At 35.4% G+C, this 72089-nt stretch overlaps 1 long non-coding RNA gene across 1 annotated transcript; it reads right to left on the bottom strand.

The window, feature by feature from the left end:
- Positions 1 to 15372: 15372 nt before the first annotated feature.
- On the bottom strand, positions 15373 to 52555 carry LOC116556386. The gene is made up of 3 exons (XR_004270972.1): positions 52141 to 52555; positions 15896 to 15975; positions 15373 to 15801 (listed from the first exon to the last, which is right to left on the bottom strand). It is a non-coding gene; the product is annotated as an uncharacterized LOC116556386 (long non-coding RNA).
- Between the last annotated feature and the right edge of the window lie 19534 nt (positions 52556 to 72089).

Below are 72089 nucleotides of genomic sequence, written 5' to 3'. Positions count from 1 at the left end.
TGCCACAAAAAGAATAAAATACCTAGGAATACAGCTAACAAGTGAAGCAAAAGATCTCTACAAGAATTACAAAACACTACTCAAAGAAATCTGAGAAGAAACAAACAAATGAAAAAAAAATCCCATTTTCATGGATAAGAAGAATCAATATCATCAGAATGGCCATATTGCTCAAAGCAATTTATAGATTCAATATTATTCCTATCAAATTATCAATGACATTCTTCACAGAACTGGAAGAAACTATTTTAAAATTCATATGGAACCAATAAAAATCCCAAATGGCCAAGGAAATTCTAAGCAAAAAGCACAAAGATAGAAGCATCATGTTATCCAACTTCAAACTACACTACAGGGCTACGTTAACTAAAACAGCATGATGCCGGTAGAAAGACAGGCAGATAGGCCAATGGAACAGACTAGAGAACCCAGAAATAAGGCTACACACCTACAATCATCTGATCTTTGACAAAGCTGACAAAAACAAGCAATGGGAGAATGACTCCCTATTTGACAAATATCAAAATACCAAAAGCAATTGCATCAAAAGCAAAAATTGACAGATGGGATCTGAATAAACTAAATAGCTTCTGCACAGCAAAAGAAACTATCAACAGAATAAACAGACAACATACAGAATGGGAGAACATATTTGTACACTATGCATCTGACAAAAAATAACTGATGCCAAGAAAAAGAGACACTTACACATTATTGGTGGAAGTTTAAATTAGTTCAACCATTGTGGAAAGCAGTATGGCATTTCCCCAAAGAGTTGAAAGCACAACTACTATTTGACATAGCAATCCCATTACTGGATATATACCGAAAGGAATATAATCATTCTACCATAAAGACACATGTATGCGAATGTGCATTGCAGCACCATTCACAATAGAAAAAGGCATGGAATAAAACTAAATGCCCAGCAATGACAAATTGCATAAATAAAATGTGGTGCAGATACACCACAGAGCACTATACAACCATGAAACAGAATGAGATCATGTCTTTTGCAGGAACATAGATAGAGCTGGAAACCATTATCCTCAGCAAATTAATGCAGGAACAGAAAACCAAATACTGCATGTCCTCACTTATAAGTGGGAGCTCAAGGATGAGAACACATGGACACATAGAGGGAAACTACAGACACTGGTGCCTACTTGAGGGTAGAGTGTGGGAGGAGGGAGAGGAGCAGACAATATATTGGTACAGGGCTTAATTCCTAGGTGATGAAATAATCTTTACAACAAAACTCTGTGACATGAGTTTACCAGTGTCTTCACTTGTACCCATGAACCTAAAATAAAAGTTTAAAAAAATAGAAGCTATATAAGCAAAGAGAGAAAAAATACTGAACAAAACTAACCATATCTTAGAAATTTGTGGAACAATATTAATCAGTCTAATGTACATATAGTTTGAATTCCAGAAGAGCAAAGGTGAGGACAGAAAAAAATATTTGCAGACACACTGGCTGAAAATTGTTTAGATTTAATGAAAAGTATAACCTCACACATCTAAGAAGTTCCACAAACCCCAAGAAAGATAGCACATATAAAAACTTTTTAAATTATACCAAGACATATCGTAATCAAATTCCTGAAAGTCAGTGATAAGTAGAAATAGCTTAATAACACCTGGCGAAAAAAACCTTTTAATAGCTGAATAAGCAATTTCTGTAGGCTTCTTTTCAGAAATGTACAAGCCAGAAAAATAGAATGACATTTTTAAAGTGCTATTACTCCAGAAAATATTATCAAAATGAGTATCTCTCTTCCGACATCAAGCTTAAGAACTAAAAACTAGAGTTTAGATATTAGTATTGTAATGTAACTATCATAGAATGCTATTGCATGAATAAGTTTTCTTCATTCATTAGATTATCCTCTGATTTCCTTCAATTGTCTGAAAATAATTTCTTAGCCCTTACTGTAAATTTCTATTGCCAAGTCTGAAAATCAGTTAGATGTTTAGAAGCTCACACAGTAGAACTTGAAAGTATGTACCTGAACCCAAAAGGGGAGGATTATTGGTTGGTCATTGCATATAGATATCTGTACTATAGACATGTAAGCCCTGTGCCACCCGAAGGCCCTCTACCTATAGTGCATGGAGCCCCAACTTTGCTTTCTTCTTACTTTCTCCAAACCTTATCCATGTTTATAGCGTTTTCTTTTTTTGATTTAGTCTCTCTGGTTTAACTGTCTCCTAATATTACCATACATCTTACTCTGGCATGACAACTTGATCCTGATTCCAAATAACACTTTTGTTAGACGACTGACTTTTGCTATTCTTCATCTTTAGCTGATTTCTATTATCTAATTTAAAAAAATAAGGTAAAAATAATGAAAACTATTGATGGTGGTGATAATGATGATGCTGATAGAAGAGATCCTGTATGATTCAGAGACTAAAATGGTTTATATGTAATATTTAATTTTCACAGTAGCTCTTTGAGTCTGTCATTATTAGCATGATTTTTCAGAAGACACATTATACATATATTGTATAAATTGCCCAAAATTACTTAATTAAGAAATATTGGACTAAGATTTGATCTTAGGTCTGGCTCATATTCCCTGTATTCCTACTTCTATAAAATCCTCTTCCCTAAGTAGAATTTATTGAGTGCCAACTGTGTTTCAGGCATGTGTATTATTTTTATGTGTTATATTTGGATATAAAGAGACTGTCATGAATATGCCAGTGGTAAGTAGATCATTCTCAAATTTTTCTTTTTTCAAGCTTTTTATATTTCTTTGAGACCACATTTTCTATATGCAGCATTGTTCCATTTGTGACACAGGATCAAAGACAGGAATTTTCTAGATATTGTTAGAAAAACACTCCAAAGGCATCTAATGTCATCCACCTCTTTTAATTTGAGGTACTGAATACCCTCTTGCTGGTTTATATTTCACCAATGTTGATAATTTCAAAGTTTAGGCACAGTAGGGCATAATAAATTTTAATCAGCCAAAAAATACAACAGAAGATTACAGTTGCAGGATTTTTAACTAACACACACACACAGCTTTTTATGTGTACATGCATATGCATATGAATAGATGCATGTATATGTATGCATATGTATACATACAGCTTCATCCAAGTATTACATGAACTAATAAATGTTAAAGTGTTACTGATTGTTTTGAATTTCTTTCACTTAAAATATTTTTGCTTGCTGACAAGTACTATATTTGAACGGTTTTTGACAGAGTTATTTATCATGATGATTAATAGAGCATATAAATTATAAATCAGTGAAAATACACAAACCCTACTAAAAAACACATATGGGAACTGATTGAAACATATCAAAAGAAAACATTAATCAACATCTGATTCAAATAAAAATATATTTCAAGGAAAAAGGATTGTCGAAATTTTGGTAGGCAGAAAATAGGAAGAAAAACTGCAAGAAATCCTTTCTCTTTCTCTTTCATATACGTATATATGAAAATAAAGAGGGAAAATTTGGGCTAAGGTTACAGATTGCAATCTAACCACCTCTTCAGTTTCCTGTAACTATTTTCTTCTATAAATAAAAGCTCACCCCACTGATCCTATTTGGGAAAATGAAAAGAGAATAGCCCAGTGTATTTACTCCAGGCTGCTGGGTGGTACAGTTGCAGTAAATGTGCTGAACTACTATCCTTCCCTGTTAATTAAGCCCTAGTAGACCTAGTGTCACTAGTTCTTTCTATTTTATTTTGTCTCTTGCTCTCTTTTTTTTTTTGAGACGGAGTCTTGCCCTGTCGCCAGCTGGAGTGCAGTGGCGTAATCTCGGCTCACTGCAACCTCCGCCTCCTGGGTTCAAGCGATTCTTCTGCCTCAGCCTCCCGAGTAGCTGGGACTACAGACGCGTGCCACCACACCCAGCTAATTTTTGTATTTTTAGTAGAGACGGGGTTTCACCATGTTGACCAGGATGGTCTCGATCTCTTGACCTCGTGATCCACCCGCCTCGGCCTCCCAAAGTGCTGGGATTACAGGCGTGAGCCACCGCGCCCGGCTCTTGCTCTCTTATTTTGTCTCTTTTTGTGTTGTTTCCACAATTTGTCAATGATCCTTCATCAGTCATTGCTGTAGTAAAGAAACTCTCAAGACAAACTACTTTTAACAATTATTCATATACAGATTCCTAAGTTTCTATATGTACACATTCACAAACTGTAAAATAAGACAGGTAGAAAGACAGAGGAAGAGAGAGAAAAGAAACAGAGTGACAGAGAGAGAGCAACTGAGAGAATTCACCCAAATTATGATCAATGTGTATTATTGACATATTACTGTATCTACTTTGTATCTGATGTGTCCTTTTCAAATTCACTTAAAATCTAAATTTCTGGCTGAGAGATTATATCGTTTGCTGGTGAAACCCTAAGTAGCAAATGCCATTTCAATGGAAATTCCTATTTAATAAAACTAGTTATAAATCCCAATAGGAGGTGAGCTTATTTCAGTAAATATTTGCTGTAGCACTGGCTAAATACAATGAGAAGACTTAACCACGTTCTTGAATATACAGTCATATGTAGCCTAGCAACAGAGAGACATTCTGAGAAATGCATCATTAGGTGACTTCATCATTGTGCAACCATCATAGGGTGCACTTAGAGAAACCTAGATGGTACAGCCTACTATCCACCTAGGCTATAGGTTATAGCCTTTTGCTGCTAGGTTTTAAACAGGTACAGCAAATTTCTCTACTGAATATCATAGGCAATTATAACACAATGATAAGTATTTATGTATCTAAACATAGCTAAATATAGAAAAGGTACAGTAAAAATACAGTATAAAAGATAAAAAATGGTACATGGTTTATGGCAATTACCGTGAATCAAGCTTGCAGTACTGGAAGTGGCTCCAAGTGAGTCAGTGAGTGATTGGTGAGTAAATGTGAAGGCCTAGGACATTAGTGTACACCACTGTAGACTTTATAAAATATTGTACACTTGGGCTACACTAAATTTATTACACAATTTTTTTCTTCAATAATAAACAGCTTACTGTAATATTGTACTTTTAATTTATAAACCTTCTTAACTTTTTGACTTGTAAAAAATTTTTTTTCAACTTTTAACATTTTTTAATTTTTATTTTTAATAGAATATGTAAAGGAAGAATGCAAGGATAGGACACTTCGATGCCTGCCTTGATTCAGGCTAAGTTGCCACCATTTCACCCCCCATGGTCTTTGTGCCATCAGTGCAGAAACTTTTTGACTCTTTTAGAATAATTACCTCGTTTAAAATACAAATACATTGTACTGTGGTATAAAAATTTTCTTTCTTTATGTAATTATTCTATAAATGTTTCTCTATTTTTAAAATGTGTATGTGTTTTACTTTTGAAATTTTCTTCTTAAAAAGTAAGACTCAAACACACACATGAGCCTAGTTCTATACAAGATCAGAATCACTCAAATCATTGTCTTTCTCATCTGCATCTTGTCCCACTGGAAGGTCTTCAGGGGTAATAGCAGGCACAGAGCTGTTATCTCCTATGATGACAATGCCTTCTTCTGGAATAGCCCCTGCCTGAAGCTGTTTTACAGTTAACTTTTTAAAAACATAGAAGGAGCACACTTTTAAATAATGGTTAAAAGTATAGTAAATATTTAAACCAGTAGTAGAGTTGCTTATTATCAACTATTATATACCATACATAATTGTATGTGATATACTTGTATACCACTGAAAGGACAGTAGCTTTGTTTATGCCAGCATTACCACAAGCACTTGAGTAATGTGTCATGGTAGGGTAGCATGACAGCCACAAAATGTCTAGGTCCTAAAAATTTTTTAGTTCTATTATAATCTTACAGGACCACTGTCTTATGTGGTTGGTTGTTGACTCGTTACAGGATGCATTACCATATTATGTTTACTTCTCTGCTTGGAAAACTCAGATTATTTTAAACATACAATATCGGTTTAAAGCTTGAAATAATATATAACTTTCAGTTAGTATGTTGGTGTAATATAATTTTCATGTTGCAGAAGAGATTTTCTCTTGATTTTAGTTATTTTTCAAATGGCTGTATATTAGTGAAGTTAGGAACATGGGCTTTGGGGTCAGAGTGATCAGAGGTTAAAACTTCCCATATAAACTTTATCAAATTTCTATCTCCTTTCTTTTCTTTTCTTTTATTTCTTCCTTTCTTTCACCATTTAATCTTTAGCAACTTTCTCTTTCTTTCTTTATTTTGACAGAGTCTCACTCTGTTATCCAGGTTGGAGTGCAGTGAACTTGGCTCACTGCAACCTCCACCTCATGGTTTCAAGAGATTCTCATGTCTCAGCCTCCTGAGTAACTGGGATTATAGGAATGTGCCACCATGCCTGGCTAATTTTTGTAGTTTTAGTAGAGGTAAGGTTTTGCCATGTTGGCCAGGCTTGTTTTGAACTTTTGACTTCAAGTGATCTGCCTGCCTTAGCCTCCCAATGTGCTGGGATTAGAGGCTTGAGCCACAGTGCCCAACCACATATTCCTGAATCTTACCACACTTCACATTCTTCATGTGTAAAATAATAATAATAACTGTACATAGCATATTGGGTTAAAGGATTACTATTACTTAAGTTAGCATCGTTTGAGCAATCACCATAGGTCATTCATTTTATCCTTGCAAAAGGTTTACTAATTAGGTAGCGTTTTTATCACCTCTATAAGGCAAATTAACAATTGAAGCTTAAAAGATTCTATAATATTTTGGAAACCATAAAGCTGCTAAGTGTGGACCCGAGATTTAAATCCAGGGAGTCTTCCCCTGGAGATGGTTTTCTCCTACCCACTGTGATAAACTTCATCATGAGATCATGCAAGTATGAACAGTGCTGGGAAGTTGGGTAGTGCTAAGCTATAATATTTTGAAGCCGCTTGTTCACCATTTTTACGTATCTAATATTACTAACAAAAAGTCCTCTTTCAATCTTAGGTTTATTCATTCAATAAATATGTATTGAATACTTACTGTGTGCCAAACATCCTTCTTGGTTCAGGTTACAACAGCAAACAGAGCAGAGCTAACTCCTTAACCTATGGTGCTTATACTCTAGTGTATGGGGTGAGATAAAAAATAAGATAAATAATTATAATATATAGCATTTTAGATTATAATAAATTATAAGAAAAATAGCATAGAAAGTTAAAGAAATGGCAAATGTCAAGGAGTGTACTTTTAAATAAGCTATGAAATGCTTTTAGTCATTGACATAAAACTTGATGCGTCTCAGCTTCTTTTAGAACCTAGGAATAGTGATATTTGCCTTGACAATCTTAAGAAATTATTTGAGAATCAAATAGACATGAGCACACTTTGAGAACTATGATATTTTTTTAATGTGGCATATCAACTATTGAATAAATATTGCATCTGGTATTTAATTTGGAGCAAAACACTTAGAAAAAAGGATGCTAGGAAAGCCAGAAATTAAAGATAAAGCTAGACACAATGGACATAGAGAAAAGTTAGGTAAGAGTGATATTTTGAGTTAGAAGATAATATCCTGCATGGCATGTATATATGTTCAGAAACATTTTATAATTTAACTAGTCATACAATCTAATATATACCCCATGGGTGATGACATTACTGTACCAAATGAAACTTCTAGGTTTCATGACTTTCTGTATTTCATGTCTGCAGTCTTATTAAAGTAACTTAGAAAGTGTTCCCCTAGGAATCAAACCTCTCTCAACTCACATCATGAGTTCTGCAGATAATTAAATACAGAGATAGTAAGTTTCTTTTTCTCTAAAATTATATGTTAAAAGAAAGTAAGACTGAATATTCCCATGGGCAATGTGAAATAAAGATTTAGTCACCCAGAGGAAATTGTGACTCACAACTGGCATTCTTGTATTCATATTGCCAATCTTTACTACCATTGAGTTTGAGCCTCTATTATAGTTGGCAGGTGTGTGGTGGTCGGCTCAGGCAGTACCTGGATGTTAAAGGAGAGGTTAAATATGTGTGGGTAGGTGGACAGAGTGCTTTAGATAAGATTGAGGAAGTATGGCATAAATATAGAGCACACAAACCCAGAGAAGCAAGGAAGAAATTAAAGCATCTAGAACTTCATAGAATCAGAAATATTAGTCATAAGAAGATTTGGAATCCAAATTTGCAGCAAGAGTACAATGACTAGCCACTTAAGTCACAACAATCAGGGGTCAGCATATAAAAAGATATGTTAACCAAGGCAATGATACCCAAACCCACAAGTTGCTTATGGATTGCTTGAATAGAAGTTGCTTATATGCTTTCCACTTGGGAAAGAACAAAGTCCTGTGTAGCTCCAGCTTACAGGGCAGCAACTTACCTGCTGCAAGTTGACATAAAGCTGTCATAGCATCATGTCTTCTTATGATTAATAAACCCTGGCACACCTGCTCATCAGAGCTTCAGCAATCGCTGTTGGATGAAATTAGAAGTGGGAGAATAAAGATTCTTGTGATCTTCTTTCTCCAACTCTGAAAAAAAAAATGCGCTTTGACTTTGTAATGTGCACTCTGTATTTTCCTGCTCTAGTCATTCAACAGTATTGGAACTGCAGCCAGATAACAAATGCACACTTCTACATAGGTAGGTTAAACTGAGCTAAGGAAGAGAATGTGATCCTTTTAAAGCAGAGACTGCAAAAGATATCTTGATCAGAATTCAATGCTATGTGTAAACTAGACTTTGAACCTGCTCTTCGGATTAGCAGATAATGTCAACCAGGTAGCAGTGGAGTGCTTCCTGTGTCAAATACTTGACTCTTTTCCCAGTTGTTTCTTCCCCTTTCACTTCTTCCACATATCTTTTCTTAAATATTAATACTACCAATCATTGAGTTTGAGGCAAACTTGGGCACTATCTTAAATTAATTTTTCAGCATCACATGGCTAATCAAGTAATAAGTTTTGTCAATTCTATCTTTTAATGAACTGTCTGTCTTCGTCTGTCTTCATCTGTTGATTCCCAGTACCAGAAATCTAGTTCAGGTTTTCTTTTTTCATCTTTTCCTTGGAAGACTATGCTTGACTCATAAAAGGTCTTCTTTCTAGTATCTTTTATCCTTTTCCTTTAGTGACATTCTTGAATAGAAAATCAACTATGGGCCGGGCGCGGTGGCTCAAGCCTGTAATCCCAGCACTTTGGGAGGCCTAGGCGGGTGGATCACAAGGTCAAGAGATCGAGACCATCCTGGTCAACATGGTGAAACCCCGTCTCTACTAAAAATACAAAAAATTAGCTGGGCATGGTGGCGCGTGCCTGTAATCCCAGCTACTCAGGAGGCTGAGGCAGGAGAATTGCCTGAACCCAGGAGGCGGAGGTTGCAGTGAGCCGAGATCGCGCCATTGCGCTCCAGCCTGGGTAACATGAGTGAAACTCCGTCTCAAAAAAAAAAAAAAAAAGAAAGAAAAAGAAAATTAACTATGCAGTATCCTACTACAACTGTTCAGTACTTCAACACTAAATAATACCTACAAGTTGAAATGCAAATCCATTAATATTTTTTTTTCAGAGTTGGAGAAAGGAGATCACAAGAATGTTTATTGAATAAACCATGAGCCTTCCCTAGTAATAATGTATCAATTTTAGTCCATTAACTGTAACAATTATACTATACTAATGTAAGATACTAATCATAGGAGAAAATGGGTATCAGGTTCACAGAAACTTTGTCCTATCTTTGCAATTTTTTAGAAAATCTAAAATTGTGATAATAATAAAGTCTATTAATGTTAATAAAATGAAGAGGAAATAAATACTTTTACAGACCAAAAAAACCTGAAAGAATTAATTATTGACAAACCTCCATAAAGGAAATGTTAAAAGAAGTTCTTCGGTTAGGCCGGGCGCGGTGGCTCAAGCCTGTAATCCCAGCACTTTGGGAGGCCGAGGCGGGTGGATAACGAGGTCAAGAGATCGAGACCATCCTGGTCAACATGGTGAAACCCCGTCTCTACTAAAAATACAAAAAATTAGCTGGGCATGGTGGTGCGTGCCTGTAATCCCAGCTACTCAGGAGGCTGAGGCAGGAGAATTGCCTGAACCCAGGTGGCGGAGGTTGCGGTGAGCCGAGATCGCGCCATTGCACTCCAGCCTGGGTAACAAGAGTGAAACTCCGTCTCAAAAAAAAATACAAAAGAAAAAAAAAGAAGAAGTTCTTCGGTTAAGAGAAGCATGAGATGTTAATTTTTAGACAAATTATGTAAGAAACAGGATAATAATATTTGCTAGTTGTGTTTTTATTATGTAAGTTATAGTTCATAGCAGTTAAAATTAGCTGGACATTAGCACACATTTTCTGTGCGCAAAATTAGCACACATTTTCTGTGTGCAGAAAATCAAAGTTTAAATGAGAGTACTTTTAAAACGTCTTTGACATAGGTTCTAAATTCCCTGCATTAATCTTCATGTTTTTCAAATTAATGACTTCTGCAAGTTTTGCAAACTCATTGGGGATAATTGAATCCTATTTGTATAGATACCAAAGCAGGTTGTCCTTGACTTGTTTTTGATAAGCTACTAACACTGATGAAGAGGAAGAAGAAGATAACTAAACAGAAAATAAAAAGCCTCTTTTCTTAGCGGGCACAATGCTAGCTATGCAAAATAAATTATTATTCTCACTTAATTTGGTAAATAATACTTAACATTTTAAAAACTGGCAGTTTTAAGTTCAGGAAAAATTTAAATGCTCCAGAGCATATTAGTGTCAAACATTCTGTGAATCTAAGTGAAAATATTTTACTTGTACATTTATATTCATTGGTGTCATGGGGGAAAATGTCTCTTTTGTCAAAGAAAGAAATGTTTGCCACTCTTTATAACAGTGCTGAGGAATAATACTGACAGAAGACTTTTGTTTTAACTTGTTTATTAAATCTGCCTCTATGTACACAAAGTGAAATAGAGACTTTTCTTTAGAGAATACATTTGCTTGAGTTAGTCATAATGTTTTAGAAATTGTGTATTTTGTTGGGCAAACACCACTTCATATCCCTAAAGAATAAATGTTTTCAAGGAATAGTACTGTTCTTTTGCCTAGAACTAAATAAAAAATAAAACTATTTTAACCAAAAAACACTTACTTTCAACAAAACAGTGAAATTAGAAAGAGGAATAAAATGACTGGTGGGGCTATCATATTACCCTTTCTCTCATCTTGCTCAGAATATCCTTAAGAAAGACATCTTTAATATATTTACTTGATCCTCACATGGTGTGAGGAGGATTACAGGAGATACTATAATATATATAAATATACTTTGTTTGCTGACTCTTAATCATCCCTCAAGATCCAGTATCAGCTCTTCCATGTGGTTTCCTTTCTTTGGATGTCCCTAGCACTCAACTTGTTCCAACAACACAGCAAGAGATATATCACATTCATTTGTTCATCCAAGTCCGCTGTACCCAATAGGTGCTCAGTACATTTTGAATGTGAAAATCTCACAGTAGAAGAGTAACTAGATTAGGAACTGTTTTATTAACTTTACACTTACTTAAGTAACTTTATTGCTTATTGCTATATCTCCCATTGCTAGTATTTTCCTATACTTAATAGATGTTAAAAGAATATTTGCCTATTAAGTGGAAGAACTGATTAAAAAGCATAAAGCCTATAATGTGCAATGCATAATTATTATTACTAACTTAAATCCAAATTTTCTGTGTTCCAAAGATCTTACCAGCTAACCTATATTACCTATTATGTCTCTCTTGCCTATCTCTGGTTCATTAACTCCAATCTTAAATTTTTCTTACATACTTTGTAAATACCTCCTAGGTTTACAGAGTAAAAACATACAAATTGAATTTCTATCTACATGTCTTTATTTTTCTTTTTGATAAGAAGACCACAATTTACTTGATTATTCATCATTCTGTGAGTTCTTCATCTTCGTCTATTTTTTTAAATGCCTACACTTTCTATTTATAGCCAAGTCAGCTGCGGTTATTTCCACATTATCACTTCTGACCTTTTTTCATTCCTTCTGGAAATATGTAATTAAGTCCTCAATATCTTTTATCCTGGACTTCTGTTAGTTTTTCTTCTTGCTTTGGTTTTCCTGGACTACTACTTGAATCTTGTACCTGTTCTCTCTGCTTCCAGTTCCTCAACTATTCTCTCCCCATTCAATCTGTTATTTTAAAATACAGGCACACCTCATTTTTATTGTGCTTTGCTTTATTGTGCCTCACAAATATTTTGTTATTTACAAATTGAAACTTTATGGTAATGCTGCATCCAACAACACTATTGGTGCCATTTTTCCAACAGCATGTGCTTACTTCATGTGTTTGTGTTACATTTTGGTAATTTTCACCATATTTCAAACTTTTAAATTGTTATATCTCTTATGAGGAACTGCAATCAGTGAAATTTGATGTTACTATTGTAATTCTTTTGGGGCACCATGGATTGTGCCCATATGAGATGATAAGCTTAATTGATAAATGCTGTATGTGTTCTGACTTCTTCACTTACTGGCTGTTCCCACATCCTGCTCCCTCTTCTCAGGCCCAACACAACAATATTGAAATCAGGCCAAGTAATAACCCTAAAATGGCCACTAAGTGTTCAAGTGAAAGAAAAAGTTGCACGTCTCCCACTTTAAATCAAAAGCTAGAAATGATTAAGCTTAGCAAGGAAGGTATGTTGAAACCTGAAGCCTGAAAGCTAGGACTTTTGTGCCAGTTAGTCAAGTTGTGGATGCAAAGGAAAAGTTCTTGAATGAAATTAAAAGTGCTGCTCCAGTGAACACACGATAATTGAAAAGGGGAAGCGGCTTTATTGTTGATATGGAAACAGTTTTAGTGGTTTGAATAGAAGAATAAAACAGCCAACACATTCTCTTAAACCAAAACCTAATCCAGAGCAAGGCCCTAACTCTCTTCAATTCCATGAAGGCTAAGAGAGGTGGGAAAACTGCAGAAGAAAAGTGTGAAGTTAGCTAAGATTGGTTCATGAGGTTTTAGGGAAAAAAAGCTATTTCCATAACCTAAAAGTATAAGGTAAAGTGGCCAGTGCTGATGTAGAAACTGCAGCAAATTATCCAGAAGACTTCTCTAAGGTAATTGATAAAGGTGGCTACACTAAACAACAGATTTTCAATGTAGATGAAACAGCCTTACATTGGAAGCAGATGCAATCTAGGAATTTCATAGCTTGAGAGGAGAAGCCAATGTCTGGCTCCAAAACTTCAAAAGATAGCCTGACTCTTTTTTTACAGGCTAATGCAGCTGGTGACATTAAGTTGAAGCCAATGCTCATTTGCCATTCTAAAAATCCTAGGGCCCTTATTAATTTATCATGTTCATTAATGCAAAGCCTATTATTGTTGCTGGTCCATTCATAAGTGCTCTCTTGTTTTATTCAGTTATTTTTTTTTTTACCCCCATTGTCATCCCTATTAAGCCTTTCAAGAGCAATCATTTTAAGAGATGTAATATATACTCTTTTTTTTTATGTGTTTTCATCAAGCTATCATTATATAAAGGCATTGTGCTTTGGAGCACATTCTCTTTTCTTTTTCATTCAGTATTATGTTTTTTGGAGCATTGTCACATTTCAGTGCGTGTAACTAGTCCGCCACTTCCAACGGCTGCATCTTACTCTCTCAATCCTCTATTTATACCACAACCCAAGTGATCTTTAAAAATGCAAATCTGGTCATGTCACACAGCTGTTTAATACCCGTTAGTGATTTTTCATTTGACTTAGGGTATATTCAAAACTATTTTCCATGTCTTCTTACGTTGCAGTATTTGGGCAATGCCTGGTTAGTAAGTCTCATCCTTTGCCTTCTTCCCTTTGGTGTCTGCATTTCAACCAGACTGGCCTGAAGTTCCTCAAATCTGTTACACTTCCACATTTGTTATTTACACCCAGTGATCTTTCTTTCTTCAGGTATCAGTCTAAATTTTGCCTCCTTAGGTAAGTATTCCATGACTGGCCAATTAAATCAGAAGCTCAAGTTTTAAAACTTCTTTAACACCATTTACTTTCAGTTACACTTTACACAATCTTTACTTACATTTGTTTATGTGTTTAATTCTTTAATATTTGTCTTACCCACTACCATATCAGTTCAACAAAGGCTGGGGGCAGGTTTATTTGTTCCTCTGTCAATCTTGTTTCTGCCAATGGGAAGCCCTCAGTAAAAAAGTGCTTAATGATGTACATGGGAGAAGTCACTTAACCAAGGTCATAAAACTAATTAAAATCAAATCCAGGCAAGAATTCAGCATGTTTCCACTTCCTGTACTTGGCATTCTTTGAATGCATTGCTACTCTGTATTATTCTGTTTATTCCAGCTCTTTACAGACAATAGGTTCTCAATAACTACTTCAGGAAAACATAAAATAAGCAAATAAATGGAATTGTGGATTATATAGCCTTATATTTATATCAAAGAGCTACTGGCTATCATGTGAAATCTCTAAATCTTGAAATTTATTGATAAAATAGTTGTCTTTGGTTTTCTTGTTAAGTTTATAAGTAGATAGTACATTTTCCTTACATTTTTACCAGGTTGAAGACAGCTTCTGCTGATGTCATAAAGTCAGAGAGCTACACTGAGAAATGTCTGTAAAAATGTGTAGAAAATGTGTGTCTGTTAAAATGTGCAGAAAATGTCTCTTAAAATGTGTAGCAAGCTAAGTTTCAAACAGTAACTGAATAGAGGAAATCAATCTATGCATGTTCAATTTGTGTTCATTTTAATAAGGAAAGAGAGTAATGACCTCTCTACTTAAAAGAGGATGGATAGATTCATGCTTTTAAGACTATTTCCTTTACCTCAGGAGAACTAGAATAATAACCTATTCTCTCCAACTTGGTCTCTGCCTGAGCAGGTTTTATCAATGGACCTGTTACAATGCTGAAACTGGGAGCTCTTTCTATGTTGTTTCATAAATCTAATTATCTTGACTTGAATCCCTGCCATATCAGCAAACAAACAAACAATAAATTTTTTTAATGAAGGTATCAAACAGCATTTTAAAATTTAATTTTTAGTGGTAGTAGGGAAATTGCCATGTGTTCACCAAGTGATATAAATCTATATAACTAATTGAATACATGCTTTGAAAACTAGAAATGATCTTTTTTTCTGTTGTCCTAAAAAAGTTAAATAATTTGGAAAGTAACACTATTTTGACTATTGGCAGTACTGGTAGGTAAATAAATAAAAAAAATATAGCCCCATTTCGGTGTGACTGAAGATGGCTGATAAATGAGACCTTTGTCCAGTTAGCCTGCCCTAGTATCCTATATTCCTCAATCTGAGACTTAATTCTTTTGGTTTCAAGTACTAGATTTATAAGATTCTCACATTTACAAAATTCGATCCATTTTCAGGGTTTACCCATTTATTAGTTATTTTAACTTCACATCATAACTCTTACATCCCAGAGAAATTATTAATACCCAATGATAGAAAAGAAAACTGAATTTTAACAAAGTTACATTATTCGTTCAAGAACTCACAGCAAACAGGCCTTCTGACTTGAATCTTGAGCCTTTCACCAAAATCAAGTAGTACTAATGATATTTTACTATAAGTGTTTTAATTGGGGCTATTATGAGTTAATTTCCATTATCTCTTCTTCCTTCCATACAATCTTTTTCATACAACTTCTTGTTTATGTTGTTTCATAAGCATCCCTCACACCAGGGTCTGGCTTTGTCCTGTATGATTTATTTCTGTTGGCTCCATCACAAAGTCTCAGGGCACTTGGAAGATCCTGTTGTAAAGTTCTAAAGCTCTTGACTGTCTACCTGTTGGGATTTGAAAAATAAAGAAGTCAACATTAGGTAAGATAAAAATAAAATTAAAGAGGAAAAAAGAGTATGCTGGGCCTTTGCCTCTGACCTCTGGGTAGTTTCAAAGATGAGTCCAGGGATAGAGTTGCAGCTGCAGCTAAGAACAAGGTCTTCATAGGGGTGACAGAACTAAAGGGAGAGAAAGAAATGTGAATTTACATTAGCTGAAATTTTTTAATCACAGTGGCAATAATATCCCAGTACAGTAATCTAAGCTAAAACAAGAACTTCACTGGATGATATCACAAGATGGAAAACCAGAAGGGGTTAGGGTAGATGGAAGCTGGCATAGGGACAGCTGTGGCCAGGGACTTAAACAGCACAATGGTGTCCACTTCTCATTTTTCCTCTTATCTATAGAGTATCTTACTCTGCCCTTTTTTCCTACATTGCAGAAGAGGAATGTAGAAGGTAGATTTTTTTAAATAGACCTCAGTTTTGGATTCAAGTAGCTATGGTCCCAGCTACTCAAGAGGCTGAGGTTAGAGGATCACTTGAGCCCAGGAGGTCAAGGCTGTAGTGAGATATAATCATGCCACTCTACTCCAGCCTGAGTGACAGTGTGAGACTCTGTCTCAAAATGAAAAACAAAAAACAAAAAAAAAAAAACAAAGAAAACGCATGTTGATGATAAGAAAGCCTTTAGCAGTTGTTGTACAGAGGAGTGGTTTGAAGATAGAATCTGTAAGATTGTCAGGGCTTGAAGGTGGATAGTAGGAGGATATGAGAAAGAAACAGCTCTCATATTTCTAACTTGTGTGATCGCATGGATGAAAAAATAGTTCACATGTGGGGAAAACATGAGGAAAATATATTTTGTAACAATTTTGAACAAATTAATTACAAAATCGTCCCAATTTTAATCTCTGGATTACTGGATAGAGATTATATACTTTCCTATGTCCAGAGAAAGAATGAGTATTAGTCATATTTTCCTTTGTAGTAATTGAGATTATTCAGCAGATAAATTCTGGTCAAAGAGTAACTACAGACCTTCCACAAGTGTCTGTGACCAGAGTATCAATAAGGATAATGCTTTGATAGACAGACAGCCTGTTTCTCTCCACTCATTGAACCTCAAATGTGTATCCTGCGTGTCTCCTTTGCCATAGAGATGCTAGTTCTTCAAATAATACATGCTTTTTTTCTTTGCCCATATGAGTGTATATGTGTAGGTATGCCTACATGCTAAATGACTGCACATGACTTTTCAAATCTTCTGTAAATGTTGAAGCAAAGTTTAGCAAGGGTGGACATGGGAAATGTGCCTATAAGGATCTCAATGAAGAGCTTAGAAATTACTCATGATCAGACATCTGAGGTTCTGAAATGGTCTCAGATCTGATTTATATATTTCTAGGTTGGTATGTTTTCTCATGATGTTCTCTTGTTCATGCTGTCACAGAATCTGTAGTAATCACTTAGGTTTACAAGCAGTAGAATAACATCACCTTGACTTTGTTAAATATTTCTCATTCTTAAGTGGATCTCATTATTTTGCCTTTTTCCCTCGGTATTTATACCCATAAATAATATGAAGAATGTTAGCACACACTTTCTTGGCAACTGTTTTCCTAAGTTACCCAGTATAATCTTGAAAGGCTCTGACATTAATCAGTCTGTGTTATTTTTACCTGGAGGATTTGTGTTTCTGTGTATCTTTCTTCTCGACCACAGATTGGCAAACCGTGACCTACAGGCTATTTTTTTTTTTTTTGTTAAGGTTTCATTGGAACACAACCATGCTCATTTTTTTGTGTGTACTACTTATGGCTGTTTTAATGCTATTAATGGCAGAATAGAACAGTTTTGACAGAAGCCAACTAGCCTGAAAAGCCTAAAATATTTACTAGCTCATCCTTTGTAAAAAAGATTTGTTGACTTCTGTTGTAAACTACAATTTGATAATAGGAGATCCTGATGATAACTAACATTCTCATTAAGTACATATAAGATCGAAATGATGAAATACTCTCTCTTTTTAAAAATATCCCTCCTTTGGATCTATACTAGAAGTGGGATTGCTGTATCATACAGCAATTCTGTTTAGTATGTCAGAGATATCTGCATTTTTATGTTTATTGAAGCACTAATCCCAATGACCAATATATGAAATCTACCCCAGTGTCCATCAATGGATGAATGGATAAATAAATTATAGTCTATACACAGTAGTTTTGTAGATACATTATTCATCCTGAAAAAAAAGAAGAAAATTCTGTTCTTTGCGATAACATGGGTGGACCATGCTAAGCGAAATAAGCGAAGTACTCCTATGTGGAATCTAAAACAATGGAATTCACCATGAAAACAGAAAGTAGAATGGTGGTTACCAGAGGCTGGGGATGGGGAAATGGGAAGATGTTGGTCAAAGGATACAAAGTTTTTGTTAGATCTACTGAACAATGAGTTAACTATAGTTAATAATAATGTGTATTTCAAAATTGCTAAGAGAGTAAATTTCAGTTGTTCTTACCACATAAAATGATAAGTATTTGAGGTAAAGGATATGTTAATTAGCTTGATTTAATCATTCCACAGCTTATACATGTCATATCATTTTGTACCCCATAAAAATACACGATTATAATTTGTCAATTTAAAATAACAATAAAGAAAATGATATTGAAAATATTTTCCACCTTTCTTCTGTCAGCTTCTTTTCTTCATGCAATTTAAGCTTTTCCATAATGTATACAACTTTTGTTGAATTTGCTGCATCATCCTCACAGGCAGTGGTATAAGTTGATTAACACCACCGGTATGCATGTGTTTTAGAGGTGTTTAGAATTTCTTTGGAAAAATTGAAAAATGAATAGGTCAGATTATGTTTTGTCACTGTCCTGCCATTTTTCTCTACAATGGAAAATTATTTGGCCTTCATATCATTTTTGAGAAGAGCTAACAAAATCTAAACTTTTATGTTCAAGAGGTAACTCCTTATTGCTGTTCTCTGTGCTTTCTAATCTCAATTTATTCCTAGGGCAACAGAGATGTCACAATTATGTCACCGTAACAAGCCAAATCTTTATCATATTGCTATGTCTGGCTGCATGAGTCATAAGGTCATGACTCTGGACTGAAAGCACATTTAGTAATGCAACATAAAATTTATCATTCAATATTTACCTTTACATAATTGTGGTTCTTGTTTAGGCGAAATAGGCTCCCTTTATAAAGGAAAAAAAATAAAAGTTAAAATACAAGTGCAAAGATTAAAAAAAAATCCCTTGCTAAAAGAGAGGAGAGAGAAACTTGTAGTCAGAATCTGAAAACATAGGGAAGAAGTTTCACATAGTGTTCTGGGGTCAGTCTGAATCCCAGCTCTTACTTACAAGCTATCTGACCTATCTAAGACCCACTTTTCCTCTGTAATGTGGGGATAATAATAGACCCTATTTAATCTAGATTTAGAGTGGATTATAAGAGTAATTGCACATGAAGTGCTTAGCATAGAGCCTGACATTTAACAAGGGTTCCATAAATGTTAGCCCTAATAATAGCAGTAATAATACCTTATTTTAAGAGTTCCTCATCTACTCTCGGGGAACAAATTATATTCCAGGAGGCACTGGAGCAACATCTGTATAGACATAATTATCTCGTGGGGGGCCACATATTTAATGGTCTATCAGGATGGATAGCTACACAAAAAGTTGGCATAATGGGACCTGCCTAAGGAGGAAGTGTGGGACAAACCTGAAAGGTTGAGGAAAGGCAGTCTCAGAAGTATTTATCTACACAGTTTTTAATTACATGTACTCTCTTTAGTAAGAAAAATTACGTTATTAAGTAAGTGGAATTACTGTACTTAGAAAAAAATTCAAAAATGGTCACAGATTTATTTAAAAATGGTATATTATTGATAGTTTTATGAACATAAATTTAAAATATATTTTATTGGAGATATTAATTTTTAATAATAATATAAAGAAAAATCTTTTATATTTGAGTGTTCCCATTTAATGGATATTTCTCATTTCTCAACAATGACTAAATAATATAAATGTACAGATCTTCTCAAATAATTAAACAGTCACAGGAAAATATACTGTACAAACCTTATTGTCCCTGACTCCATAGAGCTTAGTGTAGTCGTGGGGAAATACTTCAGTTGGATAATCATAAAAACAAATAAAATATTTAAGTGTTTTGGAGACACATAACATACTGTTGTCATCATGTGTAATACTGGGATTTAGCCATGTCATTAACTCAATAACTATTTTAGAGCTTTTGCTCATTGTGAGACATCGTTCTAGCTGCTTGAAATACCACAGTGAATAAGCCAGACACCGTTTTATGGAACTTATAAACTAGCAGATGCTCAGAGAGTATAGAATGTATGTTGGAGATTACATATTTAGAAAGTAGGAGAGCCAAAATTCAAATTTAGATCAATCCATTGCCAAAATCTATATTATTAACCACTGTCACCTATTCTGTCTTCTCAGTTTTAACTTTATATATTTTAGTGAGTATTTGTCTTTTGTCTGTTTATCTAACAAATGAATATCCTTCTCATATTGGAACATTTCCCACTTTTATGTGAGTCTTACTGCTAGGCAGAGTCTGCCTCTCTCCATGGGCACTGAAATGCTTGATACTCCTTTTCTGAGTCAACCATGAAGAAATGGATTGTGCACAATCCTAAACTAAACAAACAAATAAATGAATAAATAAAATGAAAACAAGGCATCACATTACCAAAACTGAAACTACACTACAGAGCTACAGTAAGCAAAACAGCATGATGCTTGTACAAAAACAGACGTATAAACAAATAGAACAGAATAGAGAGCCCAGAAATAAGGCCGTACACTTATGACCATCTGATCTTCAACTAAGCTGACAAAAACAAGCAGTGGAGCTACCTATTTGACAAATGGTGAGGGGATAACTGGCTAGTCATATGCAGAGGATTGAAGTTGGAATACTTCCTTATACCATTTACAAAAATCAACTCAAGATGGATTAAAGACTTGAATGTAAAACCTCAAAGTGTAAAAACCCTAGAAAGACAGCCTAGGCACTACCATGCACTACCACCCTGGACATAGAAACAATCAGAGATTTCATGACAAAGATACCAAAGGCAATTGTAACAAAAGCAAAACTTGACAAATGGGATCTAATTAAACGAAAGAGCTTCTGCACAGCAAAAGAAACTCTCAGCAGAGTAAGCAAACTAAAACCTGGGAGAACATATTTGCAAACTATTTATCTGACAATGTTCTAATATCCAGCATCCACAAGGAACTTAAACAAATATACAAAGGAAAAACAAACAACTTCATTAAAAAGTGTGCAAAGGCCATGAAAAGACATGTTTCAAAAGAAGACATACATGGAGCCAACAAGCATATGAAAAAAAGTTCAATATCACTGATCATTAGGTAAATGCAAATTAAAACTGCAAAGAAATATCTCGCACAAATCAGAATGGCTATATAAAAAGTCAAAAAATAACTGATGCAGAGAAACGGGAACACTTATACACTGCAGTGGGAGTGTAAATTAGCTCAATCATTGTAGAAAGCAGGATGGTGAGTCCTCAAAAATCTAAAAGCAGAGCTACCATTTAGTCCAGCAATCCCATTACTAGATATATACCCAGAGGAAATAAATCATTCTACCATAAAGACAAATGTTCACTGCAGCACTATTCACAATATAAAAGACATTAAATCCACCTAAATGTTCATCAATGACAGATTCAATAAGGAAAATGTGGTACATACACACTATGGAATACTAAGCAGCCATAAAAAAGAATGAGATCATGTCTTTCATAGGAACATGGATAGAGCTGGAACCCATTATCCTTGGCAAACCAACACAGAAACAGAAAACCAAATACATTTTCTCAGTTATACATATAAATGATAAGAACCCGTGAGCACAAAGAAGGGAACAAAGCACACTCAAGTCTACTTGAGAGTAGAGGGTGGGAGAAGGGATAGGAGCAGAAAAAATAACCATTGGGTATGAGAGTTAATACTTGGGTGATTAAATAATCTGTACAACAAACCCCTGTGACACAAGTTCATCTATGTAACAAACCTGCGCATGTACTCCCAAACCTAAAATACAAGTTAACAAAAAGAAGAAAATAAAATCTTGAGTCCATTGAAAAATAAGAACACATTAGGTTCCCGAATGTACTATTTTGATTCTATTATTATTATTAAATCCTTTACTTTTCTCACTTGAGCTGTTCTTAAAAACAATAAAATTTCAAAATATTTAAAAAAATGGACTTCACTGATTGCTATGGACTGAATATTTGTGTCCCCCTAAATTCATGAGTTGAAACCCATCCCCCAAGGTTTGATATTTGAAGGTGGGCTATTTAGAAAGTGATTATTCATGAGGGTGGAGTGCTTATGAATGGACTAGTGTCTTTATGAAAGAAACCCCAAAGAGCTCCCTCACCCCTTCTCCCCTCTGAGAACACAGAGAGAAGACAGCAAGAAGACAGCTATCTATGAACCAGGAAGTAGGTTTTCCCCACATATCAAATCTGTTATTGCCTTGATCTTGGACTTTCCAGCTTCCAGAGCTGTGAGAAATAAATCTCTGTTGTTTATAATTTCCTCCTCTTCCACTCAAAAAAGAAAGAAAGAAATGGATTGGGCAAATGGCTTCACCAATCCAGAAGGCTTACCCTGCATTTTAACTAGGTTTGTATGTCTCAAAGAAAGGAATGACTTTCAAAAGGTGTGGCAGAAAACACACCTGGGATTTAGAGCTTGCAATCATGGCACTGCAGTCTCTGGCTTGTAAAATTCAACTAAGGCAGCAGTGATGGTCTCAGTGTGCTGAATCTATGGTGTGATTTTGACTACCATTTTCTTATTATTTTCTGATTATAATTCTCTTACCTTCCTGATGACCAATTAAATCATCTAGATTTATTTTCCATTGCTTGCAACCAAGAACCCCAGTTGATTGTTTAGGTTATTTCACCCCACACATTTATCTTTATTAACCAATAGCTGATTGGATGATAATGAAGTTGCCCTGTGATTTTGCCTAGCTCTAAGAACTTCCTCCTTCCTCTCCTTTGTTGTAGAGAAAGGTAAACTAGCAACAATTAGAATACTGACAATGCCTTGGGGCCCATTATTGGCTAGATGACAAAGATAATTCACTTAGAATTTTTCTGAGTAAAATATAGCTTATTGAGAGATATGAATTGATTCAGCCAAAATGAATATCTGCAAACATCCAGACCCTAATTGGTAGCATCTTAAAAAAAACAAAAAACAAAAAACAAAAAAAAAACTGAAAAAACTGAATTCAGCACCACAACTGAGATATTATACTTTCCTTTAATTCTACTCCTGTTATCAGCCTTTATTTAAAATTTTTAATCTGTATGATTTTAGATTTCTAAGTGAATATGACTATCAGCCTAAAAATATTAAATGAGTAGAAGTATGTCAAAATCTTTAACTTTATGATCACCACATAAGCAAATGTTTGCAATGTGTTGTTTATTCTTCAAAAAATTACCCTAGTATTATATACATACCAGTCAAAAGGAACTGTCAATCAAGAAATGTGTTGATCCCCAAATCTATAATTTTAACCAGGGAAGTTTTCTGTAATTTCAAACAGGGAAATTTTCTTATCACCATTGCAGTTGTTTTTGGTGACTAATCAGTAAAACAATGTATGTTTTCCATGTAATTCATAAATAATTTCTGATTTTCTGAGCTTTCACTAATACGAATTTACTCAGACCTTTGTTGTTGAAGTTTATAAGAGTTTTATTTTTGCTACAACAGAAGTTTCTTAAATGGATACATATTTGGCTAAATAGACATTTTCTGTGATATTTATCCATAAGAGAAATTATTCAAGAATTTGTTAATTGGTATGTTTAATCATGAAAATACATTAACCATTCAGAAAAGGAAAATGATTCAGCTGTTTGCATTTTTCATTCTGTCCCCCTTTCAATTATTTCAAGGATATTGAAGAGCTTGGCTGCAGGACATTTAGGTATATGAATTAGTGTTAATCAGTGATAACCACTGCCTATTAATCACCCAGAGATTTATCATCTAATATATCTGGACATTTAAAAATAACTGGAGGTTTGCTGTTTGCTGAATGTACATGGAGCAATCTAAAAAAAAAAATTCCAAATAGATATTTGTCTTTGAAGCCTATATTACTCTAAATGGATGTCTTTAATGCTCATCAAATTTTATTAAGAATAAGCAAAATCATTTTCATATCAATATCAAATACAAATACAGCATAAAGAACTAAAAATATACCTCAGAGTGCTAAATATAGAATATAGTTAAATACCTATGTAAAAGCATATGCCAATTTTCTACAATTTGAATTACCAATAGATGTTTTATGTCAATTCATTTTTGCCTAATTTATTTAGATACTGTCATTACTGTATTGTTAAGTAGCTCAATTTCAGTTTTTGTATTTATTTCTTTTGAATAGTTTCTTTGGGAATAAGAGTCTTTCAGATTGATTTAATTCAATTTTAGTGATATAATATATTTAAATATTTAACTTAGACTAATAGATCAAAATATATTACATTATATTGAACCTTAATTCTGGTAACTTTCTGTGTCTCAGTTAAATTTTTATAAGATAAAAGTTATTTGTACTAATTTGTTTCAGTGTTATACAGAAGAATTGGTGAAATCTTTTCAATCTGGGATTAGGGGGTGAGAAAAAAGAGTTATAGATAACTTCAATATTTGGCCAATATGGATTAGTGTTCTCATTTTGACCTTTGCTAGTGCCTGAATGCTTGTGTTCACCCAAATTCATATATTAAAACCTAATCCCAAATGTGAGGGTCTTTAGAGTTGTGGCCCTTGGGAGGTGATTAGATCATGAGGATAGAGCCCTCATGAATGGAATTAGTGCCCTCATAAAAGAGGTGTCAAAGTATCCCTTGCTCCCTCCGGCATGTGAGGTTACAGAGAGATGTCTATCTATGCATCAGGAAATGGGCACTTAACAGACACTGAATCTGCCAGTGCCTTGATCGTAGACTTCCCAGACTCCAAAAAAATGAGAAATAAATTTCCATTATTTACAAACTACCCTTGTAATGGTTTCTTATAGCAATGCAAACAGACTAAGAAAGTTTCCTTCAATTAGTTTTTTCATTTGCTTAAAAGATCTACAAATGAATGAAAGACTCTTTGTTTTCACGTGTCATCTGAAGAGGCTGAGTTACATTCCCTTCCTCAATGGGTGGAGCTAGTGATACCCTAAAGTCTTAATAATTATTGCCTTTTCTTATTTTTCTATTATAGACACTACCACTGCTATAATTTGATATTTGCATGCATTATTACAAATTGAAAATACCTACACATAGCTTATCACTTTGTATGCTCAATAGAGTCTTACTGTGTATTAGTTTTATCTTCATTTTATATATTAGCAAAATATATATAAGCTAAATATATTTTATATATATATCTTCCCAGGTTCAAGTGATTCTCCTGCCTCAGCCTCCCAAGTAGCTGGGATTACAGGTGTGTGCCACCATGCCTAGCTAATTTTTTGTATTTTTTTAGTAGAGAGGGTGTTTTACCATGTTGGCCAATCTGGTCTCAAACTCTTGGCCTCATGTGATCCACCCATATCAGCCTCCCAAAGTGCTGAGATTACAGGCTTGAGCCACCACTCCCGGCCCATCTTCATTTTATAGATAAGAATACTAAGAACCAAAGAATTTTAAGTGACACATAATGGCTCATTACATTAGTCTGGAATGGAAAAGCTAGCTCCATAACCTCTGACTCCAGTACACTCTAACACCTCACTATCAGTTATGACGCTTATAAAAATCATTTATTGAGCCAAATCCCTATATTTTATACCTATGATAAAACTCACATAAAATCCATGGTCATTTTCATTACATAGTGCTATCAGGTAATATGGATTTAAGTTTGACTGTGAAATATAAAAAATGTCGCTTTCTAGATATTTGAAGTACTATACTTGCAAAATGGAAGTATGTTTGTTGTATTTTAAGTCAAGAATCCAGTTTACTTCTATATTAATTAAAGTCTCTAAGGTGTCTATTTGAATGCAAATAGACCCCTTATTATTTGTAGCTTTTTCTTAAATTGCCTTTTTGTGTGTGGAGGTCAATTTCAGCCTCTTTCTCAATCATTTTAAGAGTGCATACAGGAATATTGAATAACAATGCTATGCAGTTGAATTGCATTTTACAAGTTTTAAGCAGTTTGATCTGATAGAATTCTGCAGAGTTGGTGGGCCAGATTTTATAAACCTCATTTTAAAGATTAATAACTGGGATTAAGGAACTAGCGGAAGTCCACAAACATTCTGAGCAAACAAACAGATTTGAGGCTAGGACTGTTTTCATGACAGTCTAATCTGCATTTCTTCTATTCTACTGTCCCACTCTGCTCCAACTCTGCCAGTACTTGAAGATCATGATAATGCTCCTGGCAGGTGGTAGATTGTGAGAGTGGTGTGGCAACAATAGCATTTTTTTTCAGCTCTGTTTCAGAAAGCACATACTGTCTGCCTACTTTTAAAAGGCTTTTCTTCATTCTTCACTGGACATTGCACGATCAAGCAATGGAAATACCTTACAATAAAAACCCTAATTCTAATTCTAAGGTAATACACAAAAGAAATACTTTCCAGGAGATAAATGTCCAGAAAAGAGAAATTTGGTACTTGAAGGGACTGAGTACTGTTTTTTGCCACTACTAGATTTAACTCTCACCCTGTATCACCATTGGACTGTTCTAATTAGCATAATGGAAAATGCCATCATAACAGTCATCCCAATTTAGTACAAGGAGACAGAACATGTATCTTGAAACAAAAATATGCAAGTTGGGAAAAATGCTAACACTGGTTATGTCTGTGTTCAAGAAGAGTTTGACTGTTATTTAGTGAATTGCCTATAGGAGTTGACAATAAGCAATTCCCATCACTTTTCTATGAGAGAGATATATGGCAAACAATTTTGTATCCTTAAAGGAAGAAAGATTCATAAGAACGAAATCATAAGCTCTAAAGGAGAGCTCAAATTATTATGTAACAACATACTAATGAGAATGAACAGACATTGTGTTTCTAAAGAATCTTTAGAGAAAAATGACATCTCCAAATTAAATTTGGATACTAAAAAAGGATGCTTGTTTAATTGCATGTTATATAAGTGTCAATTGTGTGTTAGATCATAAGCAAAATATTACTTAAGACAAATAACTTGGATATGTAATCATCTTTAAAACACTGAAAGCTCAATGAGTGTAACACGTATAACTAGTCAAATGCTTCATAATAATCATAGACAAGTATCTGATTTTATACCCTTTTTTATCTGAAATATTTTACATATGCATGAACATTTCTCCACATATTTAAAGTTATAGAGATAAATGTTAATAGTCATACTGGTCATCTGAATTTTTAAAAGCAGAATACTAATTTTAAAAAGGAAACATCTGGCTTAGAAAATGACTATATTTAGCACTAAGTAAATGCTTGTAATCATGTTGTAGAAATTTTAAATTCTACTTTGGACATGTTAAATGTTAAATGTACTTCAGTGACACTGCACTGCCCAAGTAATTGTGTGTTCATGTTTCTTGGCTGGACATTCATGGACTTCCATAACTTTACCCCAACCTATTTTCTTATCTAATTTCCCGTAAGTTTCCATCTCATATTTCCTGTTTATTATGCATAATAAATTTTTCTTTTCCAAGTTTTTATTCATGCTTTTCCTACTGCCTTTGTCCCTATTCTGGGTGCCTACATTTGATTCTTCCTCTAAGCCTCAACTCAAATGCTACCTCCTTCTTAAATTATTTTTTACTTCCAAGTAAGCATGGGTCACCCATTTAACCCCAATTACAGACATCTGCAGGAGGTTGCAGTAACAAAAGCCTTTTGCCAACATATTTCCATGTCTTACTGTGAAACAGAATAGGCAATGACTCTAGGAAATGGTGATCCCAACGGAAGACATTTTATTGATGAATGGTCATATTTTATCAGGCTGAAAACGACTATTCTGAAAGTGCTTCTTCTGTTTACTCAGTAATTTTTAACATCTCAAGTAGCTCTGAGGTAAATGTTTAAAGAGACATGCTCTACATTTATAGACACAGTAATTCATTTCAGAGAGATGCAGGTTGACATTATATTTGTATTAGATATATTTGTTTTCTTAATGACAACTACATCCTTAGTGTTTTTTTTTTTTTATTTGAGGTTCTTGTGGTTGCCATATCAAAGACCTTTATCAGATTTTAATATCTTAAAAATCTGATGATCCTCAGAACATGTTGTTCAGCTATATGAGACATCCATTCTAATTTTTTTTTAACTCCAGAGATTAAGAATAAACTTTAAAAATGTAACTTCATTAAAATTAAAGGAAATATTTGATGTTTTCTTGGTTTGAGGATCCTAGGCATGTATTCATTTATTCAGCAAATACTGGTTGAACATCTTCTGTTTTTCTTAATATTGTGGAAACTCAGAAAAAATCTACTTTACCTGAAGAAATATCCATTTAAGATCATATTTTCTTAAATAAATACCTGACACTACCTCATGTAAGGTGATTTATAATCTTGTTAACACAAATAAGATTTTCCAAGCCTTGTGCTAATACTTGGCCCTAAATAATTTATTTTATTTTCTACCTACTGAAACTTGCTTACTCACAAAATAAGAAGGAGTGAAAGAAAACATTGCAGTTATCATTTTTTATTGAGCTTTTAGTGAGAACTTACTAAATACTTTTTTAATGAGTACTTTTTAAATTCTTATAATTACTTATAATAATCATTACATCTGTGTTTTAGGACTGTTATCCTCTGAGATACAAAGAAAAATAATATAAGGGTCTATCCTCAAAATCTTACAGTCTAGTGGAGAAAAATATTATCTAAAGTCAATATAATCCTTTACTGATATATGTAATCTACACATATTACTTATTTGTTGTTAGTACTATTTTTTGAGATAAGAAAAATGAGTTTCAAGAGTCAAATTACTGGTCCAAAGTTATAGATTAATGCAATGGTAAAACCTGTGTTTAACTTAAAGTCTTATGATTGTGAGTCAGAGGCACTGCCTCTTACAGATTTGACCTTCCATTAATGGGTAGGAAGGAAATTTCCCCAAGGAAATTAAAATCTGTCTTCTCTCTGATTCTTGAGTTTGGAAACTATTACTGCAACAATGACATCTTTATATTTGATTAGCAATTACTGACTTCAAGGATTCTCTTTATGTTTTCAATTTGATTGATTGTTTCATAGCTTTTCAGATCTGAAAAAAGAATCAATGTGGTGCTCCTCTAAAAACTGTAAAACAGCAAGGCACTAGGGACAAACCCAGAGTCAATTACAAAAGGTAGCCCCAGATCAAACAGGAACCTGGGATATATTACTAATGAATGTATATTACCTTATCTTTTGTTATCTGAAATGGCTATGCCTAAGTGTTAACCAAACTTTCTGGTAGGTACAGATTTCAGTTGATTTTAATGAGTCTAAGTCCATGCAATCTTGCAGCACCAAAATTGCCATTGATTTTTCAATGGTTCCATAATTAATGGTTCCAGTAAGAATGTTAAAGAAAATTCTTGTTTTGGAGAGTTACGACTAATAGACAAGTACAACTAATTTGAGGAAGGCAAACTTTCCATACTATACCATATATAATATATACAAAATATATATTAGAAATAAGCTTGAGTCAATAGGGCTAACTAGCCTAAATTTAGAGAGTGACAGATTTCAGCTCACAGTAAGAAATTTTTCTACCAACTGTAACCCACCATGAATAGAACAAACTGACTCTGAAGTAGTGAGTTGCTCATGGCTAGATGTTCCAATAAAAGCTATATGAAAATGTTTTCATTTCAGAGACAGTTCCTATGTATGGTAGGATATTGAAATAGATGATCTTGAATTTTCCTTCCATCCCACTTTTCTAACACAATTCCCAGTTTGACTCTTGGCGCTTTCCTCTTCCTTAAATAGGCTGGTGATGTTGAAAAGCGGGCATATGGAGGATGCAAAAGAAAGATAAAAAGTAAAAAAAAAAAAAAAAAAAAAAAAAAAAAAAAAAAAAGAAAGGAAAAGGGAAAGGGAAGAAGGGAGCAGTTGAGGAGGAAAGTAGGAAGGCTGTATGAGGAGAGATAGAAAATTAGGAAAGGGGATACAGAGTAGGAAGTCTAGTTTTTCTATAGAAGAAATGTGCCAGTACACAAGATGTGTGTAAGCAGCATACAAACATCCAGGTCATACAGCTCTCCATGATGTTAGGTATAAGGTCTTCCATGATGCCTACTACAGGTAGCTAGGCATGAGCAGGGCAGGAGAGGGCTGTCCCACCCTCCCCCCACCCACTAGAAATGTCTGGCAGTGATTCGGCAACTATTTCATTGCTGCTTTAAAAGTGATAAATTGGCACTGGCTCCAGGGAGAGGTCATTTCCTGAAGTTCCATACCTGTTAACAGTAAACTGTTAACTAAATCCAGACCCCATGGAGAAAGCAATTCCTTGGGCTTGCCCATTAAGAGACAAAAATGGGAAGTACAATCTTCCGGGTACACTTCAACAGAAAAAGGGAAAAGCCTAAGATGGGCATGCATACAACTTCAGAAACACACTGGGCCTGCTCACTTCCCAAGGGTGAGGAGTGCTCTGCGCATGTGGCAGCACACCCTAAGGGAAGAATCATGGGAAAAATGGGAGCTCATAAAGTCCCAGGATGAGGGTTAAAGGCCCTTTCTTTTTGCTCTCTTTTCTCTCTTGGACCCTCAGGCTCCCGCTTGGTCTCTTCGAAGCAAATTTTTCTTTCTTTCCTTTATTAAAGCCTTTTAAAATAAACTTCCACTCCTGCTGTGAAACTTGTCTCTGTCTCTTGCTATCCAGATAGCAAAGCAGGTATCTGGATAGCATAGAAAACAATCACGACAGCTGTATGCCCTTCGGTCTAATTGTTTCTTCTGGGGAGGCAAGGACTGAATTTGCTGTAGATACACTGCAGGTAACTTGAGGAAACTTGGATCTCTTCCACTGGTAACAGTGCCAAGGTGACCACTGACATTCAGCCTGGCCCCTTACACATTTATTCCTGCCTCCCTGTCCCACACAGAGCACTGCGGAGCAGCCATGCCCCCATAAATATGGCTTGTTCATAAATGCAGCTGAAGGCTCTTGTACGGAGTCTGTGGCTTCTTCCTCACCTACCCTGCTTAACTCTCCAAGCTTTTAGCATTGTTTCTCATCCTTCTGTTTTCTTCTGTCTTCTTTCTCTTTAAATGCAGTCAGGATTTCCTCCTGATTCTGACTTTACTTATTTTCAGGTAATTTCTGTGTCTGTATTTTGGCATTATCTGGAGAGAGTGTTCTCTAACTTACACCTTCTCCTTCCTTGAGTTGGCGTTTTCAACCCTATTTTTGGACAATACATAGTCTACTGATCCATCTATAAAGTAAATGCAAATTTTAGAAGAAAAATATATATTAAGAAAGTATTATAAGTTGTAGTATTCATTTAGATATTACAGAACCAAAGATTGGTGAACTAGATAACAGTTCAGCAAGGATGACCCAAGTTAAAGCACAAAGAATACAGAAAATTTTAAAATGCAGAAAATATAATGAGATGTCAAATATAAAATAATGAAAAGTTCTGAAGTTTGTGTGATTAGAGGTCGAGAGGAAAGGCAAAAGAGAAAAACCATAATATTCAAAGAGAATGAAGGGCAATAGTTTTGAGACAGCTTTAAAAAATTTAAAATAATTAAAAAAAAAAAAAAGCAAGCCTCTCCTTCAAACAGCTTTCAAAATGCTCCAAATAGGAATAAAAGAACACACACGTATTGTTGGTGTGGCTAAAAAGCTAGAAACAAGGGAAAATTTGAAAAGCAGCTGTATAAAAGGCATGTTTCCTTCAAAGTTGTGATAGACTGCCAATGACCTTTCTCTCAGAAACAGTGGAAACTAGAATATGAAAAAATTGAAAATGCCAAAAAAGAAACCCATTTTAGAATTTTATGATAATTTTTTTTTCAAAAATAAAGAAAATAAAGGCATTTAAAAATAAACATCAGAGAGATTCATGCAGGGAAGACCCCATTAAAAAAATGAAAAGATAGTATCAAGCAGATAAAAAGATAAGAATATTCACTGCTTAAACAATATACTGTGGAGCTGAAAATATGTGTAGAAATCATGTTCACAAAAATAGTAGCAAAAAATTCAGTAAATGGAACTGAAGTTGTAAGGTCCTTGCATTGTTCAGGTAGCAGTATAAGTATTGATTTAAGGTAAGGTCTGATAAATCAAAAAGGCATATAAAAATCTAGGTTAACCACTAAAAATTAATTATAAGGTCACAAATGAAAATAAATAATTTTAAAATCTTAAGCAATACAAAAATGAGTAAAAAAGTAACAGTGAATAGATGGGATGAAGAGGAAACAGTAGTTGGACAATGGATTTGAAACTCAGCAAATCAGTAATTGTATTATATAAACAAACAGAAAGCTCTAAAGACAGTTTTCATCTTAAAAACTCATCTTGATAGATGACATGTAATAAAATCATTAACCAAAGAGGTCTAGTGAAGCTGTGTTAATATCATACAACTTGAACCTAAAGGCAAGGACTATTAAAAATATTGACATTTCATCAAAATATTTAATTCACCATAAATTTTCAGTTTACTAAAATTTATAATAATTCTAGATTTGTATGCTGCTAATAACATGTACCAAGAGTACATAAAATAAAAACTAAAATAAAATAAACTTTAAAGAAGGTTGAATCATACTAGAACCTAGTAAATATTAGAACAAGCATAAAATAAGTCACTAATTATAATAATTCTAGATTTGTATGCTGCTAATAACATGTACTCAAAGTACATAAAGTAAAAACTAAAATAAGGTAAAACTTTAGAAAAGGTTGAATCATATTAGAACCTAAGTAAATTTTAGAACAAGCAGAAAATAAATCATTAAGGATAAGAAAGAATAACAACCCTCACAAAAGTTGACATAGTGGTAGAAGCCTGTATCAAACAACCAAAGAATACATTTTTAGTGGACATGAAACTATTTCCACAATAGACTGTATCCTGGGCCAGAAAGAAAATCTCAACACATGTCATATGATTGAAATCATTAAGAGTGTTTTCTTTGTGCAATTATGCAAGAAAGCAATAGAAAAAGAATATTTGAAAAGGCTCAAATATTTATAAATTAAGCAATAATCCTCAAAATAACCAAATGAGTCAAAGATACTGAATTATATACCTATGGGATGCAGTTAAATCCGTACTTAATGAGAAATATATATGCTTAAATGCTCCTAATTAACAAAAGGAAACATTTTTAAATTGGTAACCTATGTGTTCATCTCATGAAGCTAGAAAAATATCTAGCAAATTAAATGTAAACAAACCAATAATGAATAATTTAGAGCAGAAGTCAGTGAAATAGACAACAAATGGACAATGAGGAAACTGAATAAAGCCAAAAATTATTTTTTTGGAAAAGACTAACTTGGTAGATATGAAAATGTTTACTGTGAATTCTTTTCAAAGGTCTTTCTGTTCAGCTGTCAGAAGTGTGGTGAGTAGAAAGCATCCAGCTGTCAGCTCCTTCAAAGTTGGCCTCAGCGGTATAGAGAGCTGTTTGCATTAGAGCATGGCTTTTCAAGAGAATCTCATGTCTGATAGAAGCAGGCGTATAAAATCTGTCAAATTCCAAGCTGATATGGATTAACTCTTGGGAAATTATTGCTGCTCCCTCCCATGTTACCAAAGGTCTTGCAGGCACGCATCATAATGTGGATTTCTAATAAACTATGATCTAAATTGGAGCTGGGAATGGTTCAAGCAAACAGGTAAGAAGGTGGATTGTTTTTGAAGTTGGGTTTTGAAGTTGCATCATTCTCTACCTGTCTGGCAATAAGGATCCCAGCACTGAAGAGAGGTGGAGTACAAATGGACCTAGCATAAGATGGTGGTCCAGTCAATAACCCTATCACTGGTAGTGAATTAAAAGGGTGTATTGGTGAAAGGAAATATGCTGGTTAATCCTATGCATTAGGGGAGATAAATGGAAGAAATGCTATATGGAAAACATGCTTGCTTGGCTGTAGTTAAATGTTATTCATGTTCCACAGAAAAGTTATGAGAAGCTGAAGAGAGTACTAGACAATTTAAAGTCAGGTGGGGAAGCTTCTTCGGCAGTGACAGGTAGAGAAATCCAAGGACAAAGCTGTAGACTTAACAGACAGAGAGGTCAACTTTAAAGACAGTTAAATGCTCATCAAGGCTGTTCTCTCACGTTAAGGTAAGGGCTCCAGTAGAAAAATCCTAGAATACCGGCACATTAGTTGGAGAGGCCTGGGTGTATGCCATCAATCCTTCTGACTTCTCAAACCCCTACTGAGTCTGTAAAAATGACACTCCCATTAAGAGCTAGAATGCCCTAATAACTCATTTCTTGTGTTGGCTAATAATTCAGAAGCTCTTTCCTGTAAGTCTTCAGGTGTGCCCCTCAGGATCTGCTCTCACCTCCCATCATGGCCTCTGCTGCTATAACTATGTTAAGTTGTAGCATAATCTAGCTGGTTTTATAGTCAAAAGTAGCCACATAAAATAGACATCATATACGAGCAAGTCCTGGGGGAGCATAAATGGGGTTGGATTCTAAGGGTGCTTAATCAAGGGGAAAGAATATGAAATAGGATAGGTAAGAGTTTATTGACTTGTAAATGCTCTCCTGTGATGTAGAATTTAACATCTAGGCAATGATCCCAGGATATGGGGCAAACGTACTAGTAGGATGTCAACTAGAGGCATGTAAAAAGCAATAGATTATGCTGAATGAAGTTATAAGGCTAAAAACTGGAGAAGTATAAAAGGGAAAGGAATAAAAATGCTCTTGGAAGTGGACAGACAGGAAGTAAATATGGCAGGTATAGTCAACAAGTCTACCAAATGAGTATGCTTCTTGGAAAGGCCCAGATAATGTATTATTTATAAGGGCTGTAATAAATAATCTGGTGAGACAGGCACCAGCAACACTAAAACTTTTAGTATTGACTTTACTCTGTGAACTAAGACTGTTAATTGGATAAACTAAAATGTGGCTTTCTGATAGCAGTGTGGTTAATAGGACCCACCTACACTTTAAAAAAAAATTAGAGGATAAGTGGTAAACTACTAAATTTAATAGTCTACAATTATTTATTATCCAGCAAGTTAGAGTTGAAGTCAAGAGATGTGACCCACAGAGGGTTATGAATTGATAATATTTATGTAGTTATAGAACGTGGCATCCCTATAGCAAGACAGGTGGGCAACTAGGATTGTTACTCAGCTTGTATCAGCCGAAGAAATCAAGCATGGATGACCTCAAGGCTGAGGGCAGTTGCCTCAATAAAAAAAATACCTTGATCAATTCTCCAATATGAGCCTGCTTCCTGTTGTCAAATCATTTGACCAAAAACAAAACTAGATCCTCCAAAGAGAAAGAAAGCTGCAACAACACAGCAAGTCTATTCCACAATGACTCTCATTCCTTCCCTGAAGGGATCTATAGCCAGTTATTTGAGTTAAACAATAAACTTGGAAAAAGGCATTAAGCAAATACTTTTAGGACTACTAGACACAGTTCTTAATTGACACTGATGCCTGGAGACCCAAAGCATAATAATTATAGTCCCCTACATGAGAACTGTGTCATATGGGGCCACTAAGGTGTTCAATACATGTATGTGTGGAAAAATATTTGTAAAAGTACCTGGCCTACATTAAAAGTAAGAATCAACAAAGGAAGGCTAGCTAAATCTGTTAGCTGAAAGCCACCAAGAGGCATAGTTGAGCGAGATATCAGAGCAATATTTGTTTTAGGAATATAGGATTGGCTTGACATTTGCAGACATTATTAGCTTTCATAATGAAGTTTTAGCCTAAACTAACATTAAAATTAGTTATTATTCCCAAGGGCATAATGAATGCGAGTAAACAATGTCAAGGACAATTTTCTCAAATCAGAAAATAAAGCAATACTGCAGTTAATTATTCATATGCAGATACTAGAGAGTTAGCTGCCAGACAATGGTGATCAATAATAAAAAGAAATATTGAGTTCTGTTCTATGCAGATGACAGCTGCCCATAAGCTGTTGCCAAATCAGCACTCACAGAACATGGATACAGCCCCAGTCTAATTTCTAAGCCCAGAGATTGGAAAAGTGACCACCTGCCCCTCTGCAATGTAGCGGAACTTTTTAGGACAGGTAAATTTGTCTAACTCTATATACCACCACAATATTGAAATTGATTTATAAATTTCTGAAATGGTCATATGTTAGAAATGGAAGAATTTTAATATTCTTCTTATGTGACCCTGTCATTTTATAGTCCAGTACAGTTGGTCCAAAGATGCTCTGGAATTCTAACCAGAAGTCCAGAGTCATGTATTATCCAGAGCCCTCAGGCATTTTTAATTTTACTGCACAATCTGATCCTGCTCTAACTGTTGTTTCCAGAAAGGGTCCCCATAGCATTTAATTTAGTGAAACATGGAGAGCCACAATGCTCTAAAGGCTGATCACAGAGGAAAAATTCAGGAAGTAGCCTGGCTCAAGTATGTCTCCTTAATTCAGCCAAATTTTGTATAAAGTTGGACATTATAAATGGTTCTTTGGGACATTTTCCTTTTTAGTTCTGAAATGTTTTTCTTTTGTTCCTGAAAGCTCAGATGCTCATTTAAAGAGCTTTGTTATAAACATGCAATCTTCTGAAGTTTCAGGGAAAGTGAATTCATTCTTTTAATATGCTTCTGTGGGTAAATTTTGGGGAACAATGAAAATTTCGTTTTCAAAGTACACTGAAAATTTTATACAATAACATTTTAATCTGGGGAAGACAAGTAAGTTCGATTAACATTATAAAAATAATACAATTTGATTACTGAAAAATAGTGGATGAATGTTTAAAGACCATAATATTCTTGGAAATAGTTTCATTTGTAAATTAACCCAAAGGGATATTTTAGTTATAATAATATTAGATTTGCTCAAAATTAATTTAAATATCAACATACATTTTATTAAAGTACTTGTAAAATAATCATTATACCTATAAGTAAGCAATTAGACAATCTTAATCTCAAATTGAAAACCTCAAAATTTACATCTGCTAGCTTTATTACCCTCTAGCATTCTATAGGCGGTACTGATCTTTCTTTGAGATATGGTAACCATCCTCTCCTCACAATTTCAATGAACAAAATTCTAAGACAATTCTGATTCATTAGGAAATGAACCCCCACCCCTCGCTTCTACATAAAACTGTGGTCAAATCACTGTATTAAAATTCTAGATTCACATTTTGGGAAGCCAAGGTGGGCAGATCTCTTGAGGTCAGGGGTTCAAAAACAGCCTGGCCAACATGGTGAAACCCCAAATCTACTAAAAATTAAACTAGCCACCTATGGTGACGCATATCTGTAATCCCAGCTACTCGGGAGGCTGAGGCAGGAGAATCGCTAGAACCCAGTAGGCAGAAGTTGCAGTGAGCTAAAATTATGCAACTGCACTCTAGCTTGGGTGACAGACTGAGACTTTGTCTCAGAGAAAAAAAAAAAAAAAGAAAAAAAATTCTAGGTTTACTTTGTTAAACAAAGTTTATTGGGGGAACTATTGTTTTGGACTAGTCTCCTCCATGAGGCTCCAGTAGACCAGGAGGGAGTCATTTGTGCTAAGTGCTGCATGGTCAAACTAAACTTTCTAAAGAGCCAGTTTTCAAAAACAAAAGCAAAAACATAAAAACAAACAAATGAGATTCTAGTCAAACTGGGGAAAGTTTAGTAAAGAAGACTTTTCTGTTTTAACCCTCTAAAATAGTTTTGAAATTACCAATCTGTTTTTTTTGTTTTCTATGTTTTCTTTGGTTCTTTCCTGGCTATAAAACCAACCTCTTTTGCGTAACTCATCAGAACAGTCATTCAACTTTAAACAGCGAAATTTTGCCCAGTTCTAGAATTGCAATAAAATCCAATTAGAACTTTAATCTAAATATATTATAATTTTGTCTTTTAACCATTCCTAGGAAGACTCTGAGATTATAAGAGCTAAAGACTATTTCAGAGGCGATCAAATCCAATAATTTCCAATTGCTATATTTCTCAAAGTTTGTCTTTTTATTTGCAGGGAGTGGTGGTGGATAGGTTCTTCCTCTGTCACCCAGAATTAAGTGAAGTGGTGCAATATTGGCTCACTGCAGCCTGGAACCCCAGGGCTCAAGCAGTCTTTCCACCTCAGCCTCCCTAGTAGCTGAGACCACTTGTGTGTGTCACCACCTGTGGATAATTTTTGTTTTTAGTTTTTGCAGAGAGAAAGTCTCACTATGTTCCCCAGGCTAATGTTGAACTCCTGAGCTCAACTAATGCTCCCACCTTGGTCTCCCAAAATGCTAGGATTACAGGTGTGAGCCACTGTGACTGGTCTCAAGGTTTGTCTTTAAAAAATGAAAAATACAATCTTTGCATGCACTGAGGAACTACATGATCTTGCCTTCAAAACCTCTTATGATTCGTCCTCAAATAGATTTTCTAGGAAGCCCTTAAATAGCTTTTCTAGGAAGCCACCCAGACAGCTAGAATTTGTGACATTTTATGTGAAAATATATAAAAACAGGTTCACAAATGTTGGATTCATTGGCTTTTCAGAATTCACTAAACTGCCAGGTATTATGGCTTAAAAAAAAGAAAAGAAAAGAACCGGAACTTGTGAGCACTTTAGTAGACTTCATTTATTTTCAAATGGCTCCTTCAGTTGGACACCATTGTGAATAAACCACCCCTTTTCTCCCCAGTAAACCACTGCTGCTAAGATTTACTGTTGAAGTTTTGCACTTGTTTACTATTTAACCCACACCATGCAGCTCTCTTCCTCATTATAATGTGATTATTTCACAGTGGTGTCATGTTTCCATAGTGATGCAAGATTGAGTCTGCACAGCAATGTCATACATAGAACATTCTACTGTCTTTAACATTAAGTTAAATATGAGTATAAATGAGGATTGCCACAATTCTAAAAGTGAATAAAGAACATGATTCAGTCTTTAATGTAATCCTTATCACTCAGGGTGCTCTTAGATGTTGAAGAATATGTGGCCAGTAGACAGAAGCATGGAATAAATGCCAGGGTACCTGCAATTTATTTTTTAACTTAAATTTAATTTTATTAATGATAATTTTTACATCCACTTACCACATTTATAAAACTTTCATATATATTGCCCATCTTCTTTAGAAAAAATTTCATTAAATCTCTAAACTAAATCAGATCTTCTTATCATATGCTCATATCATATCCTATAATTTTCCTTCTTAGCAATTATCATATTTTATAATTACATAATGGTATGATTGCTTGATGAATGCCTGTCTTCTATATTAGACTCTAAATTGCAGTATAGCAGTTATTAGTTTTTGTGAGTATCATGGCTATCCTTAGAACCTACAGTGCTTGGCACAGAGAAATTAAAAGGCATTTGTAGAATAACTGTATTTTAAAGTATTTTCTTATATGAGCTCCTGCTAATTGATAACAAAACTTTTACCCAAGAACTCACAGCAAGGCTTCAGAATTCTCAGCACAACTTCCCAGAGTCACTGCCAATTAAAATAGTCAAACATATTAAAACTTGTCATTCTTGACCTTACTACTTATCTAGAACACCATTTCTTAAACGTCCTTCCTAATAATAGTCACCTTGAGGGCTTATTAGAAAAAAACGTTTTGCCAGGATCCTCCCCTAGAGATTTTGATTCAGAGAGTTTGAGGCAAGACTTAGGGACTTTTTTATTTTATTTTTTATTTTTTTATTTTTTAACAAGCATCCCGAGTAATTTGTATTATCAGCGGAATTAGAAAACACTGATATAGACATCCTTTACAAATTTGTCTGAACATAAGTTTCATCAGATAATTCAATTAAAAGAAAAAAAAATACCAGCCATACCCCAGGACTTCTAAATTAGAATGTATAGAGGAATTAAGAATCTGGTTGTTTAGCAAACACCATGTGATTCTGTTGATTACATGTGAGAGACTTAACTACCTATTACTTAACTGTATGTACTTTCTGTTTCATGAGCTTAGATGTAGCTTTTTTTTAAAAAATAATAGAACAAAAGTAACTTTTTGAAAATAAAAAAAAAAAATGTAAGTTTTGCATGAAAGTGATAAGTTGAATACATGCATTATCTCAATCTTTATCCTTAAGCCCAATTAAAATATTATAAAATTGATTTTTAAACTTAAAAGGGTAAGAAGAACAAGGGAAAAGATGCCAGCTGAATCCAGAAATCACTACTTAAAAAGTATATGAATAGTAAGAATGACTTGGGTTTTTGTTTTCATACCTTTGCTAAGTCCTTGCAGAAGAAAACCCCAAGAATCAAGCTAGTTGGGTCCACAAATTCCCAGTGAGGCTCATTAATTAGAGTATCAAGTACATGATCTTCCATGTACTGAATTTGGGAAAGAAATGTAGAACCATAAACAAACAAGCAACATGCTATTACCACCAACACCACCAACAAAAAACCAGGAGGAAGAATTGCAAATGGGTCTGTGAAATAGCTATACCTTCAAAACTTCCAGCTCACTACCCCTTCCCACCCTGATAGAAGGTAGCAGATTTACTGCCTGGAGAGTCTGAGAACACCAAGTGCAGTGCAATGCAATAGAGAAGCAACTTACCAAAACAGGTAGACTAAACAGAAATTTACGAAAATTTCATTCTTACAGGCAAGAATAAAAAAATAATAATAATAATAATTAAGGTCAGTTATCCCATCAATGAACCACTGCACTAGCTCTGAAATCCCAACTTTCAGATTTCTTGCACAACCAAAATTACTAAAAGTCTTTAATTCTTAGTCTACTATTTTCTTCTTTCTTGAACTCTCAGAAACACACTCTACCAGGCTTATAGTACCCTATGCAGGTAAGTAAATAACTGTTATCTTTATAAATCAGATTGATAGAAAGGAAAGAGATAATGACAAGTAGATGTTTCCTTAAGATAAATAAATAAAAACACCTGTAACCTGTACCCATTGATTACCAAATACTCAACATACTAGTGAAAGACAGAATCTGTTAACATTCACACAAGAAGAAATAGACTATCTTAATTGGCTTATGTGTATTAATGAAAATGAATCAACAATTAACAACCTTCCAAAATAGAAGATACCTAATAAGAAACTAATAAAAAATGATAGCAAGGTTGTAGAATACAAGATACAAGGTCAGTACACAAAAGCCAATACACAATGTTTTGTGAATTTTACCAAACATTGAAGGAAGAAACAATATCAATTCTCTACAAACTCTTTGAGAAGATAGAAGCATAGGGAATACGTTCTACTTTCATTCTATGAGGACAGCATTACCCTAAAACCAAAATTAGGCAATGACATTACAAGACAAGGAAACTACAGATCATAGTATCTCTCATAGATGCAAAAATCCTCAACAAAATTTTAGCAAATTGAATTTTTTTTTGAAACAGAGTCTTGCTCTGTTGCCAGGCTGAAGTGTAGTGGCACAGTCTCTGATCACTGCAACCTCTGCCTCCTGGGTTCAAGCTATTCTCCAGCCTCAGCCTCCTGAGTAGCTGGGACCACAGGTGTGTGCCACCACGCCCAGCTAATTTTTGTATTTTTAGTAGAGACAGGGTTTCACCATGACCAGGATGGTCTGGATCTCTTGACCTCGTGATCCATCCGCCTCGGCCTCCCAAAATGCTGGGATTACAGGCATGAGCAACCGTGCCCAGCTGAAATTTTAAAAGTACAAAAAGCATAATACACATGACCAAGAAGAATTTATCTCAAGTGCGTAAGGATGGTTCAATAGTCAAAAATCATTAATGTTATCCTTTACCATAAGATAAATAATTAAAATTGCATGATTATATTAATGTATGCTGAAAAATCATTTGATGAAATTCAATACTCATTCATGATTTAAAAAAACCCCTCAGTCAACTAAGATTAGAGAGAAACTTCCTTAACTTGAGAAGCATAGTTGCAAAAAATCTATAGCTAACATACTTAATAGTGCAAAGCTAGATTTCCCACAAGATGAGAAACAAGGCAGGATATCTCCTGTCACAACTACTTTTCAAAATCATACTGGAAGTTCTAGCTAATACAATAAGACAAAAAAAAAAAAAAAAAAAGGAGGCAGGGCATTGTAGCTCATGCCTGTAATCCCAACACTTTAGAAGGCCAAGGCAGGCAGATTACTTGTGCCCAGGAGTTTGAGACTAGCCTGGACAACATGATGAAATCCCATCCCTACAAAAAAAATACAAAAAAATAGCCATACATAATGGTGTGTGCCTGAAGTCCCAGCTACTTAGGAAGCTGAGGCAGGAGAATCACTTGATCCCACGAGGTCAAGACTGCAGTGAGCTGCGATTGCATCACTGTAGTCCAGCCTGAGTGACAGAGTCAGTCCCTCTCTCAAAAAAAAAAAAAAAAAAAAAAAAAAAAAAATGCTGTATTGATTGGTAAGGAAGAAATAAAACTTTTTGTTCACAGATGATATGATTGTTTATTTAGAAAATCTTGAAATTTTTGAAAGTCAATTCTTGAAATACTTGACAAGAATAAACACCTTTTAAAACTAGTAAGAAATGATAGCAAGGTTGTAGGATACAAGATATAAGATTAATACACAAAAGCCAATTCACATTCCTTTATGCCAGCAATGAACAAATAGAATTTGAAAGTTAAAACACAATGCCATTTCCATTGGCACCCACAAAAGAAATACTTATGCATAAATCTAACAAAATATGTACAATATCTATATCAGAAAAACTGTGTTGCCATATAGGAAACAGTATAACAGAACAAATGAAGAGATACAAGACTAGAGATATAAGACAAAATGGAGAGATAGCAAGACAATATTATCAAGATGTCAGTTATCGATTTGATTTTTTGAATGTACTCCCAATTAAAATCTTAGATAGTTGTTTTGTTGATATCAACAAAGTTACTCTAAAATTTATATAAAAAAGCAAAAGACTCAGAATAGACAGTAGAGTATTGAACGAGAAAAACAAAGTTGGTGGACTGATACTACCCAACTTCAGAAATTACTATAAAGCTATATTAATCCAGACTGTGTGGTATGGATGAAGGGATAGACAAATAGACCAATGTAACGTAATAGAGAGCCCATAAATAGGGTCACGTAAGTATAGTCAACTGATCTTTGACAAAAAAGCAAAATGAATACAAAGGAGAAAACATAGTCTTTTCCACAACGGCACTGGAACAACACGCACGTTTACAGCAGCACAATTTGCAATTGCAAAAATAGGGAACCAGCCCAAATTCCCATTAATCAAAGAGTGGATAAAGATAATGCTGTATATATGTGTGTTTGTGTATATATACCATGGAATACTACTGAGCCGTAAAATGGAACAAAATAATGGCATTCGCGGCAACCTGGATGGAATTGGAAGCTGTTATTCTAAGTGAAGTAACTCAGGAATGGAAAACCAAACATCAAATGTTCTCACTCATATGTGGGAGCTAAGCTATGAAGAAGCAAAGAGATAAGAATGATACATTGGCCTTTGGGGAATCAGGTGAAAGAGCAGGGTATAGCGAGGAATAAAAGACTCTACACTGAGTACAGTGTACACCATTCAGGTGATGGGTGCACCAAAATCTCAGAAATCACAACTAAAGAACTTACTCATGTAACCAAACACCACCTGTTTCCCAAAAACCTATTGAAATACAAAAATAATTTAAAAAAATGCAGAACATGACATGTAGATTATTAGTGACATAAGAGATACTTTCATATCGTGTGGAAATTAGACACAGCTTTGTGAGAGAAAAAATAGAGTGATCTACTTTTCTTTCTTAACACCTTAAAACTTGTATCTCCAAAGACTCAAATAAGCAACTTTCTCTTCCTCATAAGAAAGTAAAGGGATGTTATTCTAGATGAGTTCTCTGAGAATTGTTCTCCTTTCCTTAAACAAAAAATGACTTTCAAACAGAGATAACCACACAAGGGGTGACTGCATTAGTTCAGTGTCTCTCAGGTTGGCATGTGCGTATCTAGAAACCAAGACTCCTGGGTGGAAACAAATGGACTATGTCCTTCTTAGGATAGAACACATACCTACAACCATGAACCTCAGAATCAAAATAAGAGGATGTTCAGAGGAACTCTGACATGATATGATAATGATATCATGTGATATAATAATGTAGCGTTTTCTCAGAAACTTCTGTCCGGAGTATTTTTTAATTCCTGAGGACAAGTTTATTTCATTGTCTCTAACCCTTACTTTTCAAACATTGATTCTCAGCCAATTCTGAAAGACTTGGTCCTCTCTAATTCCCAGCTTACCCAAAAATAAGATATGATTTACTTAGTGGAACTCTTGTGAAGAATTCAGCTTGATGCTATATATGAAAATTATGTACCACCTATGAGAGGATAAAACATTTTCCTTGTTATAATATCTATTTCACAGTTCTATGTGTTATCATTTCTCTTGCTTTTTTTTTTTACTAATAATTGATATCTATTTAAATTGTATCTCCAATAAATTTAAGTTTTGGGGAGTTTGGCCTTTGTTTTAGAATGTTTTTTTCCTTTTATCTTACAGCACTTGATACATTATTGAGCCTATAGTCCCTGCCCAGTAGTTGCTGGAGCTTAACCTTACATAGCTCAGATCCCTTAGAAGGGATCTTACACAAATCCCTTAGAAGGGAGTTCTTACAGAGAATGCATGGCTTTAATGTATTATTTCCCAACTAGATTTTTAGAGATTATACCAATTAGCTACTCTTCGATACAAACTGGCACAAAATTTCATCGCTTAAAATAGCAAGCAGTCTTCATTGCCTTACATCTACAGCTCAGCTGGATGGCTCTACTAATCTTTGCTAACCTTTCTCTCAGGTTTTAAGTGTCAGTTGACTTATTAGTTTGTCTGGGATGGTCTCAGCTCTTCCTGATAGCTTGTCTTCTGTTCCAGCAGGCTAGCCCAGCTTGCTCTTATGGTGTGGTAGGATTTTAAGAGAGCAAGCAAAAATGAACAAGATTTCCTAAGACCTAGGCTGGCTCAGAACTTGCACATTGTAATGTATGCCACAATCTATTAGCTAGAGACAGTCACAAGTCCAGTTGAGATTTAAGCATCACTTCTAATGGGAGGAGTTACAAGGTCACATTGCCAAAGACATGGACACAAGAAGGGAAATAATTTGGGGTCATTTTCTCTGCAGATCTTTCAACCCAGCATTGTCAATTTATCTCCTTCTACATATTGCTTTGCTTGTTTTTTCAAAGATATAGTTGACGTATAACAAACTGCTAAGAAAGTGTACAATTTTGTAAGCATAGGCATATTTATACATTCATGAAGCAAATGCCACAATTAGGATATTGAATATATTCACCATCCTCTAAAGTTTCTATAGCTCTGATAATCTCTGCCCCTTGCACACCTCTACTACCCACACCCATTCCCAAATAACTTACTAATATACTATTGATATGTATTGATTTTCATTTTCTAGAATTTAATGTAAATGTACTCATGCAATATGTATTCATTTTTCTGTTACTTATTTTACCTAGAACTGATATTTTGAGTTCATCTATAGGGAACAAAAAAATATTATCTTTTTTCACACCCATCCTAGGTTCACAGCTGAGGCTTTTATCACAGAAGACAGATTAATAAAAGCCTAAACCTTTACGTAATGTATTTTACATGATACAGGAATCCTCATAAGGATGTGAAAACCAAAAGAAACAGTTAAACTTGAGTATGAAATTGACCCTTGAACCATACAAGTTTGAACTATGCAGGTCCACTTATACATGAAAATTTTTCAACAAATATATTGGAAAACTTTTTAGAGATTTGTAAGAATTTGAAAAACTCCCAGATAAAGTACATAGCCTAGAAATATCAGAAAATAAAAGCTATGTCAAAAATGAAAATAATTGTACATAGAACTATTCCATTTCATCAATTACCACAAAAAGTATAAAAATCTATTACAAAAAATAAAATTTGTCAAAATATATGCACACACTTACAGATTATATGTGACACAGCTATATATAGTTGAGAGAAATGTAAAAAAAAACACAGAAATGCAGTATTAAATCATAACTGCATAAATTACCTATAGTATATATCATACTACCATAATACTTTTGCAGTGACCTCCTCTTGTTATTAATAATTATGAGCTCAAATGTTGCAAGCATCTGCTTAAAATGCTGGATGAGGCTAATCATCTTCAAATGAGCAGTTGATCTTTCCAGTAAATTGTGTATTGCAGTAAAAATTGATCTCTTGCAGTTCTCACATATTTTTCATCTTGTATAGTGCAATACCTTAAACCTTTAAGAACAGGGACCCACATAAAGTGCCACTAGTGCTACTGGAAGTGTCCCTAAGAAGTGGAGAAAAGTCATGGAATTTCAAGTTGAATTGCTTGACATGTACTGTAGATTGAGGTCTGCAGCTGCCATTGCTCATCATTTCAGATAGACAATTCATCTTGTAAGCACATGAGGTAAACTTAAGGCATGAGTAAATACAGTATAGTACAGTACTGTAAACGCATTTTCTCTTTCTTATGATTTTCTCAACAATATTTTCTTTCCTCTAGCTTATTTGATTGTAAGAATACAGTATATTATACATTAACATACAAAATACATGTTAATCAACTGTCTATATTATTGGGAAGGCTTCTTCTGGTCAAGAGTAGGCTATTCGTAATTAAGTTAGGGGGGTGTCAAAAGTTATATGTGGTTTTTCTATTGTGTAGGGAGTTAGTGCTCCTAGCCTCCATGTTGTTCATAAGTCAACTGTATTTTATAGTAGGTTTGAGGAAAAGCAGATATACTGGGCAAAGGGGGTGTGATCTAATAATAATAAACTGGGGAAACTTAGTAAGATGTGTTTATTCAGATGCTTCTCTGTGACCCTTCATCTTTAGAGAGAAAGAGGTTTCTTTCCTTGAGGTACAGGGAGGGCAACTCTCACATGAAGATCTTATGACCTGCTTAAGAGAAGAAGGGTGAGGGTTGGGGGTAAGTTCAGAATAACATGTCTGTTTCTACTCTTTTCTTCTATATGCCAAGGTGCCATATTTGAGGTAGTGTTTCCTGAATCTCATTATACGCCATTTTGTGTATCATTAGTTCATTCCATTTTCTTTCTGAGCAGTAATTTGTTGTGCTAAAATTTGTTTGCACATTCATCTATGATTGAAATTTGGGTTGTTTCCAGGTATTGTGGATTACCTATAATGTTGCTATGAGCCACCTTTTCTATGGACATGTTTTCACTTATCTTGTATAAACATCTATGAATGAAACACATGGCTTCACATCTTTCACAACACTTGATGAGATCAGTTATTTTTTAAATTGTAAACATTCTACTAGGTGTATAGAGATATCTCATACCAAATTTAGTTTCCATTTTCCTAATGGTTAATTATTTCAGCATATTTGTATGTGCTTATTTGGCATCCATATTGTTTTTAAAGAGTCAGTTCAAAATTTTGCCCATAATTTAATACATTTTTTTGTTTGTTTCTTATTTTGAAAATTCTTTATATATTCAACATGCAAATAATTTACTAACTATGTGACTTGCAAATATTTCCGTCTGGTCTGTGGCTTCCCTTTTCATTCTCTTAGCAGTATCTTTTGATCAACAAACATACTTAATTTTGATGACATGGAATTTATTCATTTTTTCCTCATATATATTTGTGTTTTAGTGGTTTTATATAAGAAATCTTTGCCTAACTCAAGATAACTGTTATCTCCTAATAATTTTAATAGTTTTAAGTTTTTTGTACATAATGTAAGGTATGGATGAAAGTTCTTTTTTTTGCATGTGAATATACAATTGATCCAACATCATTTTTATAAAAGACTATTCTATTTCCACAGAATTGCCTTTATATTTTTGTTGAAAATCAGCTTCTGGATTCTTCAATCTGTTCTATTTATCTATTTGTCTCTCTTGATGCCAATATCATACTTTCTTGATTAATGCAGCTTTTATAGTATGTATTGAAGTCAGCTTATGTAAGTCATTCAACTATGTTCCTTTTCAAAGTTATCTGAGCTATTCTAAGTTCTTTGAATTTCCATATGAATATTAGATTGCCAGCCTCTATAAAATAAACTGCTGGGGTTTGACTGAAATTGGATTGAATATGGATCAATTTGTGCATTGATATTTTAACAATATTGAGTCTTCTCATCTATAAACTGTCTCTCCATTTATTTATATCATATTTTATTTATCTCATCAATGCTTTATATTGTTTACGTTTTCATTACATTTATCCGTGCTTTTTATGTATATTATTACAAATACTTTTATTTTGCATTGTTTATTGTTAGCATATAGAAATACAATTTATTGGGCCGGGCGCGGTGGCTCAAGCCTGTAATCCCAGCACTTTGGGAGGCCGAGGCAGGTGGATCACGAGGTCAAGAGATTGAGACCATCCTGGTCAACACGGTGAAACCCCATCTCTACTAAAAATACAAAAAATTAGCTGGGCATGATAGCGCATGCCTGTAATCCCAGCTACTCAGGAGGCTGAGGCAGGAGAATTGCCTAAACCCAGGAGGCGGAGGTTGCGGTGAGCCGAGATCACGCCATTGCCCTCCAGCCTGGGTAAAAAAAGAAAAACTCTTCCCCCCAAAAAAAAAAAAAAAAAAAAAGAAATACAATTTATTTATTGCATATTGACCTTGCATCTTGCAAACTTGCTAAGCTCACTTATTGTTTCTAATAGCTTTTTTGTAGATGTCGGTTGATTGTGTCTGCAAATAAAAAGTTTGCTTGTTTTCCAGCTGGCCATGGTGACTCAAGACTGTAACCCCAGCACTTTGGGAGGCTGAGGTGGGCAGATTACTGGAGGTCGGGGGTTTGAGACCAGTCTGGTCAACATGGTGAAACCCCATCTCTACTAAAAATACAAAAATTAGAACTGCATGATAGTACGCACATGTAATCCCAGCTACTCAGGAGGCTGAAGCAGGAGAATCACTTGAACCTGGGAGGCAGAGGTTGCAGTGAGTCCAGACCACACCACTGCACTTCAGCCTGGGTGACAGAGCTAGCCTCTGTTTCAAAAAAAAAACAAACTTGTTTTTCAATCTGAATGTGTTTTATTTATTTTTCTCGCTTTAGTGCCCTAACTAGAACCTTCAGTACGATGTTGAAAAAAAGGGAATAAAGTTTTCTTGTTCTTTATCTCAGGAGAAAACATTTAAACCTTAACACAAATATGATGTTATATGTAGGTTTCTATAGTTTTTTCTTTATCAAATTCCTGTCTTTTTCTCATGTGCTGAGAGTTCTTATCAGTAACAGATGTTCATCTCATTGTCTTAGTTTTTTTCTGAATCTACTTAGATTGCTACATATTTTTTCTTTTTAATATGTTAACATGATAAATAACATTGATAAATTTCAAATGTTAAACCAATTTTGCATTTTCTGGGATAATATATATTTGGTAATGACACATTATGCTTTTTACATATTGTTGGATTTTTTTTTAACATGTAGTTAAGAATTATTATATCTTATGTTTATGCAAAATATCGGTCTCTGGTTTTCTTTCCTTGTAATGCTTTTTTATTTGTTTGTTTTGGTGTCACAGTAATGCTAGCATCATTAACTGATTAGGAAAGTATTCTGTACTTTTCAATTTTTGGAAGAGTTTGTATAGAATTACCATAACTTTTTCTATCAATAATTGAGAGTGGAATATTGAAACTTTCAACTATGCTTCAGCATGTCTCTCCTTGAAGCTTTATCCATTTTTGTTTCATGTATTTTGAGGCTCTGTTACTACCTGCATAAATACTTGGGAATGCCATATCCTCTCGATGAATTGACCCTTCTGGATGGTGAAGAAAAATAAAATATTCTTGGCTTCACATGAGCTCCAAGAATTGTTCCCTTTAGTCCTTCCAGAGGTTCATTCTTCAGTTTCGAGTAGATTTCACCCACACATGTGCAGATCAGTTCTCTACTCAAACACTTGGGACAGACCCCACTGCCAGAGTTTTCTCCAGGTGCAGCTTTCCCCTCTCTCATGCTCTGTTAACCGTAGCTCCTTTTGTCTGGGAACTTTCAGCTCTCTCCTCAACTCTACAAGAATGTCAGACCCTGCCGGTGTTTCTTCTGGCTCACCTAGGTCTAGGAGATTTAACTGATTATTTAATATTTTATCTAAAATAAACCATACTAATTTTTACTAATACGTTTGATTCTGTGTGAAATTTTTCTTATATTCTGTATTTAACAACATGTGATGTTATCACTCATATCATCAAAATACAAGGACAGAAAAAATTAAAAGAATGAATAACATAAGAAACATATGGATTACACTTGAATTAATTTGCCGTTCCAGTGTCAGGAAAATAGCTTCTGCAAGCATTTAAAAAATCTATTTATTCTGACAATTTGATGTCCTGTGATGATTTTACAATAAGCAGCAAATGTAAATAATCATGTTGTAAAAGATTGGTATAGGTGCATCTGCTTTAAATGGAACAAGGCTAAAGGACATTTTGTTCTTGTTACTGCTTCTCAATAAGTTTAGTAGTTCTGGTTAACACAGATAAGCTTTTCAAATATCTGGCACCTTGTCCAAGCTCATACCAAAGATGTTCAAATGCCTTGGCACCCTCCTATCATTTCTTCCCTCTCTCTTCAAAACCTTTTATCGTCTCATTTCCCATTTAACCATTCCTGGACCTCACTCTTATTTTGCAACATCTAATAAGCCTTTACTAAGGGCTGAACATGTGAGGGCTGGATTTCTGAACTGGACTTTTCTGTCTTTAGACTTCTCAATTAAATTTTCGCAATGTCCTGGTTTCACTGAGTCAGTAAAACTCCCAGATGTTTCCATTCTTAATGTATCTCTCCTGGCATCCCTCATCTCTTTCTTGACTTTAGAGACCCTTTTGACATTTAAAACACTGGAAACAACAGTTTCTTATTTCTGCCTAAGAAGACTTCAAAATAAGATATTTCTGTAAAAATTTGGATGGACACATACAGACATTTATTCCAAATTAAATCAATGGTCTTCTTCAGATTGAGTTTCAGTCTCTAAACTTCAAAGGATAAGTTCTACTTGACTACCTGTAACTGCCAAACCAATTCTTTTATAAAAACAAATTGTCATGAACATAATATTTCATATCCTTAAAGAACAGAAATAAGTTTTATGTTCACAAATAAGTTTTCTATGTATAGTCCTCAATCACGATGCCTGTGAACCACCATCCCGGGAAATAAACTTTTCTTGAGATCTTAAAGCAAATGAAGACAAGCAACTGGGGTGCCACAGATACCTTTCTGCTACTATATGGATTCTTTTATAGAGACCTATTATATGTTAAGATATTAATTTTATTGATTTGTTCTCATCAACAAAGAAATATATGGTCCACATATTTAAATTCAACTTATTTCTTAGAGTCAATGAACTAAGTAAATCACAATCAATAGACAAACATCATAACTTTAATTTTTGGCTGTAAAAATGGAATGAAAATAGTAATTGTATTCATCATTGCTTGATCAAGTCTGGGAAATGTTACATTTATCCTAAGAAGAATGCAGGCAAGCTCTAAAGAGTTGAAGTGGCAAGAAACACACTGATATTTTTTTCTGGTAAAAAAATACCTTGGCTCTGAACAAAAAAGAATCTTACCAAAAATATACTTAGGAGCCTAGTTCTCCTATTGTTAGAGCTCTTTTTGGACATTTTATGGTATTTTCTACATGCACAGGACTGTGACTATTTAGCTTGGCTTCTCTTATGCTTTTTTTGGCATCATGCAGGATAACTAGCACATCTTATAGGACACCAGTGAAAGACAAAATAGACAACAGAAAAATCATAGAACATTCCTCAGACTGTCTTATGTGAAAAAGAAATGTTGTCTTAGAATATTCAAATCCCTAGATGAATATGTCAAAATAAGAGTACTGGGAGGAAGGGGTGATTTCAAGGATGTCCCACATATAGACGACATGGTGCATTTAATATGAATATTAATCCCTTGATCGGGGAGGAAATGTTCTAAATTCACTTACCTGTTGCAGCACTTTCCTGCATAGTACTGTAGACACAGCCCATTAGCATCCTGGAGATGGCATTCGGAAGGGAAAGCAGGATCTCAACTCCTCTCGAGGTGTTCCTCTCTCCCTTGAAGGTCAGGATGTCTTAGCTGGTACATCCTTTGATGGGTCAGTAGATGGCAGTGTGTCTGAATCTAGTATGTATGGTACGGGAAAGCTTTTTAGCTTTTTCCAAGAAAATGAAGGTTTTGAAAGCTGTAAGGCAGCATGGGGCCTAGTACATGGGCCAGGAGACTTGATCTTTATTTCTGGCTCGACTCCTGAATAAATTTACTCGAATAAATGGACACCAGCCACTTAACTTTTGTGTTCTTTGCTTTCTTGAACTTGAAATTAGACAAAATACTCTGCCTCTTCCCATCTCTCTCACAAGGACACTGTGAGTTTAGTCAGACTTCAGAGCCATTTCCGGTCTTTGAAGAAAAGACTCCTTATGAATTTGCTATGCTATTTATAATGTCGTGGCAAACTGATCTGGGTTGTTCTTCTGGGACTTGAAGTAAATAAACAGAGAGGCAATTGGCAAGAAGAATCTTCTGTATTTCTGTGCCATAAAATGTTGGTGTATTTTGGTTTTAAGTAGCAGGATTGGATCTCAGGATGCAAACTTATTCTAGTTAGTTGGAATTAAAATAAATGCCTCAATTCCATGGAACCTGACAATTATGAAAGGAAGCCAATAGGCCGCTGGCACCTTCCCAATTTAAATTTCAACTGTTCACTGCAAGTACAGATTCAGTCAGATACAATAATTTTCACTATTGCCTGCTATTAAACATAAGAATTTTCACTTCAGTATTTTACTACAAAGCTGGTACTCTAATAACTGTAAAATGAAATTGTAAGTAAAAAACACCATTGAAGGGTTGAAAGATGATCCTTTTTCCCAACATGACCCAGCTGTCCATGGGGGTACCACTTCCACTAGAAGTTAGAATCCTCAACCAAACGATGCCTTCAGCTGTATGACACCAAAATGGGTTATGACAAGGTTATACTGGGGCACAACAAACTTTAACCTGTCAACCTGGCTCTGGCCATGATCAAAGCTAAGCTTCTCTGCAGAAGCCTTGCTACTTTGATGCTGGTAACAAGGATCAACAATGGATACAATAAATAATACTATTTCTGGACAGATAGTTTCTGATAGGAAGGTATAGTGTATGTCTAATACAGATGCCTACCTAATCCAGTCTTCCTGCAAACAAAAAATTATATTGTGTGGGATAGCCAGAAACCTACCTGCCATATAAAAAGATAAAATCTTAAAATAAAATGGATGTCATGCTTGAACTCACACCATACCTTCATTTTTAGATAACAGCCTTTTAGTATATAGACAAATATATTTGAGATGAAGTCTGGGCGTAAAATACATTGGAAAAGCTATTCTAATTAAAAATCCATTGTCAAAATAGTAGTAAACAATTAGGCTTTTTGGAAATCTCTTGTGCAATGAAGATAGATTCAAGACAAGTGACTTTTGTGATGTCATCTTATTTGTAAGACATGTCTCTCTAGTTGAATGGTGATTGGCTTGTCGGTTTGAATGTCAGGAGGTTAAAATTTTAATTTAAATATGCATAAGCATTAAAATATGTTCAAGAGAATGTCACATCAACCTCAACCTCAAAGTACCAATTATGTTGTTTGGATTCCACATTTGACACTATTCTGACTAAACTGATATTCCCAGTTCAGAATTTCTAAAAATGTCTCAGATCTCAGTTTCATTACACATTCTAAGTAAAGTAGAAACATTAAGAAAAACTGAATTATAGAAACATAATTTCATAGTTTCAAGGACATAAAAGTCAAAATATACTGCTTGAAGCTAATGAACAATTATAAAGATGTAGAAGCCAGCACATTATTAGCATTAGGTTAGAAGAAATATATTTGGACAATTTTGTAACCACTCGACAGGATGGATTCAAAACAAATACATTGTTAAAGTTGGAGTTTAATTACAAACACTAATTTGTAACTTGGAAAAGAACAAGTAACTGTTTTTAATCCTTAGCCAATGTTTCATTTTTCCCTGAAGCCCACTTATTGAAGAAAATAAATGACACAAGAAAAGAAAGGGGAATAACTAATAACCAACATTTTGTGCATATTTATGTGTAGAACTTAAGTGAGAAAAAAAATGGATAGTACCACAGTCCATTTAAATAAGATAAAACTTATCTATCAAACAGTCAACCATAATTCTCTAAGAAACAAGGAGCTCACATACAAATTAACAGAAACATGGTCATTGTTCTTTATTGATGTCCTTGAAGCACTTTATGATTCAGAAAAAAACAAATTGGTATAATATGTGTAATATGATTTTATTCATAATATTATGTACATTTTATTACATTTTATATTTTAAAATAATTCTTATTCATACCCAATTTGTGACAATCATGTGAATCTGATCATTGGTAAGTTAGAATACTTCTTCCCAAGTAATTATTTTTAATTTAGTATTTTCAAATAATTCTAATCTTTGGTAAAATGGTATTCAGAGATACTTGCTCTTCTAACAGGCTATAAATCAGTTTAGTCCCTACCTAAGGGCATGGAAATTAAGAAAGTACTTCTGTATGTTAACTGTATACATCAATTTCTTAAAACCTACAATATCTGTAATAAAAACAAGGTGCTTTAGGAAAGAAAGTCCATTGGAAGACCCATGAAAATGGAAACTGACTCTCTTAACCAGAGAAGAAAAGAGATAACATAAAGGAAATAAAGTTGAGAAAAGGTATCAGAAAGTATTACACTGAAATGCCCTTAGTTACATAGAATGCAGTTCCTGGATTGTCCTGATTTTGTGAAACAAGTGGAAAATTGATTAAAAAAAAATAGACTGCCTCTCTTTAAACTGATAAGATCCAAACTGTTGCGAGGTGAAAAGTTTACCAATTTATGCAAATGAAGAATTGCAACAAGTTGGCCAGAAAGACAATAGTATCTACCAGTTAGGGCTCTTTCTCCTCTAACTGATTGATAATTCAACTTAAATTGAATTAATAAAACTGAGGTATCATTGGCTGTAATGTAAATAAGTCGTTCAGTTTAATTAGAAACTAGAATTCTAATGATTAGAATTTCACTTTATGCTGTCCCTTACCCTCTAGTCTAGCTCAGCCCTTTCAATCGTGCCTCTCAAGGGATGTACAAGAGCAGCGACCTTCACATTCTTCCACCAGCCACTTCAGAGAAGCTAATGTCTCACAGGCCTAACAATTGTTCTGAAGATCACACTTCTGGGACTGGACTAAATTATTGGCCAATACCTGCAGCAATTCTGATGGACAGGAAAATATAATGTGCCTATTGGCTGAAGCCTGCTTATATCCATTTATTAGTTAACTCATCCAGTAAATAATCAGTATGTTGGAATACCTCTTTGACCCCAATCACTATGGCCAAGGACATGAGCTTTGCCGATAAACCCTAGGCAGTACCATCAAAACTGCATGACCAATAATGGGTAACTAGTAGTTTCCCAAAAGCAGATGGAATATTATCTGAAGGAAGGAAAATAATAAATGCTGATAAGCAAGCAACTCTAGGAAAATTCCCAGCTGTTTTCATGATTCAATACATACATAGAGCGGATAAGTTCAAGGAGGCTGAACGAAGAGAGAGAATGCATTTCAGTATTTCTAATGCTGGGTTAGAAAAAGGAGATATATGTAAAGAGCTATTAAGTCCATCAATTAGGTGATCTAGTCTTATAAACAAGGTCATATCAAGTTTTTCGAGTCTGTTCACCGTTAGAGCACTCATTTATGCATTCTGTAGTACTTAAGGTTGAGACAGTTTCATGTTCCAGTTATGTGTAAAGGAGGTCTATTCATCCTTTAATAGGTGACCAAGTATTCTTTCTGTGAATACTTAGCTGAAACTCCTTATATCAGTCACAAGTATACTTCATGAATATGCTAATTTGTACACTTTTCAGAGTCTGTTGTAATTATTTGTTTGTGTTTCCGTCTTCCCTACTTAGCTTTGAGCTATTAGATGGCATGGTTTATTCATTTTATCTAGGATATGGCACAACTGGATACAATGCTCAACAAATACTTGACTAAAAATAAATATACAATTTAACATTTTTCTTTCTTTACCCATTCCTCTAAAATCTCAGAAATTTTATTTGGAAAAAAACTCAAGATAGATGACTTAATACATGTAACATGTGGCAATAATACCTTGGATTTATTTAGTACTTGTTAGGTATCAATGATAGACTTACATAAGTTATTCATTAAGTTCTTACATCAAGTTTGTTTGGTAGATGTTATTCTTTACATAGATATAACCCTACGGCTCAATAAATTATCACACAATGCAAGTTAGAAATTGGTGAAACTTGAATTTAGCTTATGCACTGTCTGATTTAAGTGCCCATATATTTTCTATAGCTCCTAAAATTTTCACTCTTTTGAAATTGTGTAAGGAAGGGGAAAAAGGCACAGTAAATAAAAGCTTTCAGTCTAACACCAGTAAGAAAGGTGAAAAACTCACCTGAATGAAGAATAAGATGTGCAACTGGAAGCTTGTCTTTTGTATAAGGGAGATTAAAATACTCAACTAATATAGAAAGGGCATTTGTAGATTGTTATTACAGATTTATGTTTCTTATTTGTGTGTAACTATTAAGTACTGATTTTCACATTGATTGTGACATCACTCAGGAGAGTTAACCTATTACTCAAGTATAAAAAACAGAATGAAGGTCCATTAAAATTTCCAGGAATAAACTAATAAGAAAAATTGTGAAGTAATTTTTCTTCTCGGATACTTTGCAAAATACTGACCTCCCCACCACCAACACACACACAATGGGCTATAGAGTAATTGTATTATATTTGTACATATATATCTATAATATGTAATGTTTAATGGAAATGAAACTTCTCAATAGGTTAGAATATGCAACTGGAAACTGAAAACCAAGTATGAAAAACTGAAGTTGCTTAGTTTCCTCCCTAGAAATCATGTTGAAGTTGATTTCTAGGGATTTATTTCAAAAATGACTGAGAAGAAAACCAAAGGTTTTGTGAGCCTTTTTCAGGATTGCATTTGTATGATATCTGCATTCAGGCAATATCTGAAGTGGGTTTAGATGACAGCTTTGTGAAGCAGTTATACCAATATCTGGCCCTTTAGGAACTCCCATAAGGTATTACTTGTGCTTTTAGGGGAAGCTTGGAGTGAGCTCTCACTCACAGATCTTTGTTCTTGCTCAAAAACTTTCCTCTAGATTTGCCTTTCAGTGATTTTTTCTCTCTTAGTGTAAGATAGCCAAGCTTTCATTTGATTTTGGGTCTCAAAATGTCTAATCATATATTAATTAGTACCTGATTCACAATTAATTTTGTAAGTTTCAAACTTTTTAATGTCTAGGCATTTCTTTCTGAAAAACATGATAAAATGTATTTATACTTCTTAAGTTTTTAATATTTTTTCTCTTTGTATTCTGACAAAGTAGCTTTTTTGTTTGTTTAACATGATCTAGTCTAGCACAATAGAAATGGAAGGGAGAGCCAAAGCATTAGGAACAGGTAAGAAGGTTGTTTCTATAGTAGATTTGGAAACTTCTATATCATTGCATTTCTAGTTGTTTTGATAGAAGAAAAAGTATGTATTAGAGGGTTGCATGAAGCCAGACTGGCCCTCTCTCTAAGGTAGTGACTCTGCCCATGTGGAATCAGTGATTTACTTAACTGAGTGTAATGGCTCCACATATTGTGCCCCTAACGTGAGGCCTCCTTGGCTTCTGCCTTGTCTTCACTGCTGCTCTATTGGTATAGTATTCCAAATGTAAAATCTTGTCTCATTGCTCCAGGTTGAAGTGCACTTGGTAATAGTACAACTAGAAATTAGTATTGGAGTCAAAGGGGCAGGGAAAAAAGAAATTAGGAGAAGGAAGACAAATACAGGGTAGAGGCATAGCACAGACTAAATTTTGAGGAATGTGAAACTGAAATGAGAGAAATTCCCTTATCCCCCTGGCAGAGTATGTGACCCGGGTGTGGCTAGCTTCTTCCATGCCCTGATGCTCAAACCCCTAGACAGGGCATGCAGACGGACAGGTGCAGAGGTCCTGAGGAGCATTTTTTTGGGCTCCTGCCTCACAGCACCTTCTAGGGGTGAGTGTTTACAACTCCTAAATCCCAAGTGGGCCTGTGTTACGGTGTGCTCTTTCAGCTTTGTCCTCTGCAGATGGCTTGTGTTAATCAGCTCAATGAGGCCCACTGCTTTATCTGAAGACAGGGGGCCAGTGTGACAATCTGGGTTCTTGCCCAGTGTACCAAAAGAATCAGATAACATGCAGGCTGGAAGGATGAGTGCAAAGTTTATTGAATGGTGGCGGTGACTCTCAGTGAGATAAATGGGGAGCTGGAAGATGGGGAAGGAGCGGAAAGGTGATCTTCCCCTGGAGTAGGGCTGCCCAGTAGTTGGACTCTCCTCTGACCATCCCTGGCTGAACTCTCCTTGGTGTCCAGATGTCCTTTCTCTTTTCTCTCTCTCTTTTTATTATACTTTAAGTTTTGGGTTACATGTGTAGAACATGCAGGTTTCTTACATAGGTATACATGTACCATGATGGTTTGCTACACCCATCGACCTGCCATCTACATTAGGTATTTCTCCTAATGCTATCCCTTCTGCAGACACCTACCCCTTGATATGCCCCAGTATGTGATATTTCACTCCATGTCCATGTGTTCTCATTGTTCATCTCCCACTTATGAGTGTGAACATGCAGTGTTTGGTTTTCTCTTCCTGTGTTAGTTTGCTGAGAATGATCGTTTCCAGCTTCATCCATGTCCCTGCAAAACCATGGTATCATCTTTTTTATGGCTGCATAGTATTCCATGGGGTATATGTGTCACATTTTGTTTATCCAGTCTATCATTGATGGGCATTTGGGTTGATTCCAAGTCTTTGCTATTGTAAATGGTGCTGCAGTAAACATACTTGTGCATGTGTCTTTATAGTAGAATGATTTATAATCCTTAAACTGGCTGGCCATATGCAGAAAAATGAAACTGGACCCCTTCCTCACACCTTATACAAAAATTAACTCAAGATGGATTAGAGACTTAAACATAAGACCTAAAACCATAAAAACCCTAGAATAAAACCTAGGCAACACCATTCAGGACATAGCCATGAGCAAAGACTTCATGACTAAAACATCTTTGTTGAGAATGGATCAAATACAAACCCAAAATTGACAAATAGGATCTAATTAAACTAAGGAAATTCTGCACAGCAAAAGAAACTATCACCAGAGTGAACAGGTAAGCTAGAGAACAGGAGAAAATTTTTGCAATCTATCCATCTGACAAAGGGTTAATATCCAGAATCTACAATAAACTTAAACAAATTTACTAGAAAAAAACAAACACCATCTTTCTCTGCTATGCCGCCCTGCTACACTCTTTATTGCCCTCCACTGTTCTGTTCCTCTGTTCCTCATGATGTTCAGCTGCTTGTTTCTGTGCCTGCTTAAAGTCTTGGGTTTAAATGGGCATAGCATAGGGGTATGGTAGGACAAAAGGCAACTTTTGGGGCATGAAAACAGAAATATCTGTCCTCACTTAGCTCCATGGGAATAGGTCAGAGGGTGGAGCCCTTGCCAAGGATGCCACCTTTCTCTACCAGCACTTCCCTGTCCCCTTCCTATATCAGAATAATATGACCAAAAGGCAGGTCTTGGCTCTTCTTATTTTCTCATGTCCTCATTATCTTCTCCTAGTTGTGTGCACTGTCTTGACCACCAGTTACACCACCATACACAAGCTAATCTTGTGAGATCTCCATTCATGCCATAGCTGCTAGCTCACATAATATTTTATGACATTGAAAACTGGGTAACAGCTGAAAAATATTGGAAAGGGCATTCATCAGGAACCTGAAAATTTTACAGAGTGGAAGAACAAGGTAAGAACTAGGTTCTCTGGAGTAGGATGGAACTAACAAAAGAGAGAGCTTCCACCTGAGAAAAGAGGGTAGAACTCAATGCAGAACCAGGCCATTAGCCCACTGGGGAAGGAAGAACAGAAAAGGAATTCACCTAAATCTTAAGAGTTAGCTTGGCTAAGAGTAAGAAGAGAATTCCACTGGAACTGCAGAGCAAGCTTGGGAAACATCATTATTTCTCACTTATGAGGGGTTGCAGGCAGGCCTTGAGATAAATAGAATGGCTGACAGTATGGAAACTTCACTGGCATGGTTTATTCCAAATATGTTATTGCTACTACTAATTAGAAGTTACAAGGAAAGTATGACTATAATAATATTTTTATGTCTGTATTCTTGGAAAATTATATTGGGGCCATTAGAACAGCATAGAAAACTCCTATAGGCTATATATCACATTCATGAGGTGTAGGGAGGGAAGAGGCAGAAAGGTTCACTCTTTGCTCTTTATGTGCAACAGAATGACTGGAAGGGTAAGTGGTGCTACACAATGTTTACGCTTCCATAAGTAATAGATTTTTTTCCTGGAGGAGAAGAAAGTTTCCACTTAGCAGGAGGATATTCCTGAAGCTCACACTTGGTTTTACCCAATGGGGTCAATGGAAGGTTGCATGCATTACAGTACATAAGGCTCTCACAGGAAGCACATGCCATGTAAATACTTTACTCCTGATCTGCTCAGGACCTCCCCTTGTACTGGGTCAGGTCCCCAGGACCTTCCCTTGTTGGGGAGGAGCAGTTGAGGTTACAGGGCACATTTCAGATTTCAATATCCCCAGGTCCTAGAATAAGAGAATAAGTGAGGGCAACACAGAGAGAATGCACATTTGATAAAGAAATACAGATTTATTCCAACAACTGGTGCAGCAGAAAGACACTGTGAAAGATGGGGTTGGGAATGGCCTTTGTTGAGAATGGATCAAATACAGAAAATAGAAGAAACGCTGGCTCTCAAAGTGAGCTTCCCCATCCGCATCGGATGTTTGTGAATATCTCAAAGACACCATTCATTTCCTCTTGGCAGCAGGCTATGAAAAAGAAGGAAAAAGGAGTTTACAAAGGCTTTTTTCTATTGCAACCATAAAAAGTTATTTTCAAAATAAATCATAAAGAAGCATGTTTGTTAAATCTCTCCTATTATTTTCAGAGACCTATAATTCTAAGAGAAATGTTACAACTTTATAGTTATGAGAGACATATTAAATGAATTTTAAACATAAAAGGCTTAATATCATCAGCTCCAAAAACTACCAGGTTGCCCTACTATTATTGAATTAGTTTATATAACTAAAAAATTATTACTATTAATCATATAGAACCAATACGATATATTTTATTACTATTGATTTACAGCTCTGAGGCCTAGCTAGGATAGTTTCCTTTTTTTTACTAAGAAGTGTCTTCAGTCATCATAGTCTTTTATTAGTCTTTATAACATCTTTTATTTCACCTCTCTGTCAGAGTGCAAATGCATGGATCTAAAGGCATATCAAGGTTCAAGACTAGATTAATTTATGAATAATGTTATCCCAATGTGATTTTATGCCTGGAAGAAAGATAATGCTAAAATTATGAAACATTTAAAAAATGCAACATGGCATTATTGGTGAGCTTCCTGATTTGCTTAATGTTAGTTAAATAAGGCAACGTTTAACCAGTCAAATTTTTGTCATACAACCCAATATTATTTGGAGTGACTGTAGCAAACTCCAAGAAGTTCCTATAACCAGTATTACCTCAGAAGGAGGAAATTCGATGTCAATGTTTTTCATGCATAAACAAACATAATATTATAAAATCCATGTTGCCCCTTTTCAATGCATCTTATATACTGCTGCCAGATAAATCTCTCAAAAACACAGTTCTGATGCTGTCACTCATCTCACCAAGAGCATTTAATGGCAGGTTCTCAGCTAAAAGGAAACCTCTCTGGGAGACCCTGAAGCAGCCTTCTTTCAACATTGCTCTAAAATATCTAAAATGGCTCAGAAAAATAGAATAGTTGCAATATAAAATATCAAGACTAATGGTCAAAAGACTATCATGTTTTAAAAGACATTTCTAGTTATTCTAAAGATAATGCACTTGGAGCGAAAAAAAAAAAAAAAAACATTGGTGGCCTACTGTGCTTTACTCAAAGAAATGCATCAGCAAATGCTGGCCATCTTAAAGATGGTAGGAAGACAGTCCATTCCTCTCTGTTTGCCCAATGAACTCAGTGACCTGGGAAGGAGTTTAGCTTGCTGCTAGGTTCTCAGAAACTTGGTAAGCACCGTATGTAGTATTATGCAGCCACATGCAAGTTGGCATAAAGCTCTGCTGTAGACCAGTCTTTCTACTCTGCAACCTTTCTTGAGACTTGCTGTGCAGAAGGCAGGATACATACGAGTAAAAAAACAGGTCATGTTCCCTGACTCCTACTCACTAACTCCATGACCTCTGGTGTCTTTGTGCCTCAGTCCCTATGTCTAAAATGGGAATAATAAGAGTGAAATCACTACTTCATGGAGAAGTAAGTGAGTTGATTTTATTATTAAGGCAGTTTTTAGCTCAACACAAAATATAGCCAGAGAGGATTTTCTTAATGCTTTGAAGAAATATTTTTTTAAGGCCATACTTAATCTTAAAATAAATTCCTTTACTCCTCCCTGTACCAAGGGTCAGAGCAGTCTAAATAACCCCAATTCTGCTATCTCAGGGGAGAGGGATAAACCAATTCCACACAACTGTGTCAGGGATTTGGGCAGAGGACATGCTGAAGGAAAGTTAATATTGGTAAGTACTGTTATCACAGACATCTATGTAGGGCAGAAGAAAATCCAAACAAGTAGCTAGAATGATAGAAATGTAGCTCATGAAGAGAGCACTTTAAAGTCTGAACCTGAACAACTACAGAGAAACCAAAAATGCTTTGTTTTTACATTCACTCCAATAGAGGAAGTCACCATGTTGTGGAGGGATGGGAATAACCTGGGAATCAGTGTGAGGTGCAGAACCTAGAAACAATGAGCATAGCAATACCAGGAAGGGCAGGACCAGAATGCTTTAGTATATTATAAAGTGATAGTAGGTCATTAAGATAAAATATAACCTTTAGAAGAATGTGTTTTATGTGAGTTATAAATGGAGTCACCAAAGAACTTTTGCCTTTCCAAGTTATTTAGTTTGCCTGGAGGCAAACATTCATTTGGAAAAAGGAATTAGTTCCTACAATAGTAATCATAAAAACTAAGTTTGTACCATAAATAATTTCTCTGTCATAGGTTTATCTCACCCTTTCTCTAGATCTTTGATTTTATATTCGAAATGATTAATTTTTAAGATACTTTGAATAAGATCATTCTGTATTCATAAAACTAATGTAGTTCATACTATTTTTTAAAAAATTAAATATTTGGTTATTAATTATGATCATTTATAAGATATATATATATATAATGAGAGAAAACAATAATTTGAAAAAGTGAAAATTTTACTTGAGACACTAAGCTAAATATTTTAATTAGAATCAAACTACTCATATAATTATTCTAAAAAATACCACATTGGTTCTAGGTGTGTTTAGCAATCTGTAGGTTCATTCTCTTAATTCTCCTCTTTTCCCTTCGAATCTTTCTTTCCAAGTCTCCATTAGGCCTCCTATTCCTCCTCCACCCCTTTATGCCTCTATATGTGCTGGCATTTCACCTTTCACCCACTGATCATCTTATTTCTTTGTTCTGTTTGCGAAATCTCTCTATTCTCAAGTTACATGCATAGTGTCTTGGTCAGTTTGGTCTGCTAAAACAAAGTACCTTAGTTTAGATGGCTTAGTCACAACAGAAATTTATTTCTCATAATTCTGGAGACTGGAAGTCTGAGATCAGGGTGCCAGGATTGTAAGGTTCTGATGAGGGCCCTCTTCTGGGTTGTAGACTACCAACTTCTATTTTTATTCTCACATGGTAGAAAAAGAATAAAAGAGTTCTTAGGGTTCTTTTATAAGGGCACTAATTCATTCATGAGTGCTGCACCCTCATTACCTACTTTTTCCCCCATACCCTACTTTGTGAAATAATTATATTTGGGAATTAGGATTTCAGCAAATGAATTTTGAGTGGACACAAACATTTGGTTTATAATACTTATATTGCCAAATTTTACCCTGATCTTACCCTAAACTTGCAATTCCTATATCCACTGGACATATCTACCTGGGGATCCATGATGACTTAAAGGCAGAATTTCTAATAGTGAACAACACACTGTTTTTTTAGACAGGTTTTATGTTTTTATCATTTCTGAACACAGTTTGTGAAATCATCATGTAGATTCTGAAATTAAAGCTAACTACACTACATTTAGTCCCTATTATTTGCTAGCCCATTTGTACTGGTTTTGACTCCCTTTTTATAATTCTGCATATAGTTATCTCCCAACTATAGATCTTTTCTTTTTCCGTTTGAATGGCATTGGATTAACACATGAATCTTTCCTTGCCTGTGAGTTCTGCTCAGTTTTTCAAAACAACTAGTTTTCAAGATTTTTTTATATATGCTTTAAGTTCTGGGGTACATGTGCAAAACATGCAGGTTTGTTACATAGGTATACACGTGCCATGAGGGTTTGCTGCATCCATCACCTATCATCAACAGTAGGTATTTCTCCTAAAGCTATCCCTCCCCTAGTCTCCCAACCACAACAGCCCCTGGTGTGTGATGTTCCTCTCCCTGTGCCCATGAGTTCTCATTGTTCAACTCCCACTTATCAGTAAGAACATGTGGTGTTTGGTTTTCTGTTTTTGTGTTAGTTTGCTAAGAATGATGGTTTCCAGCTTCATACATGTCCCTGCAAAGAACACGAACTCATCCTTTTTTATGGCTGCATAGTATTCCATGGTGTATATGTGCCATATATTCCTTACCTAGTCTATCATTGATGGGCATTTGGTTTGGTTCCAAGTCTTTGCTGTTGTGAACAGTGCCGCAATAAATGTATGTGTGCATGTGTCTTTATAATAGAATGATTTATACACCTTTGGGTATATACCCAGTAATGGGATTGCTGGGTCAAATGGTATTTCTAGTTCTAGATCCTTGAGGAATCACCACACCATCTTCCACAATGTTGAACTAATTTATACTCCGACCAACAGTGTAAAAGCATTCCTATTTTTCCACATCCTCCCCAGCATCTGTCGTTTCCTGACTTTTTAATGTTCACTACTCTAACTGGTGTGAGATGGTATCTCATTTTGGCTTTGATTTGCATTTTTCTAATGACCAGTGATGATGAGCTTTTTTTCATATGTTTGTTGGCTGCATACATTTTTCGTTTTGAGAAGTGTCTGTTCATATCTTTTGCCCACTTTTGATGGGGTTGTTTTTTATCTAGTAAATTTGTTTAAGTTCTTTGTAGATTCTGGATATTATTCCTTTGTTGGATGGAGAGATTGTAAAAATTTTCTTCCACTCTGTAGGTTGCCTATTCACTCTGATTATGGTTTCTTTTGCTGTGCAGAAGTTCTTTAGTTTAATTAGATCCTATTTGTCAATTTTGGCTTTTGTTGCCATTGCTTTTGGTGTTTTAGTCATAAAGTCTTTGGCCATACCTATGTTCTGAATGGTATTGCCCAGCTTTTCTTCTAGGGTTTTCAGGTTTTAGGTCTTACATTTAAGTCTTTAATCCATCTTCAGTTAATTTTTGCATAAATTGTAAGGAAGTTTCAGCTTTCTGCATATGGCTAGCCGGTTTTCCCAACACCATTTATTAAACAGGGAATCCTTTCCCCATTGCTTGTTTTTGTCAGGATTGTCAAAGATCAGATGGTTGCAGGTGTGTGACATTATTTCTGAGGCTTCTGTTCTGTTCCATTTGTCTATATATCTGTTTTGGTACCAGTACCATGCTGTTTTGAATACTGTAGCCTTGCAGTATAATTTGAAGTCAGGTAGCATGATGCCTCCAGCTTTTTTAATTTTTTTCTTAGGATTGTCTTGACATGTGGGCTCTTTTATGGTTCCATTTGAAATTTGTAGCAGTGTTTTCCAATTCTGTGAAGAAAGACAATGGTAGCTTCATGGGGATAGCACTGAATCTCTAAATTACTTTGGGCAGTATGGACATTTACATGATATTGGTTCTTCCTAACCATGAGCATGGAATATTTTTCCACATTTTTCTGTCCTCTCTTATTTCCTTGAGCAGTTGTGTGTAGTTCTCCTTGAAGAGGTCCTTCACATTCCTTGTAAGTTTTATTCCTAGGTATTTTATTCTCTTTGTAGCAATTGTGAATGGGAGTTCACTAATGATTTGGCCCTCTGTCTGTTATTGGTGTATAGGAATGCTTATGACTTTTGCACATCGATTTTGTATCCTGAGACTTTGCTGAAGTTGCTTATGAACTTAAGGAGATTTTAAGCTGAGACGATGGGGTCTTCTAAATATACAATCATATCATTGTCAAATAGAGACAATTTGACCTCCTCTTTTCCTAATTGAATACCTTTTATTTCTTTTTCTTGCCTGATATCCCTGGCCAGAACCTCCAATACTATGTTGAATAGGAGTGGTTAGAGAGGGCATCCCTGTCTTGTGCTGGCTTTCAAAGGGAATGCTTCCAGTGTTTGCCCATTCAGTATGATATTGGCTGTGGGTTTGTCATAAATAGCTCATATTATTTTGAGATAGGTTCCATCAACACCTAGTTTGCTGAGACTTTTTAGAATGAAGCACTGTTAAACTTTTTCAAAGGCTTTCTGTGCATCTATTGAGATAATCATATGGTTTTTATCATTGATTCTATTTACGTGTTGGATTATGTTTATTGATTTTTGTATGTTTAGCCTTGCATCTAAGGGAGCAAGCCAACTTGATTGTGGTGGATAAGATTATTAATGTGCTATTGGATTCAGTTTTCCAGTATTTTATTGAGGATTTTTGCATTGATGTTCATCAGGGATATTGGCCTAAAGTTTTCTTTTTTTGTTGTGTCACTGACAGGTTTTGGTATCAGGATGATGTTGGCCTCATAAAATGAGTTAGGGAGGTTTCTCTCCTTTTGTATTGTTTGGAATAGTTTCAAAAGGAATGGTACCAGCTCCTCTTTGTATCTCTGGTAGTGTTTGGTTGTATAACCATCTGGTCCTGGACCTTTTTTTGGCTGGTAGGCTATTAATTGCTGCCTCAATTTCAAAACTTGTTATTGGTCTACTCAGGGATTCAACCTTTTCCTGGTTTAGTCTTGGGAGGGTGTAAGTGTCTAGGAATTCATCCATTTCTTCTAGGTTTTCTCGTTTATTTGCATTGAGGTGTTTAAAGTATTCTCTGACAGTAGTTTGTATTTCTGTGGGATTGGTGGTGATACCCCCTTTATCATTTTTTGTTGCATTTATTTTACTCTTCTCTTTTCTTCTTTATTAGTCTGGTTAGGGTTTATTTTGTTGATCTTTTCAAAAAGCAGCTCCTGGATTCATTGATTTTTTGAAGGGTGTTCATGTCTCTCTCTCCTTCAGTTCTGCTCTGATCTTAGTTGTTTCTTGTCTTCTGCTAGCTTTTAAATTTGTTTGTTCTTGCTTGTCTAGTTCTTTTCAATGTGATGTTATGGTGTTGATTTTAGATCTTTCTTGCTTTCTCTTGTGGACATTTAGTGCTAAAAGTTTCCCTCTACTCATTGCTTTAAATGTGTCCCAGAGATTATGGCATGTTGTGTCTTCATTCCCATTTCATTTCCTTTGGTTTTAAAGAACATTTTTATTTCTGCCTTCATTTTGTTATTTATCCAGTAGTCATTCAGGAGCAGATTGTTCAGTTTCCATTTAGTTGTGTAGTTTTGAGTGAGTTTCATAAACCTAAGTCAAATTTGATTGCACTGTGGTCTGAGAGGCTATTTGTTATGATTTCCATTTTTTTGTATTTGCTGAGGAATTTTTTTGTTTTTGTTTGTTTGTTTGTTTTTTGAGACAGAATCTTGTTCTGTCACCAGGCTGGAGTGCAGTGGTGCAATCTCAGCTCACTGCAACCTCCACCTCGTGGGTTCAAGTGATTCTTCTGCCTCAGCCTCCCAAGTAGCTGGGACCACAGGCACGTGCCACCATGCCTGGCTATTTTTTGTATTTTTAGTAGAGACAGGGTTTCACCATGTTGGCCAGGATGGTCTCAATCTCTTGACCCTGTGATCTGCCTGCCTGGGCCTCCCAAAACGCTGGGATTATAGACGTGAGCCACCATGCCTGGCCTGCTGAGGAGTTTTTTACTTCCAGTTATGTGGTCAATTTTAGGGTAAGTGCAATGTGGTGCTGAGAAGAATGTATATTCTGTTGTTTTGGGGTGGACAGTTCAGTAGATGTCTATTAGTTCTGCTTGCTCCAAAGCTGAGTTCAAGTCCTGAATATCCGCTTTAATTTTCTGTCTCATTGATCTGTCTAATATTGACAGTGAGTTATTAAATCTCCCACTATTATTGTGTGGCAGTTTAAGTTTTTGTAAATCTATAAGAACTAGCTTTATGAACCTGGGTGCTCCTGTATTGGGTGTATATATATTTAGGATAGTTAGCTCTTCTTGTTGCATTGATCTCTTTACCATTATGTAATGCCCTTCTTTGTGTCTTTTGATCTTTGTTAGTTTAAAGTCTGTTTTATCAGAGACTAGGATTGCATCCTCTGTTTCTTTTTTTTTTTTGCTCTCCATTTGCTTGAAAAATCGTCATCCCTTTATTTTGAGCCTATGTGTGTCTTTGCACATGAGATGGGTCTCCTGAATACAGCACACTGACGGATCTTGACTCTTCATCCAGTTTGCCAGGCTGTATCTTTTTATTGGAGCATTTAGCTCATTTACACTTAAGGTTAACATTGTTATGTGTGAATTTGATCCTGCCATTATGCTAGCTGGTTATTTTGCTCATTAGTTGATGCAGTTTCTTCATAGAAATGTAATGGTCATTACAGTTTGGTATGTTTTTGCGTTGGTGGTACTGGTTGTTCTTTTCTATGTTTAGTGCTTCATTCAGGAACTCTTGTAAGGCAGGCCTGATGGTGACAGAATTTCTCAGCATTTGCTTTTCTGTAAAGGATTTTATTTCTCCTTTGCTTATGAAGCTTAGTTTGGCTGGATCTGAAATTCTGGGCTGAAAATTCCTTTCTTTAAGAATGTTGAATATTGGCCCCCACTCTTTTCTGGCTTGTAGAGGTTCTGATGAGAGATCCACTGTGAGTCTAATGGGCTTCCCTTTGTGGGTAACCTGACCTTTCTTTGTGTCTGCCCTTAGTATTTTTTCCTTCATTTCAACCTTCGTGAATCTGACGATTATGTGACCTGCGGTTACTCCTCTCAAGAAGTATCTTTGTGGTGTTCTCTGTATTTTCTGAATTTGAATTTTGGCCTGCCTTTCTAGGTTGAGAAAGTTCTGGATAATATCCTGAAGAGTGTCTTCCAACTTCGTTTTATTTTTCCCATCACTTTCTGGTATACCGATCAAACATAGATTTGGTATTTTCACATAGTTCTATATTTCTTGGAGGCTTTGTTCATTTCTTTTCACTCTTTTTTTTCTAACCTTATCTTCTCACTTTGTTTAATTGAGTTGATCTTCAATCTCTGATATCCTTTCTTCCACCTGATCAATTCAGCTATTGAAACTTGTGTATGCTTCATGAAGTTCTCATGCTGTGTTTTTTAGCACCATCATGTTGTTTATGTCCTTCTCTAAACTGGTTATTCTAGTTAGCAATTTGCCTAACCTCTTTTCAAAGTTTTAGCTTCCTTGCATTGGGTTAGAACATGCTCCTTTAGCTCAGAGGAGTTTGTTATTACCCACTTTCTGAAGCCTGCTTCTGTAAATTCATCAAACTCATTCTCTATTTCAGTTTTGTTTCCTTGCTGGTGAGACATTGTGATTCCTTGGAGGAGAAAAGGCATTCTGGTTTTTGGAATTTTCAGCCTTTTTGTGCTGGCCTCTCCTATCTTTGTGGATTTATCTCCCTTTGTTCTCTGAAGTTGGTGACCTTTGGATGGGGTCTCTGGGTGGACGTCCTTTTTGTTGATGTTGAAAATATCCCTTTTTGTTTGTTAGTTTTCCTTCCAACAGTCAGGCCCCTCTGCTGCAGGTCTGCTGGAGTTTGCTGGAGGTCCACTCCAGATTTTGCCTGCCTCAGAATCACCTGCAGGGGCTGCAGAACAGCAAAGATTGCTGGCTGCTCCTTCCTCTGGCAGGTTTTTCCCAAAGGGGTACCTGCCAGATGCCAGCCAGAGCTCTCCTGTATGAGGTGTCTGTCTGCCCCTAATGGGACATGTCTCCCAGTCAGGATACATGGTGGGGGCAGGGACCCAGGTGAGGAGAGTGTCTGTCCCTTATCAGAGATTGAATGCTATGCTGAGAGATCCGCTGCTGTCTTCAGAGCTGCCAGGCAGGGACATTTCAGTCTGCTGAAGCTGTGCTTACAACCATTCCTTTTCCCAGGCGCTCTGTCCCCAGAAAGTGGAGGCTTTATTTATAAGTCCCTGATGGTCTGCTGTCTTTTTATAGAGATACACTGCCAAACAAGAAGAGAATGTAGTGAGACAGTCTGCCTGTAGCAGTCTTGCTGGGCTGTGGTAGGCTCTCCCCAGTCCAAACTTCCCAGCAGCTTTGTTTACACCATAAGGTTAACACCACCTACTCAAGCCTCTGTAATGGCAGATGCCCCTCCCCGCTACCAAGCTCACTCATCCCAGGTTGAGCTGAGACTGCTGTGCTGGCTAAGAGAATTTCAAGCCAGTGGATCTTAGTTTGCTGGTCTCCATGGGGGTGGGGCTCACCAACCCAGACCACTTGGCTCCCTGGCTTCAGCTCCCTTTCCAGGGTAGTGAACATTTCTGTCTCACTGGTGTCCCAGGCACCATTGGGGCATGAAAAAGAAAAAAATAAAAAACTGCTGCAGCTAGCTAGGTGTCTGTCCAAAGGGCCTCCCAGTTTTGTGCTGGGAGCCCAAGACCCTGGTAGTGGTGTAGGTATTGGAGGGAATCTCCTGGTCTGTGGGTTGCGAAGACCATGGAAAGAGTGCAGTATCCAGGCTGGAGTGGAGGGTACAGACCCTAATGGCTTCTATTGACTAGGAGAGGGATTTCCCTGACCCCTTGTACTTCCCAGGTGAGGCAGCACCCCACCCTGCTTAGGCTCACCCTCCTTGGGCTGTACCCACTGTCCAACTAGTCCCAGTGAGATGAACCAGGTACCTCACTTGGAAATGCAGAAATCACCTGCCTTCTGCCTCATTTTCGCTGGGATCTGCCTACTGGAGCTTTTCCTGTTCAGCTATCTTGCCAACAACCCCCAAGATTGGGTTTTCTAATACCCTGCTTCAAGATTAACTAAGAGGTCAGTTATTTAAAACATGTTCTCCAAGTTTCTTCAATTCCCTGGTCCCCATGGACATCAGCCACAGCTTTTCTTCAGCTCTTTAACTTAGAATCATGCCTGGACACTAAACCAATGCTGTTTAAGAAGATTATATAAATATACTGATTCGATTCACATAAGGGTATAATTTCTCAACTGATGAGTCTTTAAAGTGCAGGGTATTGGCTGGTTGCAGTGGCTCAGGCCTGTAATCCCAGCACTGTGGGAGGTGGAGGCGGGCAGATAACGAGGTCAAGAGATCAAGATCATCCTGGCCAACATGGTGAAATCCCATCTCTACTAAAAATACAAAAATTAGCTGGGCATGGTGGCACACACCTGTAGTCCCAGCTACTAGGGGGGACTGATGCAGGAGAATTGCTTGAATCCTGGAGGTAGATGTTGCAGTGAGCCAATATTGTGCCACTGCACTCCAGCCTCGTGCCTGGTAACAGAGCAAGACTCTGTCTCCCAAAAAAAAAAAAAAAAGTGTATTAATTTTTCATGTGACACATTTCTATTTCCCAGTAGTTATACAATCATTTCATAG

This window comes from Sapajus apella, unplaced genomic scaffold (assembly GCF_009761245.1).
Source record: "Sapajus apella isolate SASKATOON/1434 unplaced genomic scaffold, GSC_monkey_1.0 scaffold16, whole genome shotgun sequence".
In the NCBI taxonomy this organism is placed as follows: Eukaryota; Metazoa; Chordata; class Mammalia; order Primates; family Cebidae; genus Sapajus; species Sapajus apella.
This window is presented reverse-complemented; position numbering and strand designations above follow the sequence as displayed.